The sequence below is a fragment of the Dendropsophus ebraccatus genome, chromosome 5 (genome assembly GCF_027789765.1).
Source record: "Dendropsophus ebraccatus isolate aDenEbr1 chromosome 5, aDenEbr1.pat, whole genome shotgun sequence".
Lineage (NCBI taxonomy): Eukaryota > Metazoa > Chordata > Amphibia > Anura > Hylidae > Dendropsophus > Dendropsophus ebraccatus.
Window position 1 is genome coordinate 30079952 of NC_091458.1, and position 72089 is coordinate 30152040.

Genomic DNA, 72089 nt, shown 5'->3' on the forward strand with positions numbered 1-72089 from the left:
ATCCACCTCTCCCCTCCGCCAAACATAATGCCCAACAAATTCTATTTAAAATGCGTTAATGCTTCACAACCACCCACAACTAGAGATGAGCGTGACTCAAGGACACAAAAGGTGAGTGAGACAGCTGGTCATCTGGGAGCCATTCATGGTGCACTATTGGAAGTAGACAAACAAAACTTGAGGACGCTTGAGTCCACTCACTCTGCTGACAAAGTTGGATGCAGCCTTAGGTAGTCCTGGAAAACATGGATACAGACGTAGGCCATAGCTGTATCAGTGATTTTCAGGACTCTCTAGGGCTGCATCAAACTTTGTCAGCCGACTATTAAAAGACTCAAGTTTTGTTTATGTCTACCTACAGACTATGTTCATACTATGTAAGAGACCGGCCGTCTCAGAAAGGATCATCCCGGCTGGTACTGCAAGTTCTGATGCAAACGCCTCCGTGTGTGCCCGCACTAGCACTTCCCACTATGGAAAGTGCGGATGGAGCCGCTCGCTCCATAGTGTGCACTAACATGGTTTTCTGCGGCCGCTATTCAATGAACAGCAACCGCAGAACACCGACATGTTAGTTTCTCACAGATCCGCTAGGGATCCCAGACGGAGTGTATACACTTCCATAGACTGCAATGTAACGTATATTTTCGTAATAATTACAGCTGTTGTTGCCGATTGTAACAGCGGCTGTAGTTTTACGAAAATATCCGTAGTGTGAACATAGCCACAACCTACAATAACCCTGCTGCCACCCATAGGGCACCATGAGCGGCTCCCAGATGACCAGCTGTCTCACTCACCTATTGTTTCCCAACTGTAGAATGTAAACCCTCGCCAGAAGGGTCCTCTCTCCTGTCATTTACTGTTTTAAATCCATGGCATTTTTGTTTTATGTAAAAAAAAAAAAAATTAACCATAATGGGTACAAATCTTTCCATTATAGTTTATTGTGTGTGTTGGTTTTACTCCTGATTCTGGCTAAATACACTGATGAAAAAAAATGCTTTACAGTCCCCATACAATCTGCTTCTCATCAGGAGACCAAGCAGATCTTTACATTAAAATCACACAAAAAACACTAAAATAGATTGGAAAACATATGAAATTTTATTTTACAGAAATTTTAAATAAGGCTTTGGTCACTTTATACAGATAAAAAGACATATACAGTTTTATGGAATTGGTAAAAATATTTACCCTCTAAGAAAGGGGGGGAGAGGAGAGAAAGCTCTCAGGATTACCCCATATTGTGAGCGTACAATATTCAACTAGGGATTTGGTGAGAACGTATTTCACAGGGCTCATCATTTTGACTACTGATGCAAATGGTAAAAACGCCCTTAATAAATAAGCTTGGCAGGGTAAATGGTGAAGCTTCAGAGGAGGGGTGTCAAACTTGTCCCTCAGGCTTGTTTAAGCCTGATCGTTCCGCATTTGAATACCAGTGGCTGAAGAAAGATGCAACCCTAGGGAGTTCCGGAAAACATGGATAAAGCCATAGGCTGTATCCATGTTTTCCCAGACTCCCTAGGGCTGCATACAACTTTTTCAGCCAATGGTAATCAAATAATGGAATAATCAGACCTAGCACACTCCAGCTGCGCTCATCTCTCTTATGGATTCAACCATCATAAAGTCGAGTTCTTGTTAGCATTGTGCTTGGTTGTTTTGGCACCCTATACCTTGAAACTGGAGCAAGGAGAAGAAACAATATTCTTGTAAATAAAAAAGACTGGTGAACGTCTTTATACTGGTTGTCCAAGGAAACAAAAAATTTGCTCTCTGGCTAGGGTGTTGTAAAAATATTAAACCTGTTATACTCACCCTACCTGCAGTGCCAACATTCCCAGTCCTCCTTTGGTCTCTGCTGTTTTCCAAAGTTGTGTGTCATCCCAACCACATAGGGCCCCGCACACTTACTCAACAGGACTTACCCGCTTGGCTAAGAACGACACAGAACCTGAAGAAGTGGAGACCGGGAGTTTCAGCACGCTAACTGCAAGACTGGAAGAGTATAGGATGCCTATTTTTACACCATCCCCAAACATGATGCAAACTATTCTATTGCTTGGACAAATCTTTTAAAGGGGTAATGCGGTGTAAAATTTGTTTCACTAAATAACACACATTACAAAGTTATACAACATTGTAGTGTGTTATTTAAGTGAATATGCAGTCATCTTGGGACGATCACTTCATCTTCAGGAGGCCGGCCTGACTGCTCCAACCCTCCCTCATGATGCTAGCCCGGCTCCAGCACGTCATCAGCTGCTCAGCCACCATTGGCTGAGCATAACAGAAGACGTCTGGGGCTTCTGTTATGCTCAGCCAAGGGTCGACAGTGATTCTGTGAGTATACTGTATCACACTTCGGGGTCTACGGTCGGGGGGGGAGGGGTGCATTCACTTAAATTACAATGTTGTATAAATTTGTAATGTGTGTTATTTAGTGAATTTTTTTTTACACCACACTACCCCTTTAAGGTCTCGGATGAATTGCACAGCATTAGAAGGCTGGTCAGCACAAGGTTCACTAAAGACTGTTTCGAGTAAATGAAGGGATCACTAATGTATCAATTAGAGATGAGCACAACAGGAGCATGCTTGACTCCGATCATGCGGCATTTGATAACCAGTGGCTGAAGTTGGATGCAGCACTAGGGAGTCCTGGAAAAACATGTACAGTATACAGCCTATGGCCGTATCCATATTTTCCTGGCCTCCTTAGGGCTGCATCCCACTAGATGAGTAACCAGTAATGAAATGCTGCATGATCCCATTGTGCTCATCTCTAGTATCTATAACAAAAAAGCCAAAATAGTTTAATAAACATCTCCTTTAACATGTGCAAACAATTACTGCAGGATCAGACTATACAAGATTTGTTTGTAGTCTGTAACCATGGAAGCACATAGGTCTCAGAAGCTGTATATACAAAACAGGAATATTTTATAAAATTTTTTAGATGAACGGATGTACATACCTACAGTGGAAGTCGTAAAATATAAAAAATAGGTCAGCCATAATTCAGGGTTTTAACTAAAAACACAAAATAGTTAGATTCTAATGACCCCTCTACAAAATACAAAACTAAAGTTATTACAATCATTTTATATTACAATATGGAATTTCTAATAAATACCAATAATTAACTTTTTTTTTTTTACAATTACTTAGTCAAAAAAAATAAAAATAAAAGTGTAGACCATAACCTAACTACAGTACACTGAATATATGCATGAATGCAGTAAAAATTGTCTCAATCTGCTCAGTCGCAATAGTAAGGGTTATGCAGTTATAAAGAGGAAATTCATTTAAATAAAAATATTTTTCATTAACCAAAGCAGATATCTGCATATGGCAATCCCTTATGGACAGAAGAGTGGACCTTAAAATAGGCTAATTGGAGCCATGCTTGGAAATCAGGTGGGGAAAAATGCTCAATTCCCTTGTAGCACCACCACGGGTTAAATGAGGAATTACACTGATCTCACAAAAATCAACATGCTGGGTCCTCCAAATTCATTCTAGCTGCTTTCAGCTCTCATAGATGCAGGCCATAAAAGATGGATCCTTGTTTGTTAAAGGGGTTATTAAGAACAAGGAGAAAAAAAAAAAAAAAATTTAAAAAAAAATACAGTGTCACTGCAGCTCAACTCCATTTCACTGAACGGCACAGAGCTGCACTACCGCGTACAACCTGTGGACAGGTTTTGTGCTTTTTTTTTTTTGGAAGAAAGCAGTTATGTTTTTCTAACCCCGGACAACCCCTTTAATTCACGCTATCTGAAAATAGGTTTCCTAAAATTAGAAAACCCCCTTTACTAAACTGAAAATTCCATTTAAAAAACAGAACACTAACACCTAATGGAAGTAATGGAAGACCAGTGTCCTTACCAGCAGAGCCACACTGGACTAAAGATGTCACAATATGCAATATTAACAATTAGAAAAACTTTTGTATTTATAAAAATACTGTAAAAACTAAAAAATAAAAAAAATAAGTGAATAAATATTAAGTCAATGAAAACTAAAACAGATCTTTGCATGTGCTATATTTAAAGTGTAATCGTATGTACATAGCAGCTCCTTTACAAAAACGAGTCATAAAGCTGACATGCTCGCTCTAAGAACGGAACAGAGTTATATAGAAATATAGCATATAGTGTGTATAAAAAAAAGTGGGTATAAAAATGGATAAAAATGTATTCATTTCTTAGAAAATGGCAAAGGCAATGTGGTGGGGGTTCCATTTAATCCAAGCGCTCTCTGGCGAGCACTTCGGGTATGTACTGCAGAGGTGTGGCGGGCTCCTCCGGAGGAGTCTCTTCGTCTTTCATAGCGTTATTCTCAATCCCTTCACTAGTTGTTGTTGGCGTTGGTTCGGCGTGGTAAGTCGCTGAACTGCAGTACATGATGAATCCCACCATAATAACTATAAACGCCAGGATGTATAGAAGAGAGAACTGCAAGAGACGGAAAAGAAGACAGACACTAAATTTTTTTGACTCCTCTTAACATGTCTTTCTCTGCGGTGGTAGGAAAACAGCTTACTCTGAGGAAATTCAGGATGCATGCTACTCGGCTAAGCTGGGTGTGCATAAGCATGCAGAGGTTGGTAACAACAGCTGTTATGGACACCAGGAAGAGCCGTGCTCCCGGCCGGGGTGGGGGTGGGCTGACGCGGCCGGCATGAGCAGAGAGCGGCGGCCAGGAACGGGGTGGGCGAGCGAGCGGGCGGGTAGTTAGGAGTGGCGCGGGCGGCGGGGAATCAGCGGCGCGATGAATAGCAGCCCCTGTGTGAGCGGCGGCGGCGGCGCGGGCGGTGATAGGGATAGCAAAAGGTACTACTCCCCCATTATCTGTAGATAATGGGGGAGTAGTGCTTTGTATATGTTCCCAGCACCGAGCAAGGGGGGGGGGGAGGTAGATGGCACCTCTCTCCCTCCCTGCTCGGTGCCCTGCAAATGTATTCATTGAATACATTTATGGGATACTTTGGGGAGCAAGGACACTTGCTCCCCAAAGTATTCCATAAATGTATTCATAAAGTCACAACAGTACAGTGCATTACATTACATTACATACACTGTAATTCCTATGGAGTGTCCAGCAGGGGCGCACTATATATAGAAGTCAATGGTACTCATTGACTTCTATATATAGAGCGCCCCCTGCTGGACACTCCATAGGAATTACACCGTTGGTCGTGACGTCACTGCTTCAGAGATAATTCTAACACTTCCTGATACACTAAATTAAGGGAAATAGCAGTATATGAGCATTTCCCATAATTAATGTACATTAGAAAATTGTATAACTTTCCATAAGTAATAACATATAAAAAAATAATTTTCGCCGGACTTCTCCTTTAAATTACAACTTAAAGTGACTCTGTAACCACAATCTGCTACCCCCCCCCCCCAACTGCTTGTAACTTCAGATAGCTGCTTTTAATCCAAGATCTGTCCTGGGGTCCGTTCGGCAGGTGATGCAGTTATTGTCCTAAAAAACAACAACTTTTAAACTTGCAGCCCTGTGTCAAACTGCCATGGCCTAGAGTATCTGTGCCCTAACACCGCCCCTCCGTCCCTCACCATCATTAGGAATGCCACTGGCAGGATTTTTCCTATTCCTCTGCAGTGAACACTGCACAGTTGCCTTAACGATCCCGCCCATGTGCCGTGCTTACACAGGTGAGGAATAGTAGAAAATCTGCCTGGAGCATTCCTAATGATGAAGAGGGTGGGGAGGAGGGACAGAGAGATTGTGCCAGCCTAATGCATATAGTCTAGGCCACACCTGTTTGACACAGGACTGCAAGCTTAAAAGTTTTTAGGACAATAACTGTCCTATCTGAAGGTACAAGTGGTTTGGGGGGAACAGATTGTGGGTACAGAGTCACTTTAAGGGTCTGTTCACACGTACAGACTCGCTGCGTAAAACTTGCACAGAACTCGCATCAGACTCGCACGAAAGTAGTTGCGTTTTTTTGTGGTGTTGAACTTGCCTGTGAAAATCAAAACTCGCATGTAAAAATCGCACCAAATATGCAGCGAGAAAACAAATACATTGACTAGATAGCAATCAGTATTGCTGTGGATATATGTGCGAGAAACTCACAGCGATAGATACGCAGCGAGTCTGTACGTGTTAACAGACCCTAAAGGGGTATTACAATTAAAGTGACTCTGTACCCACAATCTGTACCCCCCAAACCGCTTCTACCTTCAGATAGCTGCTTTTAATCCAAGATCTGTCCTGCGGTCCGTTTGGCAGGTGATGCAGTTATTGTCCTAAAAAATTTATTTTAAAATTGCAGCCCCGTGCCCTATGGGCGTATCTGTGCCCTAACTTTGCACCACCCCTCCGTCCCTCCTCCCCACCCTCTTCATCATTAGGAATGCCACTGGAACATTTACTTCTGTTTGAACATTGCACAGGTCCTTAATGATCCAGCCCATGTGCTGTGGTAACACAGGTGGGGAATAGGAGGCAATCTGCCTGGAGCATTCCTAATGATGATGAGGGACGGAAGGGTGGTGCAAAGTTAGGGCACAGATACGCCTGTAGGGCACGGAGCTGCAATTTTAAAAGTCATTTTTATGACAATAACTGCATCACCTGCCAAACGGACCCCAGGACAGATCTTGGATTAAAAGCAGCTATCCGAAGGTACGAGCGGTTTGGGGGGGGGGGGGGGGGTCAGATTGTGGGTACAGAGTTGCTTTAAATGAGATTACAATTCCCAAATTTAGGCCTGGCTTAGTGAGGGGATGACTCCCTTCATTATGCCAGGCCCCTTGTGTGATGTGTACAAGGAGCGTGCCCTGGTCAGACATTTCCCTGTAGTCTTTGCAGCGTGTGAAGAGGAACAGGTGGTAAGGCCAAAACGGAACTGGAGCAGGGCAAGAAGGATGTGAAGAGGATCAGGGAGGAATGGAGGCAAGCATCTGCCACTTTTAAAACCTACTTTTTGCATGGCTGGCTCTTTATTGTTTTGTACATAACAGCAGCAAGAAATTAAAAAGGTGCCTAACACTAGATAACCCTTTAGATATAAAAAATAAAATACAGTAAAATAAAATGATACTTACATTGTATTGAAATAAAAAGAGACCAAAGAAGAGGCTGTAGAGGTCAGCAGTCAGGATACCCAGGTTAACAGAGGTGGCGCTAGTCACTCTTATCACAAGGGGCATGACACTGTACAGGCCAAACATGCAAAGAGCAAAAACAGCAAAAAGCAGACCTGCAATACAAGTAAACACATACATTTAGGACTACACATGGGGTAGTCATGGAGGGAGAGACCACAATCGGATGACAGATACTTGTCCGAGTTCTGTTCTCAAATGCACTGATACAGCTGAAGTCATAGGTTTACATACACAAAGGTTGGGTCACATGTACTATTTTGTACTCTTAGAAGAGAGAATATAAGCACCCAGACCTCGACAGATCAAAACTTGACGCCTCTTAGTGACATGGCAAAAGGTTCAGGCTGAGCTGTTCTATCTGTGGTGATAAGGAGGCTGCTGCAAAGAGATCATAATAAGAGGGCATTCACATGTTCCATATATACAATGAGGAAGATTTATCAAACATGGTGTAAAGTGAAACTGGCTCAGTTGCCCCTAGCAACCAATCCGATTCCACCTTTCATTCCTCACAGACTCTATGGAAAATGAAAGGTGGAATCTCATTGGTTGCTAGGGGCAACTGAGCCAGTTTCACTTTACACCATGTTTGATAAATCTCCCCCAATAAGCTGCAAAATGGAATGCGGAGCTCCCGGCATCATAATTCAATATGATGCCAGGAGCTCTGAATCAGTTATAACCTCTGTGTGGCTGTGTCAGTACAGTAACGCAAAGATTTAAACCGACCCAGAGCTCCCGGCATCATATTGAACTGTGTCAGGAGTTCCGCAATTCCAGACCATGGCACATCATCCATGAACGGACCGTAATCCTGGAACGAGCAAATGCCCCCCTTACTCTTTTCAGACGCCCCTAATGCTTTGATGTATGGCAGGGTGTACAGCACTTACCTACTCTCCAGTCCCACTTAATGTTCCCAATGGAATGATATTCTACTATCATCCTGTAAGAGATGGAGAAAAGGGACAAATCAGACATCTTACAGGCAGCACAAAATGCACACAAACGGCGGAACGTCCATGAATGTACGAGTCCTTACAGCTGTATACCACTGACAAAAGTACCAAACAGGCCCAGCATCCCCAGGAACTCCTGACGGGTAAGGTTCTTTACTATATATTCTTCAGAAACGTTAGAGACGGCATACAGGCAGGCACCCAGGATTACCAGAGTATCACCGATCAGCATGTCGCTGGCTGGAGAGAGAACGGCACAAAGTCAGGAATATGGCAGCAGCTAATGCAGGATTACTGAATACTTTGTGCATTCAAAAGGGATTTTCCATTTCAGTATTTAAATGGCTACTCCAGGCAAGGGGTATTTTTACTGTATGGCTGGGCAGGGGGTGGCTATAGATGCCACTTACCTCCACTGTACCAGCGCCAGGTCCCGGATTGCACCACCCCATTCTCCCGTATCGCTGCCGCTTCCTGGTCTAAGCTGCAGCTTGAGACATGACGTCTCAAGGCCGCTCAGCCATTCAGCTGTCATAGCGAGGTCCCATCCCGGCCGCTGAATGGCTGAGCGGCCTTGAGACGTCACGCATTTAGCTGCAGCTCAGACCAGGAAGCGGGACGGGAGAACGGGCCGGAGTGATCCAGGACCCGGCGCTGGAATATCCACCCCCTCCCCAGCCATACAGTAAAAATACCCCTAGCCCGGAGTACCACTTTAAAGCTTTATGATTCATCTTTCGCACAATTAAATTAAATGTATTTATAATTGTTCGTATCTAACACTTCCAAATACTACTACTAGGCCTCATACAACCACACCAATCTGTTATAGAGGCAAAAAATATAAAGATATAGGGGGTCATTAAGGAGTACTTGGCTGGAAAAAAAAAAAAAGTTTTTTAAATCAACTGGTGACAGAAAGTTATACAGATTTGTAAATTACTTCTATTAAAGAATCTGAAATATTCCAGTACTTATCAGGTGCTGTATGTCCCGCAGGAAGTGGTGTATTCTCTCCAGACTGACACAGTGCTCTCTGCTGCCACCTCTGTCCATTACAGTAGCAAATCCCCATAGAAAACCTCTTCTGCTCCGGACAGTTCTTGACACGGACAGAGGTGGCAGCAGAGAGCACTGTGTTAGGGCGGGTTCACACTACGGAATTTTCGCGGACAATGTCCGCAGAATTCCGTCAGCTGTCCGCCCGCATGGGCACGCGCTTTTTCGCCGGCTCCATAGACACCATTCTATGGGCCAGCGTATTCCGCGATCCGCTAAAAGAAGTGACATGACACTTCTTTCAGCATATAGCGGAATACGCCGGCCCATAGAATGGTGTCTATGGGGCCGGCGGAAAGGCGCCCAGATGTGCGGGCAGACAGCTGACGGAATTCAGCGGACATTGTCCTCGAGAATTCCGTAGTGTGAACCCGCCCTTAGAGAGGAAAGATAACACATGCGCACTGATACACTGCAACAAACCCTCTGGAATGACTTGAGCTGCTGATGTATTTAGCTTACAGAGCATTGTCTAGGCATGCTGTGACTGCAGTAAAATTTTAGCTATGTAATGTATTAGGTCACAATGGGGTTTTAGCCATGGAATATCCCTAGTCACATTTGTTCATAATATAGTGACTAACCCTATTACCATCCCACTGGACCACTCCTTTAAAGCAGTGCTGTATGCAGTGAGACAGACACCTACATGTATACTGTGCCTCAGTCTATGATACAATTTACTATTGTCACAGGCAGGAAGCTGAGGTGCGTATATCCCAGGAGATGACGGCATCTAGGATGTTGGACAGACATCTTCCCACTTCCATCGGGTCTCCTGCCTCACGCTTTGCTCTGCAGATGGGATAAGTTGACTATTTCCCATGAACCAGTGATCTCTACAGTAGAAATAAGCTGTGCCATACTGTATATGTCCTTTATTCTTGGTCATACTGACTAAGTGCCAAGCTAATATATCTATTTATACCAATTCAGATAGTGGCAGCAAGACAGGCACGGACAGGTTCTTCAGGTCTACATGCCAGCAGTGACAGAAAAGGTTCACACAATCCCAGGTGCAGATTCATTTCTCAAACCAGATAAAGCATAAAGAAATCTAGCCTATTGGACTCTGGATACAGGAAAATGTGAATCTTGTACATCCTTAGAAACCCAAGGGTCCTCTTAGACGGGCCCATGGCAACCCGATCAATAATGTAAATGAGCGCCAATCTGCTAGATCAGTTTACTGAGCCTATTACATGGCTTGATAATCATTTAGTAAGAACTGCACAGACATCATTAGCAATGTCTGTGCAGCCCTTGCCCTAAACTGTTACACATCACCACTCCATGCTCTCGGTCTTTTCCTGCCCTCGGCTTTCACTCTCAGCGCAGTGGCTGTAGCTTCAAAGCGGTCTCTGAGCTGACAGGCCGCTCAGCCAAACACTGGTCGGGATGGAGAGCAGAGGGCAGGAGGCGGCTAGGAGTGTGGGGAGGTAATGTATGGATGTTTATTTAATTAGCCGACGGCCACTCATCCCTCTTACATGTAGCGGTTCACAGTTGGGGGCCGATGATTTTAGGTCCAGACCTAAAGAAACGATAAGCCGATAATCATTGTCATCGGCTGATCGTTGTCTCCATTACATAAAGCGACAATCGGCCGATTATCACTATGGTCAGGAATAGAGCCCTAAGCCTAGCCCACTCATGCAGTATTCACAGCAAATCAACCCTCTCCCTTAGCAGTTACATCAATCTCTTCCTAACTTTCCTATAGTACTCACAGCACCCCACCTTTCCATCAAGCAATCACAGGGTCACCCCTTATCCAGCAGCGGCACCATTCTCTCAGGCTGGGTGTGTGGGTTTGCAGGTCAGTTTAATTATAAGGAATGGAGCAGATGTGTTATTACCACACATAACCTGAGGACAGGTGTGGTGCTGTTTTTTTTTTTTTGGGGGGGGGGAGCAGATGTTTTCTTAACTTTTTTAAACATTTTTTTTTTACCCAATAGCCTACCTGTAAACATGGCAAAATGCATTTCAGACTGTTTATACAATAGGCTACCTGATAACCAATCATATCTCATGAGACCGAGAACAACGATAGGTTTTATTATGCAGCTAACCTTTGCCGCCTTCTCTTCCGGACAGCACGTCTGCCCCAACCATGGTCCCAACACCCAGCAGACACACCACAACTGCAATGTAATGGATCAGTCTGTATCGGGAACGAAGAATAAACCAAGAGAGAAGCATCAGAACAGGGATCCCGACACAGTCCAGAAGCTGAAAGACACATGAGAAAACCCTGTTACACAACAACTGAAAGTTCTAATAAAGAAACTAAAATTTAAGTGAAATAAACTGCACAGTCCGATATACTTGTGACTATTTAATAGATATAAATATCAGGACATACATATTTATTTTTTTATAGGTGTCAGCTTTTATCCAATGGAAAAAAACAAAAACAAAAACAACCCCCCCAACATGGGGCTGTGCAAGTACGGAAGTGATCAGCGATGATCAGCAATGGTTCGCAGTGTCTTCTGAAGGCACGGTTAATCATGCTGAAGGCCCCACGAATAATCACTGTATCGTTTGTGCACCCATTTGCAGGGAATCTGACACTAGGTTTTTGCCACCTTAACCCCTTAACGACATCGGGCGTATATTTACACCCTGATGCCGGTAAGGACGTTCAGAGCGGGGCCGCGCGGCGACCCCGCTCTGAACCGCAGCGGTCCCGGGTGCCGCTTGTAGCCCGGGACCGTAGGTATTAGCGGGCACGGTCCGATCGCCGTGCCCGCTAATACAGTAATCAGATGCAGCTGTCAAACATGACAGCTACATCCGATTACCGGATTCAGCTGTTCCCTGGTGTCTAGTGGCGGAGATCGCTCCCCTGGGATGTTATCCCGGAGGAGCGATCTCCGTTTCTGAAGCCGGCCGGGGACCGCTCCAAGATGGCGCCGTCCCCGGCTCGGCACTCGTTTACTTCCGGCTGCAGCAGCCGGAAGTAAACGGGTGCCTATCTCATGGATCTCTGCAGCGTATCTATGCTGCAGAGATATCTATGAGAGATCAAAGCACTTATTCTAGAAGTCCCCTAGGGGGGGCTTCTAGTATAAGTGTTAAAGTAAAAAAAAAAAGTGTTGTTAATAGTAAAAAGCCCCCTCCCCTAATAAAAGTCTGAATCACCCCCCTTTTCCCAGGTTATAAATAAAAGTAAATAAATAAATAAATAAACATGTTTGCTATCGCCGCGTGCGTAATCGCCCGAACTATTAATTTATCACATTCCTGATCTCGCACGGTAAATGGCGATCAAAAAGTCGTATATGCGCAATCAAGGTACCGATAGAAAGAACACATCATGGCGCAAAAAATGACACCTGACACAGCCCCATAGACTAAAGGATAAAAGCGCTATAAGCCTGGGAATGGAGCGATTTTAAGTGACGTATATTTGTTGACAATGGTTTAAATTTTTTACAGGCCATCAGATACAATATAAGTTATACATGTTACATATCGTTTTTATCGTAACGACTTGAGGAACATGCATAAGAAGTCAGTTTTACCCCAGAGCGAATGGCGTAAAAACACATTTCCCCCAAATAAACAAAATGCTTTTTTTTTTTCAATTTCACCACACTTTGAATTTTTTTCTGGTTTCGCAGTGTACCAAATGCAAAAATTCAGCCTGTCATTGCAAAGTACAATTAGTGATGCAAAAAATAAGGGCTCATGTGGGTTTCTAGGTGGAAAAATGCAAGTGCTATGGCCTTTTAAGCACAAGGAGGAAAAAACTAAAACGCAAAAATCGAAATTGGCTCTGTCCTTAAGGGGTTAAATGAGGGCAGCATAAACTAATGACAGAAACGGTTAACAGATTGGTGTATTACTTACATCATTCTGTGTAGCCATTCTCCTAATATGCTGGAAAATAAGATTTTGCCACACCCCTCCTCCCACTGCTGACTGACAGTTAACTGCCTAAACACAGCATGGATAGATAACTGCCAAACAGCAGATGGTGGGGGGAGTGTTCTGCTTCTCATGAATATCAAGGGCTCCTGGGCTCATGCACATAATGGGCAGGACTACATGTTATTCAGGAGGATATCTCTGGATCAGCTGCACAGATCAAAGTAAGTGATATATCATTCTGTTCAGCTTCTCTGTCACTAGTTTATGCTACTCTTAGATTGTCAGTAGCTTTATGCTGCCCTGAGTCTCTTTAAACATATTGCTATCAGCTGCACATTTCCTGTGCCAACATCGATATATTTTAGCACAGTGCAAAAGATGCGATAAGCCAAGGATCAGCCGTTTTCTAGCTCCTTGGCTGATCGTTGACACTTTTATAAGGGTCGATTATCGGCCAAAGCAGGCCATGTAAAAGGAGCCTAATCTGGATTCATACCCAGGACCCCAGCGTGGCAAATCTGGTTCTAATCACTGAGCCATGTGCCATCCCTTCACAACTAACACCTCCACCCAATTCCACTACTATTATAAATACAGAAGGATCTGACGTGAAGAATAGCAAGTAGACCACATGTTCTTACCTGGACACTAGTGATGGTGGTAAACTGATAGGCTTTCACAATAGAATAGTTTGCTTCAACATCAACGATAGCCAAGAGCAGATACTTCCACCACTTATTCCTCAGAATATGTAACAGCCCGTTCTCTCCTGGAAGAAAGAAGACAATGTTCAGACACTCTGGGGTCTTATCTTTCCACATCGGTCAACTCTGTACATCTGGGTAACTCTTGTTTAGATATACAGGGCCTTGATAGGAGCTAAGTGTTCTCAACATGTCTCCAATACATAGAAAAATAAAAAAAAATAAAAAAAAATATCAAGGCAAAAGTACAGTCAAGGTCCAGACTGGACGTCAGAGTTGCAGCGTTCTTTTTAAGTAAAGAATAGAGTAATGGAGCCTGGGCAAGTGTTCTCCATGGGTGGGTATTATTGTAACTTTCACAAAACCTCACCAAAAGCAGCACCTGCCCATCCATAAATACTTAAAACTATTAAAGATGATGAATATGTAAAAGAGATCACATAAGGACCAGCAAGTACTTTTTTTCATCCTAGTATATTACAGCCACACTTTATACTGGCAGGGTCAGATGAGAGAAGGGTAAAGAGTGTTGAGCTCTCTAGACACTTTTGACAGAGGATAGGGGGCCAGACATGATGGAAAATGTCTGTGCTATTCCTTTGTTCTTAGAGAGAGAAGCTGACACCAGGAGCAGTCTGGCAGTGGCTTACACCTCCCCTAAGAGAACACAGGAATGTTTATGTGTACAGGGGATGAAGGGGAGAGAAAACTGTTAGTTGGCAGGTATAGAAGGTGTATGCCCACATTAAAGAGACTGTCAACAGGTTTAGGCTGTCCTGTCTCAGGGTAGCATAAACTAGTGACAGAGAAGCAGAACAGAATGATGTATCACTTACATTGTTCTGTGCAGCTGGTCCAGAGATATCCCCTGAATAACATGGACAACAAGTAGTCATCTCCATTATGTGCATGAGCTCAGTAGTCCTGGATATTCATGAGTTAGAAAACTCCGCCCACCAGCTGCTGATTGGCAGTTATCTAGCCATCCTGTGTAAAGGCAGTCAACTGTCAATCAGCAGCTGGAGGGCGGGAGGAGGGGTGTGGCAAAAATCCTATTCTCCTGCATATTAGGAGAACGGCTGAACAGAATGATGTAAGTAATACACTGATCTGTTCAGCATTTCAGTCACTAGTTTATGCTGTCCTCATTTAAGGAAGCATACACCTAGTGACAGATTTCCTTTAAGACAAGGTTCTACCTCTTCTGCTCTCTGGCACTCCACTTCCTCCCTCTTACCGTCTCTACTGATACCTACAGCTAATGATCATTGCCCGCAAGATGCTCGCATCCCACTCTCATAAGCACAGATGGTCAGAGGGAAGAAGCGCAGCCCCCCTAGAGCACAACCTATCCCCTAACCACAGGACATGCAATGCTTTAAAGCAGCAGATCCAATAGACGTACCTGATCTGAGCGCCAACCAGACCGTGTAAACCAGGAAAAGGAGGCAGTAATTGATGAAGCTCTGTAGCATGGGAGTGTCCACATGATACTCATCTGCAAGGAACTGACTGGTCACTGCAGTCCCACATATAAACAGAGACAGCATCTGACCCAGGACCACCGTCTTCAAGACATACCTGAGAAGGAGAAGAAACACAGTAAATAAATATGCACCTTTCATCATTCCAACCATGTAGATTTACTATAATTTACACTGGGGGATGGATATTCAGTCTGTATGGAGTACGTAAAAAAAAAAGAATATATACAGTTGCCGTATGGAAGTGTTCAGATACGGCATAGATGTTTCCTTGCGACATACATTTACTAAAACTAATTCTTACACCTTATACACTTTATAGTGACGGCTAGTTGAGGGTATGGCCGGCAAGAGTATAAAGTGTATGGAGGACCTTAAAGGGGGTTCTCAGAGGGGAAACATTTTTCAAAAAAACTGGTGTCAGAAAAAGTATAGAAATTTGTAAATTACTTCTATACAAAAAAAAAAAAAAAAAAAGGTCAATCCTTCCAGTACTTATCAGCTGCTGTATGTCCTGCATGAAGTGGTGTATTCTTTTCAGTCTGACATAGTGCTCTTTGCTGCCACCTTTGTCCATGTCAGGAACTGTCCAGTGCAGGAGAGGTTTTCTATGGGGATTTGCTGCTGCTCTGGACAGTTCCCGACATGGACAGAGGTGGCAGCAGAGAGCACTGTATCAGACTGGAAAGAATACACCACTTCCTGCAGATCATACTGCAAACTATTTGAAGAATTAAGAATTTTTAACAGAAGTAATTAGCAAATTTGTATAACATTCTGACACTAGTTGATCTGAAAACAGATGAAGAATTTTAACCTCATAATAAAATGTGCTGCAGATGTAGCACTGGTTTTTGGTGCATATGCATTCTGGGCCGATGTGTATTTTTCAAATACCAAACATATTGTGTATGATGCCATACAACACCCTCTCTTCATCCATATGGAACAGTTTATTCAGTATATCCAGTTACAGCAGTTATGCCAAACTGATCAGCTGATCAGTGAGGGTAGCTGGTGTAGACACCCCACCTGTATATTTGGTGCAAATTCCACACTGTATTACTCATCAAATGGAATGGCGTTCGGCATCTAAAGCATGGGACTAGGGTTTCTCATAACACATGGGGAAAAGGCCTTGGAAATAAGCGGCAAAAATCACAAGAACGTACCCCAATGAGGTCAGGCATTAAATACACAGAGTAACCAGATTTCTGTTTGCAGCCTGTATCAACTGAAAAAATCCCTGAACTTCACAGGTTAAAGCGACAATTGTCATGCAGGATATACACAATACATCGCAGTGGGACATCGCAGAAAAAGGACATCCTTTGTCATTGCAAACAGGATACAAATCTGTATAGCTCACTATGTTATAGAAGTCTGGGGCTTCAAGGTAAAGTTGGGGACCGGAAAAAGTCGCAAATGAAAATGTTTAAGGGGGGATTATCGGAAGTGATCCCCTTTCTGCAGGTCCAATGGCTGTCTCCTGGATGGAGAGGCAGTGTGCACAAGTGCTAGAGCTCCATTCATTTGCTATGGGCCTTCTGAAGATTGCAAAGCCCAAAAGGAATGAATGGAGTGCAGAGATTGACAGTGTTCGGAAGCCTTATGTGGAATGAATGGAACACTAGCGGCCAGTCATGCTACCACTATTTACTTGGAGAACATTTGACCTTCGTTTTTTTAGCGTACACAAAAACGTGAGCTCATGTACGTTACAAAAAGGATGGGTTTTGATTAGGGATGGTCCGAACAGAGTTCGGTTCAGGTTCGTACGAACCCGAACTCTCGGCAATGATTCCCGCTGTCTGCCCGCTCCGTGGAGAGGGTGGATACAGCGGGAGGACCGCCTGGAAAACTGGGATACAGCCATAGCCATAGGCTGTATCCCAGTTTTCCAGGCGGTTCTCCCGCTGTATCCACCCACTGCACGGAGCGGGCAGACAGCGGGAATCTGATGCAGAGCGTTCGGGTTCAAACGAACCCGAACCTTGGCAGTTTTGGACCATCCCTAGTTTTGATCCATTTTTAAACCTTTTTTGTTATAATTGGACTCAAGCTTGCGCTCATCTGTACTGCTGAACAGGTAAGGCTAGGTTTCAGTTTTGATTTTTTTTTTTTTTTTTTTTTTTTTCCATGTAAGCCAATGGAAAATGGATCAAACCGGATGGCAATACAACAGCATCCATTTTTGCATTCGTTTTTTTTTTTCACAGAACGAATACATTAAACGGATAACAAAATCGTGATGTGAACCTAGCCTAAGTATTAAGGCTACGTTTCCATTGCAATGGTGGTAAAAAAAAAAATTACAAGTTTCAACATATTTTTTTTTTTTATTTTACTTGCAACAATTACAAGGTATTGAAACATTCCATGATCTCAGTCTCCTCATTCATCACATGTAGCCCTCATATTGAGCAGCATGACGGCTGACACTACCCCCATCCACCCTTTGCTCCTAGAGTGCTGATCCCAGGGATTGATGCACTTTATACACCAGACTGATCAAATGACTGGAAGGGTAATGAGCCGGATAAATAACTCTAAAAGCCATATGTAGATAGTAGTAGATGTCAACATAAAATAACACGAGATAGACAATGTCTAACGGCACTGTCAACTGGGATTTCTTATTTGCACAAAAATTTTCATTTTTTTCTTTTTAAAATAATTAAAGGGGTATTCCCATGTCAACTAATATGTCCTGTAAGTTTAACTACATCATGTGAACTATTTCAGCACATACATTTATTTAGCAAATTTGTCTTTTTCTCCTGATATGCTGCTATTGCCCACCCATTATTCACAGCTCTTGGTCTGGGTCACCGACCACCACTCCGCTTTGAAAGCAGTGGTCTGCTTGGTGTATATATATAGCTATAGTATACATTGTAGTGTGTACAGTATATGTGTGTATAGTATATATACTAGATTGACCGCTGCTTTTAGGGCAGAGTGGTGATTGACAACCCAGAAAACGAACAGTCTAAAGGATGAAAAACTTCCATATGAGGACAAGTTTGCTAAATGATTAAAAAAAAAATAAGTTAATTTTATGAGTCCTACAAGTTTTAGAAAGGATGAGTCTTGTCCACCTGGGCCAATTATTTCTCCATGTAAGAGTATGTACACACTATGGAAATGTGTCGTTAAATCCGTTGCGGAATCCGCCACTCGCGTTTATTCTTTGGACGGACGACAGGATCCGCCCGGGCAAAAAAAATGGAGTCTGTGACACGGCCGGAGACGCGAGCGCCCGCCACAGTCCGCGAGCAGCAGATTCCGTGACGGTTTTTATGTTGCATTTTTGTAGTGTGCACATACCCTCAGGGTGAGTTTGTACTGAGAAATAGACAAGGAATTGAAGAGGAGTTTTCTGCTTTATATTTTCTTTGGCGGAATTGGTGCGGAATTCGAGAGGCCATCGGAAATTCAATGCCCCAATGACTTCTATGGGATTTCTCTAGCGGTGAGCGAGGGCCATCACATCTCAGTCAATGATTGGCTGAGTGGGCTGTCACTTCCGAGAAAAGTTCCTCTTGGAAGTGGAGGCTCTGCAGACAGTGGGGGACAACGGGGAGCGCAGAGAGTATTGGATGTTTATTGTTTTATATGTATCAGTATATTAAAAAATAAAATAAAAAATACAGAACACTAGAAAACCTGTGTGTATATATATATATATATATATATATATATATATATAAAATGGAGAACGAACATAGAGCAGACTGTAGAGCTTAGCCTTCTCTACAGACAGTGGTATTGGTTGCATATTGCATAGAGCTGGTATCAGAGATAACTCCAGCTGCAGCCAGTAATTCGACAGTAATGGTGCGTTTACAGATTTATCTGACAGATTTTTGAAGCCATAGCCAGGAACACACTAAAACAGGTCATAAAGGCAAGACTGAGATTTCTCCTCTTTCCAAATCCATTCCTTGCTTTGGCTTCAAAATTCTGTCAGATAAATCTGTCTGTGTAAACGCACCATTAGTGATGGTCAATCCCCAAATATATATAATTTTGTCAGGCATTACAATGATGCGGTAGAATAAAAGGTACTATTAAAAAGTAAAAGTCCCCAAATAGCTTTGTCGATGCAAATATAAAAAGAAGTCGGCTCCTTTATACACAGGTCTGATCAGATATAATCTATATGTAATAGAGTCTATAAAACATGAGGTGGAAACAAGGAAAAGGCAAAGAACAATGAATGAATCAAATAAAATAAAGTGCTGGAGCTCTCCAGTATCTCCTAGGAGTTGCAGCTCTGCTATACTAGCATATGCTGATAGACATGGCAGCATCCTGATAGAAGCTACTCACCAGGTGAAGATCTTCTTACACAGCCGGGACACGCGATCTCCCAGGCCGGAGCTGTGTGCGGCAGGTGGATGGTCCAGTGATGGCTGGCAGGCTTCTCCATCATCATCCATCCTGGGGGGATCATGTAGGTCGTGAGCTCTGCAGACGCCGGAGAAGCTGTGTGGGAGCAGCTCTGCCTGACAATGTGAGTCAGCAGCAGCAGGACAGACAGCCCAGAGCACGCTGCTCACCATGTGGATCAGGTTTCATAGCTCCATCACAAGGGGGAGTGCTGGCCAGACATTAGCTGCCGAGTGCAGATCCCCATTACACCTGACTAGCCGGCTTCAGCTTGGCTCCAACCATAGAGTGAGGGTAGATGCTAGAGTGTATCCTCTCTGAGTGTGATGTCAGCACAGAGGGGCGGGGCTGTGTGCAGCTACAAGCAGGAAACAGTGAGATGCTGCACTACTCACTACAGGAAAGGGAGCTCCAATATCCATAGTAACATGGTAGAGCCTAGAATGTATCCTCTCCTTTGAGTTTCTCACTGTAGGGGATACATTCTAGCATCTTCAGTAGTGAAAATGCTAGAATGTATCCTCTCCTTTGAGTTTCTCACTGTAGAGGATACATTCTAGCATCTTCAGTAGTGAAAATGCTAGAATGTATCCTCTCCTTTGAGGCTCTCACTGTAGGGGATACATTCTAGCATCTTCAGTACTGAAATGGCTAGAATGTATCCTCTCCTCTGAATATATCCTCTCCTTTGAGTTTCTGCAGGGGATACATTCTATCATGTTTAGTATTGAAATGTCTAAAATATATACCCTCTCAGAGGAGAGGATACATTCTAGGCACTATAATGAATCCCCTATAGTGAGACACTCAGAGGAGAGGATACATTCTAGCCATTTTAGTACTGAACATGCTAGAATGTTTCCCCTACAGTGAGAGCCTCAAAGGAGAGGATACATTCTAGCATGTTCAGTAGTGAAAATGCTAGAATGTATCCCCTACAGTGAGAAACTCAGAGGAGAGGATATACTCAGAGAAGAGAATACATTCTAGCCATTTCAGTACTGAAGATGCTAGAATGTATCCCCTACAGTGAGAGCCTCAAAGGAGAGGATATACTCAGAGGAGAGGATACATGCTAGAATGTTTCCCCTACAGTGAGAGCCTCAAAGGAGAGGATACATTCTAGCATGTTCAGTAGTGAAAATGCTAGAATGTATCCCCTACAGTGAGAAACTCAGAGGAGAGGATATACTCAGAGGAGAGGATACATTCTAGCCATTTCAGTACTGAAGATGCTAGAATGTATCCCCTGCAGTGAGAAACTCAAAGGAGAGGATATAGTCAGAGGAGAGGATACATTCTAGGCATTTCAGTACTGAACATGCTAAATGTATCCCCTGCAGTGAGAAACTCAGAAAAGAGGATACACTCAGAGGAGAGGATACATTCTAGCATATTCAGTACTGAAGTGTCTAGAATGTATCCTCTCCTCTGAGTTTCTCACTGCAGGGTATGCATCCTAGCATGTTTAGGGCTATGTTCACACATAGTATTTCGGTCATTCTTTCTTCGACCAAAACCGAGTGCTGTGTTTTATGTGTGAACATAGCCTAGTAATGTAAAGTCCATCGAGTATCCTCTCCTCTGAGAGGGCATACATTCTAGAATGTTTAGTACTGAAATGTCTGGAGTGTATCCTCTCCTCTGAGAGGGCATCTCCACCAGGTGTACCCTCTCCTCTGAGAGGGCATCTCCACTAGGTGTATCCTCTCCTCTGAGAGGGCATACATTCTAGCAAGTGCAGTTTTGAAAGGTCTAGACCACAGGTGTCAGACTTCATCCCTCGGCTGTTACAGACTACATTTCCCATCATGCCTTACTTGTCCAGACATGGTGGGAATTGTAGTTCTGCAACTGCTGGAGGGCCTGAGTTTGACATCTCTGGTCTAGAATGTTCTCTTTTCTAACTGCAGGGTATACAGTCTAGTATGTATCCTCTCCTCTGAGCGTATCCTCTCTTCTGAGCTTCTCCCTGAGCGGGTCATATTACACAGCATGATTAAGAGGTGAAAACGAGCGGCGATGTTTTAGGTCAGTGCTTTCTTCCCCTTTGTTCCCTGCACATTTTCTGTGTTATTACACACACAGACAGTGACTGGGGGAACTGCGGGCAGCTGCGGGAGGGGCAGCCCAAAAAATCCTTAGATTGTTCAAGCTGCCCATTGTAGACAGCAGCACTATCGTGATCTGGCTTACTCGACCAGTTTGAAGACCACAATCAGCTGATAACATGGATTATTACACCAAATGATTATCAGACGTAACGGCCAGGAAACCTTTGGTGTAATACACCATTATCTGTACAAGGAACAGGACTGGTGTGTGGGGTCTGTATACAGGGGAGAGGACTGGTGTGTGGGGTCTGTATACAGGGGGAAAGGACTGGTGTGTGTGGGGTCTGTATACAAGGGGAGAGGACTGGTGTGTGGGGTCTGTATACAGGGGGAGAGGACTGGTGTGTGTGGTCTGTCTACAGGGGGAGAAGACTGGTGTGTGTGGTCTGTATACAGGGGGAGAGGACCGGTGTGTGGGGTCTGTATACAGGACGACAGGACTGGTGTGTGGGGGGGGGGGGCTGTATACAGGGGGAGAGGACTGGTGTGTGTGGTCTGTATACAGGGGGAGAGGACTGGTGTGTGGGGTCTGTATACAGGGGAGAGGACTGGTGTGTGGGGTCTGTATACAGGGGGAGAGGACTGGTGTGTGGGGTCTGTATACAGGGGGAGAGGACTGGTGTGTGAGGTCTGTCTGTATACAGGGGGAGAGGACTGGTGTGTGTGGGGTCTGTATACAGGGGGAGAGGACTGGTGTGTGGGGTCTGTATACAGGGAGGAGAGGACCGGTGTGTGGGGTCTGTATACAGGACTGGTGTGGGGGGGGGGGCTGTATACAGGGGGAGAGGACTGGTGTGTGTGGTCTGTATACAGGGGGAGAGGACTGGTGTGTGGGGTCTGTATACAGGGGGAGAGGACTGGTGTGTGTGTGTTCTGTATACAGGGGGAGAGGACTGGTGTGTGGGGTCTGCATACAGGGGGAGAGGACTGGTGTGTGGGGTCTGCATACAGGGGGAGAGGACTGGTGTGTGGTCTGTATACAGGGGAGAGGACTGGTGTGTGGTGTCTGCATACAGGGGGAGAGTACAGGCGTGTGTGTGGGGTCTGTATACAGGGGGAGAGGACTTGTGTGTGGGGTCTGTATACAGGGGAGAGGACTGGTGTGTGGGGTCTGTATACAGGGGGAGAGGACTGGTGTGTGTGGGGTCTGTATACAGGGGGAGAGGACTGGTGTGTGTGGGGTCTGCATACAGGGGGAGAGGACTGGTGTGTGGTCTGTATACAGGGGAGAGGACTGGTGTGTGGGGTCTGTATACAGGGGAGAGGACTGGTGTGTGGGGTCTGTATACAGGGGAGAGGACTGGTGTGTGGGGTCTGTATACAGGGGAGAGGACTGGTGTGTGGGGTCTGTATACAGGGGAGAAGACTGGCGTGTGTGGGGTCTGTATACAGGGGAGAGGACTGGTGTGTGGGGTCTGTATACAGGGGGAGAGGACTGGTGTGTGGGGGTCTGTATACAGGGGAGAGGACTGGTGTGTGGGGTCTGTATACAGGGGAAAGGACTGGTGTGTGTAGTCTATATACAGGGGGAGAGGACTGGTGTGTGGGGTCTGTATACAAGGGGAGAGGACTGGTGTGTGTGGGGTCTGTATACAGGGGAGAGGACTGGTGTGTGTGGGGTCTGTATACAGGGGAGAGGACTGGTGTGTGTGGGGTCTGTATACAGGGGGAAAGGACTGGTGTGTGGGGTCTGTATACAGGGAGAGGACTGGTGTGTGGGGTCTGTATACAGGGAGAGGACTGGTGTGTGGGGTCTGTATACAGGGGGAGAGGACTGGTGTGTGCGTGGGGTGTATACAGGGGGAGAGGACTGGTGTGTGTGTGGGGTCTGTATACAGGGGGAGAGGACTGGTGTGTGTGGGGTCTTTATAGAGGGGGAGAGGACTGGTGTGTGTGGGGTCTTTATACAGGGAAGAGGACTGGTGTGTGTGGGGTCTGTATACAGGGGAGAGGACTGGTGTGTGTGGGGTCTGTACACAGGGGGAGAGGACTGGTGTGTAGGGTCTGTATACAGGGGGAGAGGACTGGAGTGGGGGGCGGGCTGTATACAGGGAAGAGGACTGGTGTGTAGGGTCTGTATACAGGGGGAGAGGACTGGTGTGTGTGGGGTCTTTATAGAGGGGGAGAGGACTGGTGTGTGTGGGGTCTTTATACAGGGAAGAGGACTGGTGTGTGTGTGGGGGGGTCTGTATACGGGGGAGAGGACTGGTGTGAGTCTGTATACAGGGGGAGAGGACTGGTGTGTGTGTGGGGGGGGTCTGTATACAGGGGGAGAGGACTAGTGTGTGGGGTCTGTATACAGGGGGAGAGGGGACCAGTGTGGGGTGTCTGTGTACAGGGGTTCTCTCCCCCTGTATACAGACCCCACATACCAGTCCTCTCCCCTGTATACAAACCCCACATACCAGTCCTCTCCCCCTGTATACAGACCCCCCCCCCCCCCACACCAGTCCTCTCCCCCTGTATACAGACCCCCCCACACACAAGTCCTCTCCCACTGTATATAGACCCCACACACCTGTCCTCTCCCCCTGTATACAGACCCCACACACCAGTCCTCTCCCCCTGTATACAGACCCCATGTACCAGTCCTCTCCCCTGTATACAGACCCCACACACCAGTCCTCTCCCCCTGTATACAGACTCCACACACCGGTCCTCTCCCCTGTATACAGACTCCACACACTAGTCCTCTCCCCCTGTATACAGACCCCCCCCCCCACACCAGTCCTCTCCCCCTGTATACAGACCCCCCACACCAGTCCTCTCCCCCTATATACAGACCCCCCACACCACTCCTCTCCCCCTGTATACAGACCCCCCACACCAGTCCTCTCCCCCTGTATACAGACCCCCCCCACACCAGTCCTCTCCCCCTGTATACAGACCTCACACACCAGTCCTCTCCCCCTGTATACAGACCCCACACACCAGTCCTCTCCCCCTGTATACAGACCCCACACACCAGTCCTCTCCCCCTGTATACAGACCCCCCACACCAGTCCTCTCCCCCTGTATACAGACCCCCCCACACACACCAGTCCTCTCCCCGTGTATACAGACCCCACACACCAGTCCTCTCCCCTGTATACAGACCACACACACACCAGTCCTCTCCCCCTGTATACAGACCCCACACACTAGTCCTCTCCCCGTGTATACAGACCCCACACACCAGTCCTCTCCCCTGTATACAGACCACACACACACCAGTCCTCTCCCCTGTATACAGACCCCACACACCAGTCCTCTCCCCTGTATACAGACCCCACACACACCAGTCCTCTCCCTGTATACAGACTCCACACACACCAGTCCTCTCCCCCTGTATACAGACCACACACCAGTCCTCTCCCCCTGTATACAGACCACACACACCAGTCCTCTCCCCTATATACAGACTCCACACACACCCGTCCTCTCCCCCTGTATACAGACCCCACACACCAGTCCTCTCCCCCTGTATACAGACCCCACACACCAGTCCTCTCCCCTGTATACAGACCCCACACACCAGTCCTCTCCCACTGTATACAGACCCCACACACCAGTCCTCTCCCCCCTGTATACAGACCCCACACACCAGTCCTCTCCCCTGTATACAGACCCCACACACCAGTCCTCTCCCCTGTATACAGACCCCACACACCAGTCCTCTCCCCCTGTATACAGACCACACACACACCAGTCCTCTCCCTCTGTATACAGACCCCACACACCAGTCCTCTCCCCTGTATACAGACCCCACACACAAGTCCTCTCCCCCTGTATACAGACCCCACACACACGCCTGTACTCTCCCCCTGTATGCAGACCCCACACACCAGTCCTCTCCCCTGTATACAGACCCCACACACAAGTCCTCTCCCCCTGTATACAGATCCCACACACACGCCTGTACTCTCCCCCTGTATACAGACCCCACACACCAGTCCTCTCCCCCCTGTATACAGACCACCCCACACACCAGTCCTCTCCCCTGTATACAGACCCCACACACCAGTCCTCTCCCCTGTATACAGACCCCACACACCAGTCCTCTCCCCCTGTATACAGACCACACACACACCAGTCCTCTCCCCCTGTATACAGACCCCACACACCAGTCCTCTCCCCCTGTATACAGACCCCACACACCAGTCCTCTCCCCTGTATACAGACCCCACACACCAGTCCTCTCCCCCTGTATACAGACCACACACACACCAGTCCTCTCCCCCTGTATACAGACCCCACACACCAGTCCTCTCCCCCTGTATACAGACCACACACACACCAGTCCTCTCCCTCTGTATACAGACCCCACACACCAGTCCTCTCCCCTGTATACAGACCCCACACACACGCCTGTACTCTCCCCCTGTATGCAGACACCACACACCAGTCCTCTCCCCCTGTATACAGACCACACACACCAGTCCTCTCCCCCTGTATACCCCTCCATGCTACTGTGGATATTGCAGCTTCCTTCACTCTGTTTCTGCACAGTGAATGGTGCAGCAGCTCACTACTTCCTACTTCCGGTCGAGGCCCCGCCCCTCCTGGTGACATCACACCTCAAAGGAGAGGATACACTCTAGCATCTACCATAGTAACATGGGGGGATACAGGGGAGAGGACTGGTGTGTGGGGTCTGTATACAGGGAGAGGACTGGTGTGTGGGGTCTGTATACAGGGGAGAGGACTGGTGTGTGGGGTCTGTATACAGGGAGAGGACTGGTGTGTGGGGTCTGTATACAGGGGGAGAGGACTAGTGTGTGGGGTCTGTATACAGGGGAGAGGACTGGTGTGTGGGGTCTGTATACAGGGAGAGGACTGGTGTGTGGGGTCTGTATACAGGGAGAGGACTGGTGTGTGTGGGGTCTGTATACAGAGGAGAGGACTGGTGTGGGGGGTCTGTACACAGGGGGAGAGGACTGGTGTGTGTGGTCTGTATACAGGGGAGAGGACTGGTGTGTGGGGTCTGTATACAGGGGAGAGGACTGGTGTGTGGGGTCTGTATACAGGGGAGAGGACTGGTGTGTGTAGTCTGTATACAGGGGGAGAGGACTGGTGTGTGGGGGTCTGTATACAGGGGGAGAGGACTGGTGTGTGTGGGGTCTGTATACAGGGAGAGGACTGGTGTGTGGGGTCTGTATACAGGGGAGAGGACTGGTGTGTGGGGTCTGTATACAGGGGAGAGGACTGGTGTGTGTGGTCTGTATACAGGGGAGAGGACTGGTGTGTGTGTGTGGTCTGTATACAGGGGGAGAGGACTGGTGTGTGTGGGGTCTGTATACAGGGAGAGGACTGGTGTGGGGTCTGTATACAGGGGAGAGGACTGGTGTGTAGGGTCTGTATACAGGGGAGAGGACTGGTGTGTGTGGTCTGTATACAGGGGGAGAGGACTGGTGTGTGTGGGGTCTGTATACAGGGGGAGAGGACTGGTGTGTGGGGTCTGTATACAGGGGAGAGGACTGGTGTGTAGGGTCTGTATACAGGGGAGAGGACTGGTGTGTGTGGTCTGTATACAGGGGGAGAGGACTGGTGTGTGTGGGGTCTGTATACAGGGGGAGAGGACTGGTGTGAGGGGTCTGTATACAGGGGGAGAGGACTGGTGTGAGGGGTCTGTATACAGGGGGAGAGGACTGGTGTGTGGGGGGGTCTGTATACAGGGGGAGAGGACTGGTGTGTGTGGTCCATATACAGGGGGAGAGGACTGGTGTGTGTGTGTGGTCCATATACAGGGGGAGAGGACTGGTGTGTGTGTGTGGTCCATATACAGGGGGAGAGGACTGGTGTGTGTGGTCTGTATACAGGGGGAGAGGACTCGTGTGTGGGGGGGTCTGTATACAGGGGGAGAGGACTGGTGTGTGTGGTCCATATACAGGGGGAGAGGACTGGTGTGTGTGGTCCGTATACAGGGGGAGAGGACTGGTGTGTGTGGTCCGTATACAGGGTGAGAGGACTGGTGTGTGTGGTCTGTATACAGGGAGAGGACTTGTGTGTGTGGTCTGTATACAGGGGGAGAGGACTGGTGTGTGTGGTCTGTATACAGGGGGAGAGGACTGGTGTGTGTGGTCTGTATACAGGGGGAGAGGACTGGTGTGTGTGGTCTGTATACAGGGGAGAGGACTGGTGTGTGGGGTCTGTATACAGGGGAGAGGACTGGTGTGTGGGGTCTGTATACAGGGGAGAGGACTGGTGTGTGGGGTCTGTATACAGGGGAGAGGACTGGTGTGTGTGGTCTGTATACAGGGGAGAGGACTGGTGTGTGTGTGGTCTGTATACAGGGGGAGAGGACTGGTGTGTGTGGGGTCTGTATACAGGGAGAGGACTGGTGTGGGGTCTGTATACAGGGGAGAGGACTGGTGTGTAGGGTCTGTATACAGGGGAGAGGACTGGTGTGTGTGGTCTGTATACAGGGGGAGAGGACTGGTGTGTGTGGGGTCTGTATACAGGGGGAGAGGACTGGTGTGTGGGGTCTGTATACAGGGGAGAGGACTGGTGTGTGGGGGATCTATATACAGGGGGAGAGGACTGGTGTGTGGGGTCTGTATACAGGGGGAGAGGACTGGTGTGTGGGGTCTGCATACAGGGGGAGAGTACAGGCGTGTGTGTGGTCTGTATACAGGGGAGAGGACTGGTGTGTGGGGTCTGTATACAGAGGAGAGGACTGGTGTGTGGGGTCTGTATACAGGGGGAGAGGACTGGTGTGTGTGGTCTGTATACAGGGGAGAGGACTGGTGTGTGTGTGGTCTGTATACAGGGGGAGAGGACTGGTGTGTGTGGGGTCTGTATACAGGGAGAGGACTGGTGTGGGGTCTGTATACAGGGGAGAGGACTGGTGTGTAGGGTCTGTATACAGGGGAGAGGACTGGTGTGTGTGGTCTGTATACAGGGGGAGAGGACTGGTGTGTGTGGGGTCTGTATACAGGGGGAGAGGACTGGTGTGTGGGGTCTGTATACAGGGGAGAGGACTGGTGTGTGGGGGATCTATATACAGGGGGAGAGGACTGGTGTGTGGGGTCTGTATACAGGGGGAGAGGACTGGTGTGTGGGGTCTGCATACAGGGGGAGAGTACAGGCGTGTGTGTGGTCTGTATACAGGGGAGAGGACTGGTGTGTGGGGTCTGTATACAGAGGAGAGGACTGGTGTGTGGGGTCTGTATACAGAGGAGAGGACTGGTGTGTGGGGTCTGTATACAGGGGGAGAGGACTGGTGTGTGGGGTCTGTATACAGGGGAGAGGACTGGTGTGTGGGGTCTGTATACAGGGGGAGAGGACTGGTGTGTGGGGTCTGTATACAGGGGGAGAGGACTGGTGTGTAGGGTCTGTATACAGGGGAGAGGACTGGTGTGTGTGGTCTGTATACAGGGGGAGAGGACTGGTGTGTGTGGGGTCTGTATACAGGGGGAGAGGACTGGTGTGAGGGGTCTGTATACAGGGGGAGAGGACTGGTGTGAGGGGTCTGTATACAGGGGAGAGGACTGGTGTGTGGGGTCTGTATACAGGGGAGAGGACTGGTGTGTGGGGTCTGTATACAGGGGAGAGGACTGGTGTGTGGGGTCTGTATACAGGGGAGAGGACTGGTGTGTGGGGTCTGTATACAGGGGAGAGGACTGGTGTGTGGGGTCTGTATACAGGGGAGAGGACTGGTGTGTGGGGTCTGTATACAGGGGAGAGGACTGGTGTGTGGGGTCTGTATACAGGGGAGAGGACTGGTGTGTGGGGTCTGTATACAGGGGAGAGGACTGGTGTGTGGGGTCTGTATACAGGGGAGAGGACTGGTGTGTGGGGTCTGTATACAGGGGAGAGGACTGGTGTGTGGGGTCTGTATACAGGGGGAGAGGACTGGTGTGGGGGGTGGTCTGTATACAGTGGGAGAGGACTGGTGTGTGTGGGGTCTGTATACAGGGGAGAGGACTGGTGTGTGGGGTCCGTATACAGTGGGAGAGGACTGGTGTATGGGGTCTGTATAAAGGGGGAGAGGACTGGTGTGTGGGGTCTGTATACAGTGGGAGAGGACGGTGTGTGGGGTCTGTATACAGGGGGAGAGGACTGGTGCATGGGGTCTGTATACAGGGGGGAGGACTGGTGTGTGTGTGTGGGGTCTGTTTACAGGGGGGAGGACTGGTGTGTGTGGGGTCTGTATACAGGGGGGAGGACTGTTTTGTCTGTGTATACAGGGGGGAGAGGACTGGTGTGTGGGGTCTCTATACAGGGGAGAGGACTGGTGTGTGGGGTCTATACAGGAGAAGAGGACTAGTGTGTGGGGTCTGTATACAGGGGAGAGGACTAGTGTGTGGGTCCATATACAGTGGGAGAGGACTGGTGTATGGGGTCTGTATACAGGGGGAGAGGACTGGTGTGTGGGGTCTGTATAAAGGGAAAGAGGATGGGTGTGTCTGTGTGTGGCGGGGGGGGGGGGGGTCTGTATGCAAGGGAAGAGGACTGGGGTCTGTATGCAAGGGAAGAGGACTGGTGTGTGTGTGGGGTCTGTATACAGGGGGAGAGGACTGGTGTGTGTGGTGTCTGTATACAGGGGGAGAGGACTGGTGTGTGTGGGGGGGTCTGTATACAGGGGGAGAGGACTGGTGTGTGGGGTCTGTATACAGGGAGAGGACTGGTGTGTGTGGGGTCTGTATACAGGGAGAGGACTGGTGTGTGTGGGGTCTGTATACAGGGGGAGAGGACTGGTGTGTGTGGGGTCTGTATACAGGGGGAGTGGACTTGTGTGTGGTCTGTATACAGGGGGAGAGGACTGGTGTGTGTGGTCTGTATACAGGGGGAGAGGACTGGTGTGTGTGGTCTGTATACAGGGGGAGAGGACTGGTGTGTGTGGTCTGTATACAGGGGGAGAGGACTGGTGTGTGGGGTCTATATACAGGGGGAGAGGACTGGTGTTTGTGGGGTCTATATACAGGGGGAGAGGACTGGTGTTTGTGGGGTCTATATACAGGGGGAGAGGACTGGTGTTTGTGGGGTCTATATACAGGGGGAGAGGACTGGTGTTTGTGGGGTCTGTATACATGGGGGAGGACTGATGTGTGTGGGGTCTGTATACAGGGGGAGAGGACTGGTGTGTGGGGTGCCGTCAGTACTTCTGGGAGAGAGCAATGCAGATGCGATTCTGTGAGCGCAGCCGACATGCGGCACTAAGCTACCGGGGCCACTCTCCAGGAGACAAGAAGTATGCCACTGAAGCCTGGATAAGTAATATAGTTGGTAAGGCCGAATAAAGACATGCAGAGATATTTGTAGTGGAAGTTCACTGTGTTTGCAGAACCTCCCTCAATAATAGGGTTACCGTCCAGTGCAGCTTATGCAACTCCTGGTATCAACCAAACTGTATACCTTTCCCCAGCATTGCATTGGACATCACAACAGAAAAGTGGAATGGTCAAAAATGCCAAAGTTAGTAGATTGTGACTAGAAGAGCTTGCAAATTACTCAACTGTAAGGTTTTTGATTTTTTTTTTTCTTTTAATAAATAAATACAGTTTTGGTAAAGACAATGTCCTAAAGTATGTTTATTTGGGTACATTTGAAGATTATTATGGCTATGGTTAAGCAACTCATGGTGAGACAGTTTCTTCCATACTTGTTATTAACCACTTTGTCTCCTTCCCCCAGTTCTGAGCTCCTGCATTTGTACTCTGGTTACCTGACTTCTGCTATTGACCCTTTTACTACGATTTTGTACTTCGCTGCTTAGTTGGTTTATGACTCGGAGTTCTGACCCCCCTTCATTGTGTTGTGTTTCACTTTAGTGAGATCAGAGACTGCTGTCCAGTTGTCCGTTGCTATTTAGAGCTTCTAAGGCAAGTAGGTAAGGACAGTGGGGCGGGTGCCACCTTCAGAGCTCAAGTGTCCTTGTGTTTCCCAGTCCCTATCCTAACAGGATCACTGCCAAAGTGAAGGTATCCAAGTAAAGAGTAGGTAAAAAAGCAAAAATTACTTTCTATTGTATTTGCCTGTGGAATACTGTTTTTCTCTTATCGCCCTATGACTGCACCCCTGGAGAGGACCACCTCCTACTACCATTGGACAGGAAACTGGACCTTAAAAGAATCGCCTCCTCTCACCAGCACCAGTCCTGCGGGAGCAGGACGTGGAGGAGTCTCTCCCCCAGGACGGACCTTCACAGGGCTGGGGATCACCGGTGCAGGTGGGGACTCACCAACTCCCAGGCAACTTTTCTGCCCAAGACTGGCTCCAGCTCCTCCAGAGGAACGGGTCACCGCGCGTCCTCTTGACCCCCCCTGCATAGGTGCCGCCTGCTGGGCGCGCACGCTGGCGGGTGGTACGTATGACGCGGCGTGCGTGCGTTGCCGCAAGTGGTGCGCGCTGATGCCATGGGGGGTTCCGGCCAGAAGGGGGAGGTCTTGTGGGCCTTGATTGACAGCCTCCGGGCCTGGAGGCCTGTCAGGAGTCTGACTGCGGGAGAGTGTGCCGCATCAGGGGCGGAGCAAGTCAGTCCTGAGGTGTGTTTCTGGCGCCAAATTTAAACCAGCAGCAATAGAGACTCAGAGTGCCTTGCACTTCTGTGACAGTCTCTGGTTGCTGCTTTTCTGCTGCCATTCTGTTACTGTGATTACTGGCGGTGGGACCATACTACCTACTATCCTGGGTCAGATGGAGTCTCAAGGCGCTGATGCTACCCAAGCCTCTTCTGCAGATAATCCAGCGGTATGGTGGGGTAAGAGGGGATCTCCCCATATACATACTTTAATCACATTTGCTCTTTTTAATTCATTATTTGTTTTAAGGAGGAATCCACTAGGAAGGAACGTTCTAAAATTAAGGAATGTCCTATCTGCAAAAAGAGACTTAGCAGCTCCTATAATAAAGTTCTTTCTGGGGGCTGCATGAACCGTGTTTTGGAAGACCAGGGACCCTCTTTTATGAGGAATATGAGGAAAATGGTTAGGCATGAAATTAGGGTATGTATTGTTCTATCCCCCCCCTCTCCCTCTCCTTTACCTCTAGCTCTGTCCTAGTGGGGTGGTTGTTGTTTTTTCTACAGGCCTCCCTTCCTTTCCGCCCACCTCCTTCTGATACGACGGCTACTGCTGAGGTCTCCCCAGCACCCCTTGCTGACACCCAACCTTTGGAAGTCGCAGGGCCTAGCCAGTCTGTTGCTCTTCCTCCTCCAATTGAGGAGGATCAGGAACTTATGTCTTTGGAAGACCAAAGTGAACTAACTTATGAGGCTTTTGAGGAAGATTCCCCTACTCCCCCCTTTGCAGCGGAGTACATAGACTCCTTAATAAAAGCAGTCCGCTTAACTATGGAGATAGATGATACTCCTCAACCGAAAACCAGACAGGATATGATGTTTGAAGAATTGGCACCTAAGAAACGGTTGGAGTTTCCAGTTCACCAAAACATAGAAGCCCTGATCAGCCGTGAATGGTTGAATCCAGATAGGAAATTTTTCATTCCTCAGGCTGTAAGTGGGTGATAGATTACTACCTGTCTGGTCATATTACTAATATATGCTTCTAGTATAAAAGGAAATACCCCTTCAGTCAAGAAGACTGTGAGACATGGCAGGGTGCACCTAAGATTGACCCACCCGTGGCCACAATAACCAAAAGGAATGCACTTTCATTTGAAGATTCAGCTGTTATAAAAGATCTGCTGGATAAGAGGGCAGAGGTGTACCTAAGGAAGAATTGGGAAGCTACATCTGCTTTCAAACCCCTAATTGCTACAAATTCTGTTGCCAGGTCCTTAACCTCTTAAGGACCCATGACGTACCGGCACGTCATGGATCACTGTCACTTAAGGACCCATGACGTGCCGGTACGTCATCCCTTTAAACGGGCGCCGCGGCCGGCCGGGTCCCGATCGGGGGAGATAGCCTGCTATAATACATAGCAGGCCATCTCTCCCTGTCGGCATGGAGGGTTGTTAACCCCCCCCATGCCGACGATCGCCGCTATTGGCTGATAAGCCCATAGCGGCGATCGGAACCTTTCCGGGCCATCGGTGGCCCGATGACCCGGAAAAAAATGGCGGTCGGTGCTGTCCGAGGACGGCACCGACCGCCATTACTGTAAAAAGTAATGGTGGTCACGGTACCACCGTCCCGATCGCCGTGAACGGCCGGCCAGCCGGCCGGCCGTTCACGGCGATCAAAGTCCCCACAAGTAATAAATACCTGCTCCGGACCCCTCAGCTAGGTAGCTGAGGGGTCCGGAGCAGGTATTTGTACATTACTCACCTGTCCCGGGGTCCTGATCGGCGTCTTCCGGGTTCCCGGCGTCCACTTCCTCTTGTCGGGACTTCGGCTTCTTCCGTGAGTCCCGATCGGCTGTTTCCGGCTCCAGCGTCGTCTATTTTCGTATTTTTCCGGCTCCAGCGTCGTCTATTTTCGGATCTTGCGCTCTGCTGCCCCCTAGCGGCTGATAAGTGTAATACACGTATCAGCCACTACAGGGATGTTCAGAATGTAGTAAAAAAAAAAAATTTTTTCCCAATTTTTTTTTTTCTATTTTCCGCACCCTATCGCCGCTGAGTGTTGATCAGCATCGCACGAAAGTGCGCTGCTAATCAGCAACTCCTCCTTTTTGGCGTAGGGTGTTTTTTTTTTATATCCTACTGCCACGGTCTGCTTATAAGTGCCGAACATAAGTGCGGCATTCATCAGCAACACCATTTTTGGCGTAGGTTTTTTTTGTATACTTACTGTAAAAAACACGTAAAAAAACACTACATTACACCACACTACATTGAATAAAGTTTTACACTACACCACTACATACCCCATATACCAATCCCCATATAAAGATGGCCCCCAGGGTGTTTTCGGTGTCGGACGCATACATTATTATTGCCTCCGACACCGAAACAGCCAGTGAGGATGAATTGGGGGGATCCTTCTTTCCTCCATTCATCCTCATCCTCCTCATCATCCAGTGACGTGTCTGGGAGTAGCGTAGCGTACGCTGCCCCCCAGACACGTCTTTTCCGCCAGTACCGTCCCAATAAGAGATGACGGTATGGCGTGAAATTCTACAAACTCTGTGAGAGTACCTCAGGGTACACTTACAGATTTAGGGTACGTGCACACTGCGGAATGGCGAAGGATAACCCTTCGTGCATTCCGCAGCTGGCACCCGCCGGCGGACTGATGCAGGGGCGCGTCTCCGCCTGTGTCATAGACTCTATCCTATGCATGGGCGGATTCCATTATCCGTCATTCCATCAACACGTTGGACGCAGAGCGGAATCCGCCCGTGCATAGAATGGAGTCTACGACACGGACGGAGACGTGCGCCTGCATCAGTCCGCCGGCGGGTGCCAACTGCGGAATGCACAAAGGGTTATCCTTCGCGATTCCGCAGTGTGCACGTACCCTTAGAGTGTATGAAGGAAGGGACACCCGAATCCAGCCGCCAGATGCCCCCCCCCCCATCCTCGGAGTTAGTGGGGAGATCGTCCGGGAACTGATCTTCCCACTGCTGGATAAAGGTCACCACCACCCGTACGGGGATAACTTTTATACCAGCACCCCCTCTTCTGGTCCCTCGCTGCCTGAGCTACTGTAGCTTGCGGCACGATCCGAACATATCAGAAATAGTAATAGCGCCCTAATATTTAGCAGCCATGGAGCGGACCCAGCGCTTCTGGATATGAAGGACCCCGTATCGCACCAGGACAACATTTTCCAGGTGACGTCCCCCACACTGGAGAACAGGAGACCCCAGAAGAAGTGCAGAGTGTGGGGTAACAGGGGGATCAGGAAGGACACCATTTACCAGTGTGACACCTGTCCTGATCCCCCCGGCCTCTGCATACTGGATCGCTCCAAGGCGCACTACACGTCATTGGGGTTCTACATTATCTAAATTCTGTCCCTTATTCCTATTTCAGGGGTCACGTTGATCCAGGGATTATTCTGATCGCCATTATGGAGTCGGGAAGGAATTTTTCCCCTGTGATGAGGCTACTGTCGTCTGCCTCACGAGGGGTTTTTGCCTTCCTCTGGATCAACACAGGTTGAATTTGATGGACACCTGTCATTTCCAACCTTATAAACTAATAATTGGCCTAATACCCCCAAATAAATTAGAATTGTCCCTTTTCCCCAGCTAAGTAGGTATGGCTGCCATTCCCATTAGAGGAGGCCATGATGCAATTACAAAGCCTCTGTGCGGCCAGGACAGTAGAAACCCCCCACAAGTGACCCCATTCTGGAAACTACACCCCATAAGGAATCTAACAAGTGGGGCAGCGGGTATATGGCCCCCTGGTGACGGCCACATTTGGGACGTGAAAATGAAAAAAATGGTATTTTTTATTTTCACGGCACATGTCCTACACATGTGCCCATCACTAGTGGGGTCCATATGCTCACTGCACCCCTTGTTAGATTCCTTATGGGGTGTAGTTTCCAGAATGGGGTCACTTGTCGGGGGTTTCTACTGTTCTGGCAGCACAGGAGCTTTGTAATTGCGACATGGCCTCCATCCCCCATTCCAGCCTCTAAATGGCGCTCTGTCCTTTTGGTGACTTGCCCTGTGCCCATATGGCAAATTATGTCCACATGTGGGGTATTTTCGTACTCAGGGGAAACTACCCTACACGTTTTGTGTTCATTTTCTTTTTAACCCCTTGTGGAAATGGAAAAAAATCAAGGCTAGACCAACATTTAGTGTAATTTTTTTAAAATTTTTACTCTAAATCATTGATCTTGTCTTGATTTTTTCATTTTCACAAGGGGTTAAAAGATAAAAAAAAACACAATGTGTAGAGCAATTTCCCCTGAGTACGGAAATACCCCACATGTGGACATAAAGCGCCATGCGGGTGCAGGGTAAGCCTCCAAAGGGAAGGTGCGCCATTTGGTTTTTGAAGGCTGGATTTGGATGGAATGGATTTCGAGGGGCCATGTTGCATTCAAAAGGCCCCTGTGTTGCCAAGACAGTTAAACCCCCCACAAGTGACCCTATTATGGAAACTACACCCCTCAAGGAATGTAACAAGGGGTGTAGTCAGCATATGGACCCCACTGGTGACGGGCACAAATGTGGAACAATGTGGCGTGAAAATGAAATATTAAATTTTTTACACTATAATGTTGGTCTAGCCTTGAATTTATCATTTTCACAAGGGGTTAAAAGAGAAAAAAAAAACACACAAAATGTGTAGAGCAATTTCCCCCGAGTCCGTAAATACCCCACGTGTGGACATAAAGCGCCATGTGGGCGCAGGGCAAGCCTCCGAAGGGAAGGAGCGCCATTTGGATTTTAGAGGTTGGATTTGGCTAGAATGGATGATGAACGCCATGTCGCATTTACAGAGCCCTTGTGCTGCCAAAACACTGTAAACCCCCCACAAGTGACCCCATTCTGGAAACTACACCCCTCAAGGAATCTAACAAGGGGTGCAGTGAGGATATGGACCCCTGGATGACGGGCACATTTGTGCCATGAAAGTGAAAAAATGAAAATTTTCACTTTCACGTCACATTTTTCCACATTTGTGCCCATCACCAGTGGGGTCCATATGCTCACTGCACCCCTTGTTAGATTCCTTGAGGGGTGTAGTTTCCAGAATGGGGTCACTTGTGGGGGGTTTCCAGTGTCTTGGCAGCACGAGGGCTCTGTAAATGCGACATGGCCCTTGAAATCCATTCCAGTGAAATCCAGCTTCCAAAAGCCAATTGGCGCTCCTTCCCTTTGGAGGCTCGTCCTGCGCCCGCTTGGCACTTTATGTCCACATGTGGGGTATTTCCGTACTCGGGAGAAACTGTGCTACATGTTTTGTGTTTTTTTTTTCCTTTTATCCCTTTGTGAAAATGAAAAATTGAAGGCTAGAACAACATTTTAGTGTAAAAAATACTTTAGTCTTTTTTCAAGCCATATTGTTTGGAAAATCTGTGAAGCACCTGTGGGGTCCAGATGCTCACCGCACCCCTTGTTACATTCCTTGAGGGGTGTAGTTTTCTAAATGGTGTCCCTTTAGGGGTGTTTTTTAGGTTTTGGCACCCCAGAGCCTCTGCCAACCTGAAGTGGTACAGTCAAAAATGACCAAAAATAACGGAGCCATTGAAATTCACTAGGCGCTCCCTTATATCTGAGGCTTGTGGTTGCGTCAAATAGCGCAATAGGGCCACATATGGGGTATTTCTATAAACTGCAGAAATGGGGCAATCAATATTGGGGTGCATTTCTCTGGTAATAGGTTTATAATTATGAAAAATATTGGATTACAATAAAATCTCTGCACAGAAAATTAAAATTTTCAAATTTCTTACACACTTAGCTTTTATTTCTGTGACTCCCCTAAAGGGTTAAAAAACTTTCTGGATGTGCTTTTGCAGAGTTTAGGGGGTGCAGTTTCTGAAATGGGGTGCTTCGTGAGGCTTTCTAACACACAGTCCCCTCAAATACACTTTAAACCTGAACAGTTCCCTAAAAATATCTGATTTTGAAATTTTACTGAAAATTTGGAAATTTGCTGCTAATGTTTTAAGCTTCCTATTGTCTAAAAAAAATGAAATATAGTTTAATAAATGCCGCCAACATAAAGTAGACATGTTGCTAATGCTATTTAATATATAATTTATGTGGTATAACCATTTTCTGTATAAGCAGAAAAGTTTTAAAGTTGGAAAAATGCATTTTTTCACAATTTTTCACGCTATTTTGGGTTTTTTCATAAAGATTCGTTATAAGTATCGACTCCAATTTACAAGAAATGTGAAGTACAATATGTCACGAGAAAACAATCTCAGAATCAGCCGGATAGGTAAAAGCATCCCGAAGTTATTAATGAATAAAGTGACACTGGTCAAATTCATAAAATTTGCTCCGGTCCTTAAGGCCATTTCAGGCCCGGTCCTTAAGGGGTTAAAGGTGTGGATGACGGAATTAAAGGACAAGGTCAGAGAAATTAACCCTAGTCAGGATTTCACCCAAGCCTTCTCCACAATGGATAATGCCATCTCTTTTATGGCTGAGGCATCTGCGGATGCATTAAAACTAACTGCCCGCGCAGCCGCCCTTTCCAACTCCGCTAGACGTACTTTGTGGATGAAGGACTGGAAGGGGATACAACTTCTAAAGCTAAGTTATGTGGCATCCCCTGCGAGGGGAAGTTTCTCTTTGGATCCGCACTTGACAACGTGCTTGAGAAAGCTTCCGACAGGAAGAAAGGGTTTCCCATCATCCCTCAGCGATCCAGTAGGCCTGCCAGGGGAAGAGGTAGGAAGCCCAGGGGTGGGGGTTCTTCCACTAGGAAAGATTGGAGGCCAGCCAAGAAAAGTAAAGGATTTCCTTTTCCCCTCTTCTGATAGCAAGAAACCAGCGCAATGACATGAGGTCCCTGTGGGAGGGCGGTTGTCTTATTATGTTTCACAATGGTGTACCATCTCTGCCAGGACATAGAAATTTTTAGGTCAAATTTTATTTTCTCGTCCTCCCCAGGGGAAAGGTTCGTGTGTACCAATTTATCCTCAGACCAACACAAACATTCTGCTCTTGTAGCGGAAGTGTATTCCTTATTGCAGAAGAGAGTTCTTATCCCAGTACCAGAAACTCAAAAGAAGGTGGGATTCTACTCCACTTTATTTCTGGTTCAGAAACCCAATTGATCATACAGAACCATTATTAACCTCAAACCTCTGAACAGGGCCCTCACCTATGAGAAGTTCAGAATGGAATCCATCTCCTCTGCTATTCTGAACCTCTCAGAATTTTGTTTCATGGCCACTATTGATCTTAGAGATGCATACTATCACATCCCGATGCATCCGGATCATCAGAGATTTTTGAGAGTCGCGGTTAACATGGGTGAGGAGATTAAACATTTTCAGTTTACGGCTATGCCCTTTGAAATCTCCCAGGCCCCGAGAGTATTCACCAAAGTAATGGCAGAGGTTATGGCCCATGTTAGGGACATCATAATCATTCCTTATTTAGATGATTTTCTGATAGTTAATAACTCTCAGTCTGCATTACTATCAGATATTGATTTTGTTCAGTCAGTTTTCTCCTCACTAGGCTGGGAAGTTAATGAGGATAAATCAAATAAGATTCCAACTCAATGTTGTAAATTCCTAAAGATCTGTTTAAACTCTTGTTTACAAAAATCCTTCCTACCAGATAAAAAGGTTTCATTAGTACAGACTGAGGTCAGAGAAATCGGGTCCCATCCCCTAACATCTTACAGATCAGCCATGTCTCTGTTGGGGTTATTAACATCCTGCATTCCAGCGGTCCCCTGGGAACAATATCATACTAGAGTGCTTCAATCACAGATTTTAGCTGAATGGGATGGATTGCCTGATTCCCTAGATTCCCCTTTCATTATATCTCCACAGACTGTAAGATCCCTGTTCTGGTGGGAACAGCAAGAAAATCTTTGCAGAGGGCTCCCCTGGAACATCCAGGAAGTGGTAACGATCACAACAGACGCCAGCGCATCAGGGTGGGGGGGCTCATTAGGAGTCCCTACTCCTACAGGGAAGATGGAGTGCAGAAGAGGCAAGACAGTCCCAAAACGTAAGAGAACTGAAAGGCGTTTTTCTTATTCAACGGTTTTTATTTAGAAAAAGAAGTGCACACATATGGAAATCCAAACATAGGACATAATGCACGTGACACGCAGGTAAGTACAAACAAGACCAAAGCGCAATGTACAGCGGGTGGGGCCAACTATCCGTAATCTAGACAGTAATCAAAGTGCTAGGGTAATAGAGGCTAACAGTAGAGACCAAGAAGAGGTCGAGCGAACAAGAGCCGCCATACAAAACCTGCTAGGTGTTATATTATCGCATCAGTGCGGACCTGAGAAACAGGAAGAACCGGAGGAAAAGCTTGCAAACAGCAAGAGGAGAAGAACAGAGAAACAGAGAGAAGAAAGAAAGAGGGAGATTGCCAGTGTGGTCCGTCCAAGCCCCATATCGAACCCAAAGTTCCCAAGAAACTCAAATTACGGACGAGAGGGACCCCCGTATCTACAGTACTCGGGAGATTCAACAAAGGTCGCCCAAGGCATCCACAAAACTGTGGTATTCCGCGAACTGGTAAGCAGCTCCGCTCTCAGATCCTCCATCCGATGGATCATCATCACCTCCTTCAACCATTCCAGCACCGTAGGCACTGTAGTGTCCCTCCAGTGTCTGGGTATAACCGCGTGCGCCGCTGTCAGAAGAAACCTGATCAGCGATTTCTTTTGGGCCTTCAGGGTCCCAGGTAGCCTTAATAGCAGCAGAACCAAGGGATCGGGAGGCAACTGGGCAGAGGTGATCACCTTAATCAGGTCGATGACCTGTGACCAGAATGGCTGGAGCCTAGCGCACTCCCACCAGATATGAAGCATAGATCCCTGTGCCGATTCACATCTCCAACAGCTATCAGGAACCGTAGGGTATAATGCGTGCAGGAACGTCGGCACTCTATACCACCTGGATAATATCTTATAGTTAGTTTCCTGATATCTGACGGAGATCGATGACTTATGGCAAAAGTGGTAAATTTTCCCCCAATCAGCTGGGCTAATCACACATGCAAGTTCCCGCTCCCAACCCCCCTGAAAAGCCGGGGGCGACGAGCTCGAGGAGGAGAGTAAGAGAGCGTATATCAGCGATACTGCATGTCCAGGGAAGGCACCCGCCACACATAGATCCTCAAAGGGAGACAGGGGCCTGTGGAACTTCAAGAGGGTCTTATTTGCGGCATAATAATGCGACAGTTGGTTATACTGTAACAACATTGCATTAGATCTATCACCCTCCGGGACTATATCTACATAACTCTTTAGAGTCGATGCCGTCAAGAAGTGACGGATATGGAGGGTTTCCACAGACCCGGAGCCCAAGAAGGTAGCGGAGGCCTCTCCAGGCAGGAAGTCCGGATTATGTGTGAGTGGGGTTAACGGCCCACCAGCCACAAATAATGGGACCTTTCGGAACTGTGTGTGGAATGCAGAGATCGTGGTGGAGGAAACAAAGGGCAGCGAAGCCACTCGCGAACGCGGCCATCTGGACTGGTACATCCACAAGATGGATGAAAGTGGCGTGTCCGCCACCTCCGACTCTACTGCCACCCACAGCTTCGCTGCGCCATTATGAAACCAATCCAAGACTCTAGTTGACACCGCAGCCAGGTAATATAAAAAAGGGTCTGGGAGAGCCAGCCCACCGGCAGCCTTGGGCCTGATCAGAGTGGATCTAGCGATCCGGGGTCGAGCGCGCTTGAAAGGCGTTTTTCTATCTTTGACGCAGGCCCTTCCAGAACTAAAAGGAAAAAATGTAAGAGTTCTGTCCGACAATGCAGCAGTCGTGGCCTACATCAACCATCAAGGAGGAACAAGATCTCCAGACCTGATGAGAATAACTCACTACATCTTCAGGTTAGCAGAACCCCACTTTCTCTCCTTGACAGCCTTACATCTGAGAGGAGTAGACAACACGACAGCAGATTATCTCAATCAGGGTAAATGGGAATTGTCCCAGGAGGTGTTCGAGCAAATTTGCAAACTCTGGGGAACCCCGAAGATGGACTTATTCGCTACACGGGCCAACAGGAAAGTTCAGAAATTCTACTCCCTCCGCCCGAAAGACAGACCTGTAGCTGTGGACCCCCCTGGCACAGTATTGGGGGGAGAGCCTGTTATATCTCTTTCCTCCGATCAGACTTCTTCCCAGAGTCATTCGCAAGATCAGACAAGACAGGGCAGATACCATTCTAATTGCACCCTTTTGGCCCAGAAGGGTGTGGTTCAGTTGGTTAAGGAAAATGTCGATAGCCGACCCATGGGTATTACCGGAGAGACGGGATCTCCTGTGCCAGGGCCCAGTTTACCATCCTACAGTACAGAATCTACATCTGACAGCCTGGCGTGTGAGAGGCAGCTCTTGACTGATAGAGGTCTCTCCCCCCAGGGGATATCTACATTGCTGGCAAGCCGTAAGAGAGTAAAATCTATGATTTACCTCAGAACCTGTAAATCCTTTTGTGCATTTGTGAACCATCCATTTAATGTACTGGCCCCTACTGATATTCCACTGACTCTGGACTACTTACAGGAGGGCCTAAAGAAGACATTGAGACCTAGTACCATTAAAGTCCAAGTGTCAGCACTTAGCACTCTATTTAATTACAGACTGGCGGAGCATCCTTGGATTAAGAGGTTCACAAAAGCTGTAGTTAGACTTAACCCTACCTCTAAGTCTAAACTACCACCATGGGATCTGAACATTGTTCTTTCAGCATTAACACTTGCCCCATGTCTGATTTACCAATTAAATTACTATCTTGGAAACTAGCTTTTCTATTAGCCATCACATCGGCTAGAAGAGTTAGCGAAATTAGAGCCTTTTCCATTGTCTCAGAGATGACAGAATTATTCTGTCACCCGATCCTGCTTTTCTCCCTAAGGTTGTTTCCAATTTTCATAGAACCCAAGAGGTAGTTCTTCTCTCCTTTTGTAACAATCCCACTAACGAGAGAGAATCAGCCTTCCACACTCTAGATGTGAGACGTATCATTTTACACTACCTTGATGTTACTAGAGATTGGAGACATAGCAACAATCTCCTCATTTCCTTTCAGGGAAAAAATAGGGGAAAGGCAGCTACATCACAGACTATTTCTAGATGGGTCAGACAGGCTATTAGAGAATGCTATAAGTCTAGTGGGAAGGATGTTCTAGTGGGCTTTGGGGCACAACTAGGGCAGTGGCCACTTCATGGGCAGAGAGGGCTTCTGTCCCCTTAGAACAGATTTGCAGAACAGCTACATGGAGCACCCCACACACTTTCTTCAAACACTACAGACTACAGCTGTCCTCTACAGAAGATCTTACAGTTGGACGTAGGGTTCTTCAGGCAGTAGTCCCCCCCCCCCCCCAGGCGGGGAAAAAGATTCCTAGTCTACTCTCCAGGGGTGCAGTCATAGGGCGATAAGAGAAAACATAAATTACTAACTGGGTAATTTCTTTTCTTTGAGCCCATGACGACACCCGCCTAATACCCACCCTGTTAAGATACCATATATTTTCTAAAAAATAAAAAAAAAGACTTATATATACACATACACACACACACACACACACACAGTATTGTTCTATGTTGTGTTTATTAACCTTCGCTCCTAGGAACCTTGCTGAGAAACTGGTGAGAGGAGGCAGTGGTCCTGTTTCCTGTCCAATGGGAGTAGGAGGTGGTCCTCTCCAGGGGTGCAGTCATGGGCTCAAAGAAAAGAAATTACCCGGTTAGTAATTTATTTATTTTTACCCCTATGTGTAAGCTCTTCTGAGTCTCCCTCTCCTCCCCCCTATCGGATTATGTAAACAAGTCCTTTTCTAATGCCGGAAGGATTAATCACAGTGAATTCATCAGTACCTTGACCTCAGATTATCCCTCCCAGCATTACAAAGAACCTACAAGGTTGCAGATACAGCCTGCCAGGGACTTGTTTACATCAGCCGACTCAGAAGGGAGGGGACGACTGAGAGAAAAGCTCACACACAGTTTCTTGTGTCTTCAGCAGCATCTCAGAACTGGGGAAGGAAAACTAATAACTGGGGAAGGAAACCGAATAGATAACAATAATGGAATGAATTGTTATGGTGCGTTTACACAGGCAGATTTATCTGACAGATTTTGGAAGCCAAAAACAGTAATGGATTTGAAAAGAGGAGAAATCTCAGTCTTTCCTTTATAACCTGTTCCCTGTTTATGGTCTGTGCCTGGCTTTGGCTTAAAAAATCTGTCAGATAAATCTGCCTGTGTAAACGCACCATTAGTGTTATGGCCCAGAACGGTATTTATTGTCAGGCGTCTGGAAATGTATTGTTGCTATTGGCAACCTTAGACAGTCTGTATTAGGGCCCATGTTTTTGCTGCCCTTCCTTAGCTCTCTTGTAGTGGTATTGTTTTCTGCTATGTATTTCTTCAATATGTTATGTATTAATTGCTAATAATACAAGTGTTGAGCTTGATCAGTGCTCCTCCCCTGCAACCTCACACTCTAGTGATTGGCCAGGGGAAAGCTAGCTCCGCCCACCTTGTTCAGTTGTCAGTTGGTAGTCTGGCATTGCCAGAGTCACATCTAACCTTCCTACGTCACCTCAGTAATCCTGTTAGACCCTATCTTCAACCCCCTAACCTGTTTCCAGTCAGCCATAAGGACTAATACGTGTCTTCAAAGTCTCAGCAGGACATCCTCTGTATTTATTAGTGCCTGCTGTCAGATTGGTGAAGTGATAGAGGGTCTCCACATCCTCCTGGCTTTCAAGTCAGTGTGTCCATGCGTCTTCCTCCTACATGATAGTGAGTGTCGACAGCATCAAGTCTCTTCAGTACCTATTCACACGTACCTTATAAATGCGGAAAGCTATAAATCTCTGGAACAGGTCTGTCTCTTTGAAATCCTATTTATCCACCAAGTCTAAGCAATAGTAACCAAGGTAACCCTCCCCTGAAGCAAAGGACTCTGATCAACCCAACAGTTTGCCATCATTAGATGCCCCTGTATTGGATTGTATATAGTTATCCTTCAAGTAAAGTCTTGATTTACTTTCACCGCTATTATGTGAAGACTTTTATTAAAAATTATATGTCCCTGCGTGTATGCTGAAGACAAGGGTCCCAGCGTGACAGTGGGGTTTCAGAAGGTGAGCCCTAAGGTTGCACTACACCACCTAGCGACACAATACCCTCAGCATATTACAATAATACCACCAAAGGGACATTATAATTTTTTCTTGGCGTCACGAATAGAAACATGATATTAGTCTCTCCATGAGCAGCAGCATATGAAAGGTTATGTTTGAGCGGAATACCCCTTTTATGAGCTGACTGTTTACTTACTGCCTAATATTTTTCACTACTTAACAGGGTAATGGATGTTTCCTAATGGATTTTAGGGAAGGTCCAGTCATTGATAACTTCCACTATAGATTTAGTTGTGAAGGCACAGCATTAGTGATTAAATCTGAAGCCTGCTTATATCCTGTCAAAGGAAAGAGTTAAAACTTGCAGCATGACAGTCAAGAATAATAAAAAAAGATCAAGGCCTTAGTGCACATAGATTTCAAAAGAGATGGGTAAATCTTATGACTTTGAATCTGCCGACATTAATCTTCCAGATCACTGGCCAGAAAATTTTAAAGTATTCAAGCTTTAATCTGTTCTCTTTTTCTCACATATTCCCAATATCTCCTCCCCTAATTATCAGTGTGAAGCTATACTCATTTGGCTTTTTAGTGAACCATTGAGGAACCAGATAGTGGTAGAATATATATTCACACAGTTAAAAAAATTTTTTTTTTTTTTAAGTTTCTACATGTTTGTTTTCAGGTATTTATTTTTCATGCTCCCATTGATTTTAATGCAAACTTTCAAGCAGAACCTAAAAGTAACATGTCACTTTTTTTCCGTTGCTTTCTTAAACATCCCCCATTGAGGTCTAAAGGAGAAGGAAAACGTTGCTTTTGAGGTGTATGGGTGTTTTTTGTTTTTTTTTGTCTGTGTGAAGCTACAACAATGGGGCACCCATTAGGAGCACTGCCCCGCTCTGACCAGGCCCCAGCTGGCCCACTTCATTAATTATAATTAGAAAGGGACTGTCTGGCCTGGGGCCGATCAATGCTATGGAGGCTGGCAGTGCTCTTAACACTATAATTCAAAATGCCAGTGAGGTTCTTGGCAGCTACAGAAACCAGATGTAAAATAAACTGCCAAAAAGCAGCACTACCAGCAGGTTCTGCCCAATGAACCTGCTGATATGCCCCAGAAGCTCTTTACCTTCTAACTGCATGGTGGTTAAAGGGGTTATCCAGCGCTACGAAAAAAAAATGGCCACTTTTCCCCTTACTGTTGTCTCCAGTTCAGGTGCAGTTTGCAATTAAGCTCCATTTACTTCAATGGAACTGAGTTTCAAAACCCCACCCAAACTGGAGACAACAGTAGGGGGAAAGTGGCCATGGTTTTGTAGCGCTGGATAACCCCTTTAATGATTCTTCACTTCTCCGCATTCTGTATATACTTGCTAATTGCCCCTATGCTAATCAGGGGCTTAGGAGCATTACGGGGTGTCGCCTGATAGCTCGGAGCACTAGCTTGGCCAGCACAGGAGTGGGCGGAGCTGGTGCCCCGGGCTGTTGGGCGACGCCTTAAGTACTCATAAGCCCCTGATTACCATAGGGGCAATTAGTGAATATATACAGAATGCGAAGGAGAAGAGAGGAATCATTAATCGCCATGCAGTTAGAAGGTAAAGAGCTTCTGGGGCATATCAGCAGAATAGTGCGGCTTTAAAATAATAACCAAAGGTAAGTGCAATAGTGATGAGCTACAGCATGTTTTTAAAAGAAAGACTATAGGATCCAGGAAAGAGATTTAGAATTGAAGCTTTTCATGCCACATTACACACTGCTCAGTTATTAAGGGGATTTAATAGTATGAAGTATGAACTTTGTAGTTTAAAGCTTTAAGATGATTCAGGCATGCATGCTAACTATGGAATCAGGTGATTACTTATTTCAAGCTGCAAAGTGATTTTAGGCTATGTTCACATTATGTAAAGACAACAGCCATTGCAATGAAATACGGACATGACCGGGTATCGTAGAGTCTGGTCAAAAAAGGTGTGATACCCTTACCCCATTACTTCTAACTTCTTGAATTAACCACACCTTCCTCCCCGCTCCCATTCCCGAAATAACAGACTGCGTCACCTGTTGGCCACAGCAGCCGTTTATTACAAACATACAAAAACACATGCAATTGTAATATATATTATTTCAACATCCACATATATATATTAATTTTAACTGGTACATAAACATGTGTATATATATATATATATATATATATATATATATATATATATAAAAGGAGGTCCTTGGAGCTTCAAAATCAGGTGCACAAGTTATTAAAATAATGACTTCTTACCCCCAGACAAAATCACAGACTCTGGAGCACCAAAACCACAGTAGTGGCAAAATTCACCAACTGACTCCCCAAGAGAGACCACCCCTCTTGGAGAGCCCAAAAATGCAACAGACATCACCAAATACACCATAATTTATGGCTGAGAGGACTGCATCACACACCATATCCCCCCCCCCCCTTGACTCCTCAAGCCTGAGAGTTCCTCCACAACTGCAAGACCCTTTTTATCCCGTCCTGTATCGCCAAGCCCATAAGCCTTAAGGTGGACTCCATCGGCCAGCCACAAGTCCTCTTGGCCCGACTCAAGATCAAAGTGTCTGACTCTACCATTCCTCGTTACAAAGCTAGAGATGGCTCTGTTAACCTTTATTCTGGCCTTATTCACATGATCTGCTGAGTGCACAGCCCTCCAACACTTCCTAGGAACAATTTTAGACCAAATAATCAGCATGTACGGAAACTGAGACTGCAAGCGCAACATGGCTATCTTGACATCTGTTATCAATTCTCTCATCGTTCTAACCCCCAAGTTATTCCCCCCACATGCAGCACGGCTATATTAGGCGCTGAATCTAACCTGGCAAACTGAGGGCCATCACCCCTCCCCCTCAAAGCCCAAAACTCTGCCAAAATAACCACCAGACACACCATCTTGGACCGCCGTATCATGAATTCTATGCTATCCTCCCCAAACAACACATCTTGAGACAATATACCCCCTGGCTCAACTGATGTAGGAGACACTAGCTCACTTATCCGGAGAGAGCCAAAGAAAGCTAGGGAGAAGGCAAGCCAGAACAGGGACGTCTCATAAGGAGAATTACACAAGTCCCCTAGTTCCCCACCCATCCTTTCCAATAAGAGAAAGGAAACCACCCATCTAGCATCCCTCACCATTCTCCGCTTCCTAAACCCTCTCAGCACCAACCCAACTAAGAAATCTTTGTTCAAATCCCTTACGCCCCGATACAACCAAAACTTAAAGAGGACCTGTCACCCCGGTGTCGGGGTGACAGGCTCCCGACCCCCTGCTAGAGCACCTTATACGTACCTAATCGCGCCGTGACCCGCTTCTTGAGATGGCCGGGTGATGGAGATTTCAGCGCCCGAAGCCCGGCGCGCGCGCTCCTGAGTCCAACTCTCATAGAGAATGACGGAGCGTCGGACTCATCTCAGGAGCGCGCACCCCGGGCTTCGGGCGCTGAAATCTCTGTCACCCAACCTTCTCAAGAAGCGGGATCAGGTACGTATAAGGTGCTCTAGCGGGGGGGTCAGGTGACAGGTTCCCTTTAAGGCAACCATGGGGTGATTCACCTTAGCAACTGACCTACCCGACACCGAACCAAAGCTCAAACAACCTAACAAAGCCCCTACCCTATCATCCTCTGTCACTATTCCGTCAAAACCCTTACACCACTGCACCCACTGACTCCAGCCTCATAAGCCTTCCAGGTGCCCTCTACCAATGCCCCCCAAATTAACTCACCCGCTGCCTGAACCCCAGCTCCTATAATTCCTGCGGACACTCCAGCCCTTTCTTCTCTGCCGTCAACAATCGAAGCCTCTCGAGCTGCAAACGAGAAAGAGCATCTGCCAGTGAGTTATCAACCCCAGGAACATGCACTGCCACAAACCAAATGTTCAGTCTCAAACATCGTAACACAAAATGACGCATCAGAGAAACTATAGGAAGTGAGGAAGCTGTCAACTGTTCATAACCTGGACCACAAGCAAATTGTCACTGTGAAACCTGACCTTTTTATCCCTATAACTCTCCCCCATAATGACAATGCCCCTAGTATCAGGAAAAATTCCAGGAACATAAGGTTAGTAGTAAGGCCACAATTGTGCACACCACTGCCCTTTGTAATAAGCCCCAAAACCAGTAACCTCTGCTGCATCCGTATAAAGCTCACAATCCACCTTAACAATATGCTCCTCAATGAGCAGCGACCTTCGTTGTAACGATCAAGAAAACCATTCCAGACCTACAAATCCTCCCTATGCTCGCTGGATATTCAAATAAAATGATGAGGTTCCTTATCCCCAGCAGTGGCAGCCACCGATCTGTGGTCAAAGACCCTCCTTATCGGGATGATTCTACAGGCAAAATTGAGCTTTCCCAATAATGACAGTAGCTCCTTCAATGTGATCTTTTTGATGTGGAAAGCCCTCCTCACCCCTTGCCCCAAGGACAACTTGTCCTCCAGCAGCCTGCATTTCATGCGCTCAGAATCAATTGTGATTCCTAGGAAATGTATTACTGTACTGGGGTGTACTGTTTTTTCAGTTGCTAAGGGGACCCCAAAACACTTCGCCACCCACTCTAAACAACTTAACAGCTGCTGACAATTGGATGAATCCGTGAGACCAACACACAAAAAAATCATCCAGGTAATGGATAATGGACGGGATGCCTGACACGTCCCGCACTACCCATTCCAAGAATGAAAAACGCCTCAAAATAGGCACACAAAATCGTGCAGCCCATAAGGAGGTAACGATTGACATAATACACCCCATTCCAATAACAACCCAACAGTCGAAGACTCTCAGGATGTACTGGAAGGAGACAAAAGGCCGACTCCACATCAGTTTTTGCCAGAAGGGCACCTTACCATACGCTTTAACCTATGACATAGCCGCATCGACTAATGTATAAACCACGGAGCAGAGCTCCGGGTCAATTCTCATTCACAGAACGCCTTTTCGGATAGGACAAGTGATGAATTAAACAAAATTTAAGGCGCCCTTTTTTCAGAACCACACCCAGCGGGGAGATAACTTTTCGCCCACAACACTTGCTAAGATCGTGAATGCCTGTAACCAATTCTGAAAGGTCTGGGGGATAAGACGCCATCTTATTTCTCTTTCTCCTCTTTCTTACTGTGATCTTTCCTCCCCTTATCCATGTTAAACTTTTCAAGGCGAAGGAGTGAAGATCGCCATGTACTCATCCCTCCAGATCTTCACTTTAATCTTGTTCGTTCTCGCACCAAGGAGACCCTCAAAACAAACGTAAACTTCCCCTTTTTCTCTGTCATCCAAGCAAATTTGATTGCCATCGGCCTCCTTCTCCATCTAGACTAACACCGCCACCCCAACGCTCCTAACCTCTGACTCTGTTGAACCCCCAATGCCCACAGAAATTCCAGACCGAGCCGGCTGTTAAACCTAAGCTGACGCTAGGGATCCCCCACTAGCGCCGTGTTCACATCTTGCCTATAGATCCCTAACGCTACCCAATAGATACCTAACACACTCACTGTCCCCCGACCCTGACAAAGGGACATACTCACTGGGCCTCGCAGGAGCTGTGATCCCGCCGGCTGCAGGTCCTGCATCCATCCGCTGCACTGAGTCCGGAGCAGATACGTCCGCAAACTGAGCAGCAGGATGAACCGGCAGTAAGAGCCCCAGCAGTAGCTTCAGTGGTATAGGCTACATGCTGGCTGCCATCTTTCACCACTAGGGGGAGCGCCAGCCCTGACATCAGGGGGAACCCATCCCCGCTGCGCATGATAACTTCAGGGGGAGGGGATCCTCTGGGCAGACTGCAGGTCACAGGAGCTTGAAGGGGGGATGTCTTATAGCCTGCAGCAGAGGAAGGAAGGAGTAGGAGCAGTGGAGGCGGAATCAGGCCTGGACCGGACCCCACTGCGCAGAGGGGCTCCCTCGATAACGCGGGGGGATTGGACGGGCCAGGCTCTTCAGGGAGGTCGGGCCTTCACTTGTTCAGCAGGCAGTGCTTGGGGGTCATGCGTCTAACTGCATTGGGGCGAAATTGGCTCTAACGCTAGAGCCTCAGGGGAGGGAAAAAATACTGCCAGCAAAGTAGTGGAAAGAAGTGCCCATTCCAGGGGGAGCCACCGGACTTCTGATTCCCGCAGCCACTCTTCTCCGTAGACGCTGGCGGCACCCCGAAGCTGTTCCAGGATCTCCTCCACCGATGCCATCACTGACCAGAAGCAGGATGACTAGGCAGCAGCAGTCTGACTATGATGGGTCTGGCAGCGTGTGGGTAAGTGACAACTTCGGCTATCCCATGCAGACTGACTACTTTCCCGCACTTACACCTCCCTTTGTTACCCCTCCCCTGAATACGTCAGGATAGGAGGTACCGCCTACATCCCCTGTCATGCGAGCCTACTCCTAAGCCCCTAGCCCCGGCCCTCCTTTGTTTTTGCATAGTGTGAACCTAGCCTTAGGCACTACATTAGATCAGTACATCACAGGTATTCAATGGCAAGTCCAGGTGCAACCTGGAATTGTTGGTGAACAGCAAGAGCTAGCAGCCATGGTTGGTGTTAGCTATTCACTGATAAGCAGAGTTGCATTTGGACTTGCCAATTGCCAGTGGTAGACATTAGCGTGGGGTGTAAAAGGGCCCTTTGCATCACGTAACCCCCACCCCAGAAAAACATCAAGTGTGAATCCAACTTCAGATGAAGAAGTGTATAGTTGAATTCACACTATATTTTAGGCTTTGCTTTGGTAAATAGTGTCACCAAAACCAGGAGTGGAGGCAACACAGATAAAAAGTAATGGAAAGATTTGCCCGTTCCTGGTTTTAGTAAAGTTACTAAATAAAATGTCTTTCCTTTATATTTCTCACTCCATCTGAATCAGGGGCTGGCTGGCAAATTTTAGCCCGGGGGGCAAGCACACAGCACTGGCCCATAAGTAGCAGGCTGGCGGACCATCCTTTAAGGACCACTCTGGCCCTTACCTATAACATCTTCGTCATTTGTGACCAAATATCCTACTGTGCCCTGTGAAGGGATCAGAAGTCACTTTCCTGTATAAGTCTATGGGGCGGCTCAGCGATGACACGGAACGTACCCATAGACAGATGCAAGGAATGATGGGTGACCTCTATCGTACTGAGTATATGATGCTGGAAAGCTGGTTGACCTTCATCAAACTGAGTATAAGATGCTGATAAAGCTGGGTGATCTCCATCATACTGAGTATAAGATGCTGGAAAGCTGGGTGACCTCCATCATACTGAGTATAGGATGGTGAGAAAGCTGGGTGACCTCCATCCTACTGACTATAAGATGCTGGGAAAGCTGGGTGACCTCCATCATACGCAGTATAAGATGGTGGAAAAGCTGGGTGATCTCCATCATACTGAGTATAAGATGGTGAGAAAGCTGGGTGACCTCCATCCTACTGACTATAAGATGCTGGGAAAGCTGGGTGACCTCCATCATACTGAGTATAAGATGGTGGAAAAGCTGGGTGACCTCCATTATACTGACTACAAATACAAGATGCTGGGAAAGCTGGGGTTTCTGTATTTTTTTTTACTGCTGTGGTCCTGTGGGTATAGGCATTCCTCTTTTTAGAACACCCCCCTCGTGTGTGCACCCCCCATTAGTAAAAATAATAATAAACAAAACAACAAACACACATACTTATATGTATCCTCTATGTACTCCTGTATATATGTATCCTCTATGTACTCCTGTATATGTCTCCTCCTGTATATATGTCCCCTCTATGTACTGCTGTGTATGTCTACTCCTGTATATATGTATCCTCTATGTACTGCTGTATATATGTATCCTCTATGTACTGCTGTGTAGGTCTCCTCCTGTGTGTGCGTATATATTCACGATGGAATATGCAATGCATATATACAGCAGTACAGAGGAGACATATATACAGCAGTACATAGAGGATGCATATATACAGGAGTACATAGAGGATATATGATGTATCCTCTATGTACTCCTGTATATATGTATCATCTATATACTTCTGTATATATGTCTTCTCTATGTACTCCTGTATATATGCATACCCCCCAACTTTTGCTGGGGGGAAAGAGGGACATAGCCACGCCCATAACTGTGCTCTATGACCCCATAGCCACATCATCTATTACCATTATATAAGTAACAAATATTATCACCACTCCTTCACCACATAGTTACTTATACCACCATACCACTGGTGCCTCCACCTAGGTAGGGTGTAGTAGTGGAGGTATAGTGAATAAGGGGTGTAGTAGTACAGGTAAAGATGAGGGGTGAGGTAGTACAGGTATAAATGAGGGGTGTATTAGTAGTACAGATGAGGGGGATTAGTAGTACAGGTACAGATGTGGGCTGTAGTAGTACAGGTAAAGATGAGGGGTGTAGTAGTAATACGGGTATAGCTGAGGGGTCACTGGGGGAAACTGGGGCAGCTGGGGGTGACTGGGAGAGCTGGGGGTGTACGGGGCAAACTGGGGCAGCTGGGGGTGACTGGGAGAGCTGGGGGTGTACGGGGCAAACTGGGGGAGCTGGGGGTGACTGGGAGAGCTGGGGGTGTACGGGGCAAACTGGGGGAGCTGGGGGTGACTGGGAGAGCTGGGGGTGTACGGGGCAAACTGGGGGAGCTGGGGGTGACTGGGGGTGTATGGGGCAAACTGGGGGAGCTGGGGGTGGCTGGGGGTGTACGGGGCAAACTGGGGGAGCTGAGGGTGACTGGGAGAGCTGGGGGTGTATGGGGCAAACTGGGGTTGACTGAAGAGGGACTGGGGACAGTTGGAGTTGACTGAAGGGGGACTGGGGCAGACTGGGGATGACGGAGGGGAAATGGGAAAGACTGGGGGTGACTGAGGGGCACTGATGCAGACTGGGGGTGACTCTAGGGGGACTGGGGCAGACTGGGTGTGATTGAGGGGCACTGAGGCAGACTGGGGGTGACTCTAGGGGGACTGGGGCAGCTGGGGGTGATTGGGGCAGGAGTGCACATAGCCCTCCTCCTCTTCCTCTCACCCTGGCACACAAGTTCCCCTCCCGGCCACACGTGCAGGTCCCCAGTCTTTGAAGGAGGCCGCAGGGACTGTAGTGGTGATATCACCTGCTCCAGAGACCGGGGACCTGCACGTGTGGCCGGGAGGGGAGCAGGACGTGATATTTATAGCTCAGGCAGGTCAGTCGCAGCTCTGTTAGGCGGACTGCCCGACCGCCCTGCACCTCACCTCCGGCCCGACACTCCACGCACCGCCATAAGCCCGCCATGCACCTCACCTCCGCGCCGCACGCTTGACCTGCACCTCTTGCCCGGCCGCCAACCCGACAATCCATGCTGCTCCGCCTGCAATGATTTTTTGTGAAAATTTAATTTAAGATTTTTACAAAAATCTAATCGATTCTAACCTTCTGGGCGAATTAATTTGTTTACTCACCCAGCCCTAATTCCTCTGTATGTCTCCTCCTGTATATATGTATCCTCCATGTACCCCTGTATATATGTATCCTCTATATACTCCTCTGTATGTATCCTCCTGTATACTCCTCTGTATGTCTCCTCCTGTATATATGTATCCTCTATATACTCCTCTGTATGTCTCCTCCTGTATATATGTATCCTCCTGTGTAGGTCTCCTGTATATATGTATCCTCCTGTGTAGGTCTCCTGTATATATGTATCCTCTATGTCAGGGATAGGGAACCTTGGCTCTTCAGCTGTTGCAAAACTACAACTCCCATCATGCATGGACAGCCTATGGCTGCCCAGGTATGATGGGAGTTGTAGTTGTGCAACAGCTGGAGAGCCTTGGTCCCCTCCCCCTGCCCTATGGCCTGCTGTGTAGGTACCTGGCTTCCTGCAGACACCATCTTCTCTGTCTTCAGGCTCTTCTAGCCCAGACACAGGAGAACCAGCTGGGAGGAGAGAGCGGCCTCTGGTGGCCGGAGGAAGATACTGCGTACAGCAGTTTGCTTTTTACCATAAGCCTCATAGGCTTATAGGAAAGCATAATGGCCATACAGGGGGCGGGGCTTACCGGCATGGGGGCGGGGCTTCAGCGGCCGCATCCATCACAGTCCGGATCCACAGCACAGCCACAGGTAAATATGACTGAAGAGGGCGGGGCTGTAAGCAGGGGAGGCGGGGCACTGAGGACTCCAGCCAGCTGTCAGCAGCCATGCGGCCCTGACAGCTGGGGGAAGACCGGCCCGGGGGGCATGTGCCCCCCTGCCCCCCGGCCCAGCCCGCCCCTGATCTGAATCCACTTCTGGCTTAAAAACACACACACACAGGGAGATTTATCAAACTAGTGTAAAGTAGAAATGGCTCAGTTTCCCCTAACGTTCTACTTTACACCAGTTTGATAAATCTCCCCCACAATGTTTGGAGCCAGGGGTCTTGGCTTATAGGAAAATGGTTAAGCGAAAGGAGGTGTGGCTTAAAGTGACTGTACCACTGGAGGCGGGCCGACCCACCCTTAGTGGGAGGAAACACTAGCCCCTCTATGATAGGGTTCCATTAATTCTAATGGACTCACGTCATGGAGGGGCTGGGGTTTCTTCCCACTGGGGGTGGGTCGGCCCGTCTCCAGTGCTTCAGCCTGGGCCTGGTGGTACAGTCACTTTAAATATGACAGCGTGCCTAGCCACATTGATAAATCTGGCATATTTTCAGACTGTAAGCTCAAAGTTTACATAATGTTATGTTTGTGTGTAAAACTCTGAAAAAGATTTGTTGACTAATTGTTTGGACGCTATATGCAAAAAAAAAAAAAATATTGTTAATTATTGCTATTGTAAGAAAAATAAACCTTAAGGCAACAACATTTCTCTTTAAGAGCAGCTCATGCGATTGCCAAGGTTAATATATAAACTTGTCACTTTTTAAAGCAAATAATTAAGAAAAGAAATCCAATAGTATTCACCAAGAAATACAAACAACCAAACCATAGGGCCCTATTACATCAACAGATTATCTGACAGATTTTACAGCCAAAGCCAGGAATGGATTTGAAAAGAGGAGAGATCTCAGTCTTTCATTTATGACCTGTTCTCTGTTTATAGTCCATTGCTAGCTTTGGCTGCAAAAATCTGTCAAATATCTGTTGGTGTAATAGGGTCGTTACTAGAAGATTTGAGCAAACTTACAGAGCCTTCCCGGTGGCTGGAGAATGACTATGGCTTATGGCTGTATCCATGTTTTCCTGGCAGCTCTAGGCCGGCATCCAATTTCTCTAGCCACCAGGAGTCAAATGCCGAGTGGTCGGGTTCAGTAACGGAGGGCCTCAGCTGTGCATTATGATGTAGGGAATCCCATAAGAGTTAAAGAGTTCAGTCTGTGATATAGAGCTACAGAAACCAGATGTAAAATACACTGCCAACAAAGCGGCACTACCAGCAGGTTCTGCCCAATGAATAATAAGCCCCAGAAGCTCTTTACCTTCTAACTGCATGGTGGTTAAAGGGGTTATCCAGCGCTACAAAAACATGGCCACTTTCCCCCTACTGTTGTCTCCAGTTTGGGTGGGGTTTTGAAACTTAGTTCCATTGAAGTAAATGGAGCTTAATTGTAAACCACACCTGAACTGGAGACAACAGTAGGGGGAAAAGTGGCCATGTTTTTGTAGCGCTGGATAACCCCTTTAAAGACTGTATATCAGGGATGCATGAATGTGGCCTAATAGTGGGATTCCCGTCTATCAGACATTTGTGGCATATCTTCCCCCAGATAACTCTCTGGATGCACTTATCTCACATACTAGAGTATGTGCAGAATTCCTTAAGTACTGAATGATTAACAGCACAGCATGGTGATAACACTGTCAAAGTCTGGACAAGTCCTCACTTTATGGCACACTGCTTGAAGAATTTGCTTCATAACGGGATATTCGCACGATGACAAATATTTTCCTTTGCAATAATTTTGAGAATTTTGGTTGCATTGTCATTGATTGGAGTAAACCTCAATGGTGAGCAAAATCAGCGAAGAATAAGTGATATATTTTCTGCATGTGAATGTGGTTGCATAAAATCAATTCAATTGGAACTACATCAGATTTGCTAGATTAAATTAACATAGTCTTATAGTATATTACCAAAACGACAAAAAGACCAACTTCTCCTTGTTGCCTTTTGGGCAAGCAGCTCCTAGTCTTTCACAACATCAGGGTTCAGCTTTTTCCTATATATATATATATATATATATATATATATATATATATATATGCGTTAGTAAGCATTTCTGCCTCTTTCCCCTCAACCCACAACTCTGGCTTTCCATATAATATTCTTCTCTTTGGTGTATTAAATATCATATATAAGTAAAATAGGTCACATACCAGTTGAAGATTCTCTCTCTTAGTTTCAGAATAGCATTGGAGAAACGGCTTCTCTGAGGCTCGTTCTGTATAGAACTCTCGTGAGTGTTTATCGGGTCCATATTGGTGTCAGATCTTCTTTGCAGGTTGCATCAGAAGAGACTGAAGTGCACTGTAAGAAGTGTCAAAGGCTAAAGGCGCTGAGAAATAGTACTTATACTTTAAAGTGAGCTGCTGAATCATTAACTTCTGTAACTAGTCTAAGATATGGAGATGGGATTAAGTACCTGCAGAGAAAGGATTATTTTAATTAGCATATAATGTGACGTAATTATCTGAGGAAGAAATTATTCACACTTGTAGCACAATAGATTCACATGAGGACAGGACGTTTCCTGAATGCGAATAAAATAAAATGTACTTAATCAATTAAACCTCTGTATTAAAATATATTCCCTTTTCAGCTGTAGACAGGCTCCTATCTTATAGGTCAACGTTTTAGTATTTGCAGAAATGTACAGTAATTCTACTTTTTTGTTGTTGTAATACATTGCTTTAATGAAGTTATTTTACTTTGTAATAGACCGATTAAAATAAAGAATAGGCTGTCTAAGCCCTGCAGTTCCCAATCCCGTTGCTCCCGTATACTGTATATTCTTATATACAGTACCTGGGGAAAGTTTGCCCGTGTCTGGCAGCCTCGGCACAGTGAGTGGTGTTTGCAGTGAGTTCTGTATTGCGATCGGCTGCACATCTCTCTGTGTAAACAGGGGATGTGTGGCCAATAGCAATATATATAAGTGGCTGCACAAACAGTACAGCGGTCGTTTGTGTGACCCGGCTGCGTGATTGCATACAAGAGCCGGTCTTGCTGATCAGCGCTCGCTTGCATCCTTGCTCGGCCCTATATTGGGCTGTGTAAATGGACCCTTAGTCGCTTGTGTTGTCTGGATAGAGATAAATCTACTACTTCCATCATTCATAAGTATGCTGCCCTTAAGTGAATTTGAGCAGGCAATTAGACATATGCCAGATGTCTACTTTCAGAAAACGTGTATGTGAATCATAAACTTTTATGTAATTGTTCAGGTTTTTTTATCTTTTTAATTTGCCAAGATGTCCAGAAACCCCTGCCAGCAAAATAGTTTATCATTCTATAGTGATGGCTTTTAATGCTATGTTGAATCGTCAGCCGCTAGCTGTGCATCGCTGTTACACGTAGCGATTTGCGGCCGGCGTGCAATGATTTTTGGTCTGGGCCTAAAGAAACGATCAGCTGATCGTTTCATCTGCTGATTAATGAGGCCAATTGGCTGATTATCACTCTGTGTAATAGGGCCCTGAAGCAGTTGGCTGTTACCTGTGTAGTAGTGTCACTCCAGCTCCTATTGACTTCAATAGGCCATCCACAACCTGTCCCCTCTTTATATCTCTGACCTGATATCCCGCTACTGTCCCTCAAGCAACCTCCGATCCTTCAATAACCTTCTTTTGTCCTCCACACTTGATTGTACCTCACACATCCGCCTCCAAGACTTTGCCCGAGCTTTCTCCATACTCTGGAACTCACTACCCCGACACATCTGGCTCTCACCCACCATCAAGACCTTCACAAGCAACATGAAAACACATCTCTTTAAAAAAGAATGTTTAATCAGAAAATGACTTATTATTTAATAATTTCTTTTATGTTAAAAAAAATTTTTAAAGAATTTTTAGTGCCATTTTTTTTTTAAAATCTATATTATAAAATAATCCTGAAATCTTGCAGCTTTCATTCTCACCACTGGGGCTAAAACTAAGCTGAGACTTCCTGTTGTGTCTGAGGTGATAAGAGGAGGCTGCTGTAAAGTAATCTGTACAACATTGCACCAGGAAATAGATAGCAACAGTATAAGACAAAAGCTGCTCCCTGTGGAATGGCCTTTTTAAAGGTCACAGAGCGCGCTCAATAATATTTCACATTCATCTCAAGGGTACAGAGTCTGTCTATTGTTGTCTATGGCAATGAGTCTTGCTGTAAAGCATGTCACTAAATGCTGTTAAAAACAGCTCAGACAAGATGGCAGCCCCTATAGTGGTGTACAAAATAAAAAAAAAGTCAGAAAATAGAAACATTAGAATAAAATGAGTTGTTGTTGTTGTTTTTTTTCTTCTTTGTAGCTGAACCCCCCCCCCAGTAAATTAATGGTTGTGAAGGCATGTATAGACTTTAATATGCTATAAGAATATACTGTTTGTGAATACTAAAAGCACTGTATATTGCAAATAAAATCTGTCTATAGCTAGCCTGAAGTCAAGTTACAATGCAATATGTTTTTTGCATGTAATTTATAAGGTGGTTCTTTTTTTATACTTTGGTGTGTCATGTAATTCCTGTATGATCTTATATCTGTTTTGGTAATGTTTGATTTTAAATAAGAAAGACTACACATATTCATCTAGTAGTTATTTTCTATGTTAGTACGGCTCTCTGTAAATATATCTAGCCATTTTTAGAACCAAAATTATGCACTGGGCTGTTAAATAATGTCTTACAGGTCTGTGGAACGTTGGAAGATTACTAAACACAACCACAAATATTTAGCAGAACTGTAAGTAACATCCAAAATAGATATACCTCACCCTGGACCTGTGTGAAAAGTACCATTGATTTCATTTCTAATATTTTAACTTGCTGTATGAAAATGTAACTATCTGTTCATAGGGTCTGTTTATATGGCCACAGAGAGCAGCAGTCTTTTGCTGGGGGAGAATATAGAAGAGAAGTCCCATGTATATAGAAAAAAGAAAGGCTGGCATTTATCACATCAGAAGTACTTTGTAGTTTAATTAAAAATTCAAACACTGAACATAGGTCGCTGATGCCTTCCTCAACAGACTAGGATCAGGAAAAAAAAAAAATCTGTGTTTCTGGTGTCACAGCACCCTTACTCATGAATGCATGCGGATGTTGTGACACCAGAAACGTCTCAGGTCCACTCAGCCAGTCAGTGACGGAGGCGGGATGCGATGCGGGGCCCACCGCTGGAATCAGGGAGGTGAGTGGACGTCCTTTCCCTCAGCCACCTCCTCCCCGGTGCCAGGAAAAAAAAACTTTAATCATAAATTGGGCACACAGAGTACCCCGCACTCGACATCTAGCTCCAGATGTTGCAAGAGACACTCTTGCCAGAATCCATTTTTTCCACATAACGGAGGCGTTCCTGGTAGCATCCACAAAAAGGGAGGAAACCCTAAAAAATAAATCGCTTACAACACATCAAAGATGCCTCATTGTTGAAAAAGATCAGGGATAAAATAATCATAAATATAATAAAATGTGTTAATAGTTATAAAATCAATCCTATAATATTGCATATTCCAATTTATAAGTCCTATTCGGAATATACTTAAAGTGGGACTAGTATTGATTCAATGGTACATCATGGATAGGGTAGTAATAAATAATAATAGTAGTCGCCCAGTTTTAATTACAAGAATTAAGTTGGGGCTTTGCACTTCTCAACATATGCCGTTCACACCATCTGTGTCATCATCCTGTACTAGTTGCAATGTTGCTACCAATTGCTGGACTCGGCAACACTAACAGAATATGCATTTAGAGCGGCAGGTTGACTCATGGCTTGTGATGAGCATCTCCTTTGGCTCATAGTCTTGCGCTGATAGAGTTTCAGTACCGCAAATTGTGGTGCACTGTCTTCTCGCGATCTTGGGCTGATTGAGTTTTGGTGCTGATCACACTCTGGATCACCACACTGGATGTGGCGGAACATGCAGATAAGGCAGCATAGATAGCATTAATAGCCAGTGTTGTAGACAGTTGGTTGTCCGTTGAAGCGCCTGGGTGCGTGAAACAGTCTGTAACCATCCCTGGCGTCTGTTCACTTAGTCCACACTGTTCATGTGTGTTTTTTCATGAAGTAAGCAATAAAGAATTGTATGAAGACTACAGAGGTGAGTGCTACTCTTTTTTTATTTTATTACATCAAGTTAGTTTCAGGGCACCATTCCCCCAACACTACACAGCCAACTTCCTCACTAGGGGTATCATCCCCAAGGGTTTAAGAATACAAAAAACCCCAGCAGGTGACCCATGTAATTACAAATTCATTACAAAGTGGGACACATAATTAAGAGAACAACTGTTTGCAATGATGAGATTGATTATAGAGCACAAAAAAACTTCATTTCTGATTTGGAGACTAAGATTAAAGACATAAAATTGAAACTAGATACTTTCAACAAAAGTGATGATTGTCATAATACAGAAAAAGTCCAAGAAACTTAGGTGGCAGGGTCACACTCAGATATATAGGGTCACTACAAAGTACATTGAACTCTGTGTCCCAGTATAATATTCCTGTACAAAATAAACAGGCCCCTTACCTTCACAAGGGGTCTGCATGGGACTTTTTTTTAGGCCGATGCATGCCACCACTAAATTAATTCATACAAACCCCCTCATTCACATTACCCCACTCCTTATCAGAAATTACAGCCCACATCAACAATAATACACACAACAGTAAAGAAAGAAATCAGAACCCTTAGACAACTACAACCAACTACTTCTGCCAACACCCATTACCAGCAAAACAGCTAATTTTGTAGGAGAACCTTATGTTGCATCCAAGGTGATTAAAGGACATTTTAACTTTGAGTGCTGTCTCCAACTCCATGCAACAAAATGCAAACATCACAATCCACTCTACAAACAAGGGAGGGGCTATTTGGATACCACCAAATATTGTCAACAGTAAAATAAAGAGCTTGAAGATACAAACACCTACCAACAACTTCCCACCAATCCTACCACCCAGTTTAGTGAGGAACTACATAAAGGAATGTTAAATACCAAAAAATATAAATTTATCACTGGCACCTAGTAAAGACTTTCAATCTTTTACTGTTTGCCGAAGATCCACAAAGACAGTGTGAACCCTTCAGGACATCCAATTATTTATGGGATAACTTCAAATTTGTCAAAATACATTGATAACTTTCTGCTATACCGCTAGTCATGCTACCCCTGGCCATTGCTGATAAAAGTGTGACAAAGACATTGGATTTGGACACTCTGTGAACTTACAACATATTTTGTCCTATAATGACTACACAAACCTCTATAGACAATGAGGAACGCCGCCAGAAAGTAGCATCTGTGTTTGCAAACCCAAATGAAAGTGAATCTACAGGTGACATGCGGAAAACCATATGGAATTACGAAAAACTTAAAACAAAACAACTAAAATTATGGTGGCATGTCATCACCCTCAAAGAGTATGTAGAACGCAAAATGATCCCGAGAGCATTACGTGTCAGAAAACCACCAAATCCAGCAGAGGATGATGACTATAAAACGGACTGGAATAATGCACTGACTACGTGCTCGTTCACACTGATGAATGTCATCATCTCCAAAGGAGAAAAAAAACTAGAGGTGATTGATAAAGAACTAACTGAGATGGACACATTATTGCAACAATTCCATCAGTTACCTGAATTTGCACAAACTATGGAAACTACAAATAAAATCTTGCAAGACACAGAAAACAGTATCATCGAAGGTAAAAAAAAAACTAAGTTTGCAAGAGACATGAAGGATTATTCCTCAGACATGGTGTACACCTGGTGGGAATATCGGCGTAAACAACAACAAGGCGCACCGATCCTAAAAAATCCCAACCATGTCCCAACACAGCATAAATCTGTTTCCTTCGATACAACGGATATAGACACCTCAGATACCCAAACGGACTTCTCCGAGCAGGAGGACTATCAGACAACTGCTAATGCCCGTGATAATATCCCCCCTAAGAAAACTCATCATAGAAATAAAAACAGAAATTTCTATCAGGAGCCCCCCAATACCCGCTCCAGAGCTGCAGGTGGTAACACTCAGCCAAAAAACGACCAAAGCGGGCAGGGAGGAAGCATAGATCGGGGAAGACAAGGGAGGGGAGGGTCTCGGAGGAGATATTAAACTCTTCCACTCTGGATGTAATTAACCTGTCTGCATGCTATCTGTCACAAGATCAGTTATATTTATTATCATTGGGTCTGTCATTTGTGCCTAGTAAAACATTTAACTTGTATAACACTATTCAGGATGTGAATACGTTTGTACGGTCGATTACTGTAAAGAGACATTTTTTTGTAGAACAATCTAACATCAATAACAGAGAATTGGAATCTGATACACAGCTACCAAAAGATCAGAGACCTGATCTCAATGCTGCAGGTTTAGGTGTCACCCCTTTGCACCTGACATTTGCGGAGCAATCGGGTGTACAGACCCTACTAGACCTGCAGTCCACTTCAGTGAATGCAGAAAATCCGGTCATTCAAACTGGAGAACGATTCACTATTCCCAATCCGACCTATTACCCAACTCAGTCCAGAACAGCAGGTATGGATATCTTCCAACACAAGGTGGAGGAAGCCCTAACTGAGCTGAGTAACAGGTCAGAGACAGCATATAAGAGGGATAACCTGACAAGATCAGAAAGATTAGCTCTAAAAGAACTGACTAACAATTCTCAGCTAGTTGTCCGTCGCTCAGACAAAGGCGGTTCTGTCGTTGTACTGGATAAAGCATTGTACACTAGAGAAGTTTTTAAAATCTTGGATGACACTACGACATATAAACGCCTTCTGTCTGATCCGATGGACATGGTGCGGTTTAAACTGACTGACATTTTGGATACTGGAGTAGAGCTGGGGGTAATAAATGAAAAACAAAAAATATTTTCTGCCCCCCCACCCAATAATCCCTATTTTTCATGCTTTTCCCAAAACACACAAAAACCAGTTTCCCCCACCCTTACGCCCCATAGTTTCTGGTATAGGCTCTCTTTTGGAGAGGCTTTGCGTATGGCTGGATGATTTGCTCCAGCCATTGGCCACCAGAACTATGGGATACAAAAGGGACAGCAAGAGTTTGCTAGCCAGCATAGAAAAATTACCACCTATGAAAAATGTGTCCTGGTTGTCATGCGACGTTGTCGCATTTTATTCTAACATACCCCACGACATGGCAATAAATGCTTTAGCCTATCATTTAGGTAAATACAGCAACTATAGTAAAAATTTATCAGACTACATTCTATTAGTTACACGTTTTTTGCTGACTAACAATTTTTTTCAGTTTTCCGGTATTTTCTATCTCCAGATCTTAGGCTGCCCTATGGGCGCTAGCTTTTCGCCATCTTTAGCTAATATTTACATGGCCTATTGGGAGGAGGTCATTCTGTATAGCGCTCATAACCCCTACTTAGGTTTTATTTTTTGGTATGGGCGTTATATAGATGACCTCCTCCTAATATGGCAGGGGTCACAGGAGGAAGCACAGAATTTTGTACAGTACCTTAATGGCAACACCATGAATCTCCGCTTTACATCAGAATTTAACCCCAACTCTATAGCCTTCCTGGATGTTTCTTTACAGTTTAAGGATGGTAAAATCAGCACTAGCCTATACCGTAAACCTACGGCGGGCAACGGCGTCTTGCACACCAAAAGTAGCCATCCCCCTCATACAACGAGGAACCTTCCCATTGGGGAATATATTTGTTTAATTCGGAATTGTTCTGATAACGAGACTTATCTACGGGAAGCCAAGAGTCTACAGGATAGACTTTTGGCGAGGGGCTATAAACTACATGTATGAGCTAGAAATATAGCCGAACAAAAAAACAGATCTCATCACCTACAAAATAGGGCACTAGACAGACCCCCCAATATGTAATCCACCTCTAAATCTATAACCTTTTCTACCAACTACAGCCCACAGTTCAAAGAAATACGCAGCATTATAAATACATTCCACTGTTATTTGCTGATTCTAAGTGTGAACAGGTCCTTAGCAATGGCATTAGATATGTAGCACGCAGAGGATGTACTTTAGGCAATCTCTTGTCACATTGCTGCAAAGGATACCAATGTCCAGAACTGGCTGAATATAAAAGGTTTTTTCCGCTGTGTGGTGCCACGTTGCAGCGCATGTGTGTACACTGCCAAACAAACTTCTGTTGTGTTATGTGCCACAGGCCGCAGCTTTGGGATTCGATCCTTCATAAATTGCAACTCTACACACACAGTGTATGTTGCTGACTGCACTGTGTGTAATTTGCAATATGTGGGATCGAGCATAAGAAAACTGAAAGTACGCATTGGCGAACATCTTACAGACATACGCACAGCAATAACCTCCAACAACTATCACTCACTTTCAGGTTTTTCGAAACACTATGTAGAAAGCCATGGGGGAGATTTAAAAGGCCTGCAGATCTCAGCCATAGAAAGAGTTAACAAACCTAGGCGGGGGGGGGGGGCGATTGGACTCATTTGCTACGAAAAAAGGAGGCTCTGTGGATTTTGAACCTGAGTACAAGATATCCGAAAGGATTAAATTACAAATCAGATCTATATTATATTTATTGAAACTAATTTTTGTTATTCATGTGATGTTTATCATTAGAAGCAATTAAGTTTTGTTTTTTTATTGTGATACTATGTTTGCAACAAACTTATTTGTGAGTAGTCATGTGACCTCCTCTCAGGTGAGGTGTTCCCCACCCTCCAAGGGGCGTGCACTGTCTAGAGCAGGACATCACATCCTACAGGTATATAAGCATGTAAACTACTGTGATACACTAGCCATGATTAAGGGGTTTTGACCCAGCAACGCGTCGGCGTGTTTTTTATTTGTTTTGTTTTTTGTGATGTTCAAATAAATTTTCTACGTTTTAACCAAGCCGTGGATGGAACCTATTCATGTGATTGGAATCTTCAGGTTGCGGCCAGCAATACTGCCATCACGAGCTTCACACTAAAGAGGTCCACACACACCTGCAATTATTACGGCCAAGGAAGGGTGAGCTGACATTTTTATTCCTATTGCTTTAACTTTCTGCGGCCCTATGTGAAAAACAGTAGGTACTAAAACATACTACACAAGTCATCATGGAAAATGTAACCTGGGAATCAAGACTTTGTTCTTGCCATGCTAGACGTAAGTTCACTATATACCATCATCTAACATGAACAAGGCATTGCAATATTTTTTAAGAAAATATAATAAAGAACCTGATTAACTTGATTTTATTTTACAAGTCATTAAATACTTTGAAGGCAACTATAATTCACAGGCCACCGATACCACCATGAGCACCAGGTTTGTGCCCAGCTATGCCAACCTCTTCATGGCCATGGGAGAAACAATACATCATCCCCGAGCTGGGCTTGAACCTGGTTCTCTGTGACAGGTATATAGACAACATTATTCTGATCTGGCGTGGGACTGTAGTTGACCTAAAATGATTTAACAACTAAACATATATATATATTTGATATCCTGTTCAACCCCTCACATTAGGACTAACCAAGTAGAATTTTTAGACCTCCTTGTCACAGTGGTTGCTCCTAATCTTATTTGCAGAACATATTCTAAACCTACAGCAAAGAATAATTTTATCCTATTCGTTAGTTGTCATTTGCCTAGGTAATTGTTGAATATACCCACTAGCTAATACCCAAAGAACAATTCAACAAAGAAGTACTTACAACTACATTTCTTGGGGAAAAAAAGGTATCCAGAACCATTACTAATGGATTCCTTTACTAAAGTTAGACAGCTAAACAGGGAAAATTTCTTTTTTTCCCACAAGTAGACGAACTTCAGAAAAGAACCACTCGTAGGCAGCCCTGGGGACCTCTAAAAAATCCTAATGACTGCCTGTTCATTGAGTCTGCATTTTGTTGATAAATATTGTTACCAGACTGATAACATTATTAATAATACAGATGTAATTACCAAAGGATATCATTCAAATGGGATAGATCTGTGTACTGGTATGTGTAACTAAAGTGTAGTGAAACCTCAGACCAATCCATGGTCTGCTCACTTGTGGTATCTTACTTTTGTCTTAATGCATCTCTTGTAGATATACTATAGCTGGCAAGTATGTGTAAATTAAATCAAATGCAGAGTTCCCCTTAATGATAAGTGTTTTTAACCGACGTCTCAGTGGCTTTCCCCGACACACCAGTAGATGGCAGCAGAACACCATATGACCAGCAATGGTCATCCTGGAAGCAATTATTGTAATATGAGAAACCACTGTACAGAGATTAGGCAAGGACTGAGTAACACCAATGTGGAAATATGTTGGCATAATATATATATATATATATATATATATATATATATAAAGACTCGAGCTTCTCCTTTGTGTCGCTGTCATCATAGAAAACTTTTGACATGTCAAATGTTTTGAGCAGTCTACGTCTGCTCAGACCCATACCGATCGGGAGAACAATCCGTAAGAAGATCACGCTAAGTGCGGTCCTCGCCTGGCTCTGTGTCATGTGATCAGCCGGGCTCATAATGTAAGTCTATGGAGCCCAACTGATTATGCTGACACAAAGCATAGAGTGGACCACGCGGCAGTGTGCTCCTCTCCTTACTTGTTCTGATGATCGATACGGGTCTGAGTGTTCAAAAGTTTTCTATAGTGAACAAAAAGAAAAAGGAATGTAGGGAACCACAGTGCACACGGATATGAATTAAAATAGCTTTATTGACCTGGTTAAAGAATAAAAACAATTGAAAATGTACACACTGCATAAGCCTCCTATACAGGCTGTGCTACACTGCTACTCAGGAGACTCCTGACGAAGCCACAACGCAGTGGCGATACGCGTGCAGTTCTCACTTCACTGCTACATGGGGACCTGGTTTGGCAGGTGGTATTTTGCCCTTGGTACATATCTTACTTGTTTATGACCAAAATGTGTATAGTAACATCTGGTATATACATTTTTTGACTGTCTGCCCTGTAGTCCCTTTTTCTATGTCTTGCATGTAGCATAACTAGTAACTAGCAGTGTAGCACAGCCTGTATAGAAGGCTGATGCCGTCTGTCCATTTTTGCTTGTTTTTATTCTTTAGCCGAGTCAACAAAGCTATTTTAATTCATATCGGTGTGCGCTGTGGTTGATATACCCTATACTCCTTTATCTCTTTGTTTTTGTACATTTATGTGATATTATAGAGTTCACAGTAGCACCCATAATTATGATTATTGGGATTTGCGTCGCCCGCCCTGCCTTTCATTTATTCATCAAGTTTTCTATGATGACGGTGACACTTTAAAATAAGCAGCACTAGAAGTTAGGTATAGCAGGATGATTAAAATGAAAATAATGTTTGTCGATTGCAATATTGGAGTTGTGAAGGAACATTACTTGTGCCTGTCATTGGGGGACACAGCACTAGTGGGTATAGGCTTCTGCCACTAGGAGGCGACACTAGACAGAAGTGACTCCGCCTGGCAGGTGTAGGCAACCAGCAGGAAAAATAGTGGAAGGTAGATATATGCCAAGCAGGTAATTGTGCTCTGTGTGGAAGTTCCAGGGAGTTCAGGGTTGCCAGTCCGCTAGTACATCCCAAACCTTCCACATACCTGAATTGCAGCAGGAGAACTACAATGTATGTGTCACAGAAGTCCTGGGACTCTGTGGGGGAAAGACAGCAGTTTGTGGTCAATAACTATAGGTTACTGACATTTTCTATTTAGTATAGCTGCTGTGCGGCTAAAATGGGCTGTCTTTCTTGGAACGGCTATAGCGTGGGTGGGAGGCCGTTCCCACGGTCCGGTCCAGGCTTTACTGGGATTTTTAAAAGCCTCTGACTTGGTACCTCAGGTGTAGATAGACAGCCTGCTGAGAGTGTTTGGGAGTCGGTTGATCCACAGTGAATCTGGCAGACAGGAGCTGCTACAGACTTGCTGACCTGAATGAGGACATAACTACATGGTGGTGTGTATATGCTTTCTGTTTTTGTTCCTGAAAGGCAATCGCTTTGTGTTTGAAGCTTGAGCGGCTGCTGTAAAAGCCTCATGCTGGACTATTTTTTTCTGGTTTGTTACCAATAAACATTTTTTTTTGCATCCAAAGCCTGCTTGTGCCTATCACTTGTAATGCTAATTCCCACACAGGCTATACCCCTCCTACAGACACCAGGCTAACTCAGTTTTAGTCTAGTCTCCGTAGGAGGTAGACACAGGTGCCATGCACCTCTTTATTATTTTAGTTTTATTTCTTTTCTTTTAGGTTATCAGGGGGACCGTCGGTGTGGGCTGCCACATCAGACACAGTTTCCCCCTGAGGGTGCATAGAAAGTTTTTTTTCCCTGTGCCGGTCACCCATCCCCCAATGCCCGTTCCCTGCGGAAGGATGCCAGTACCCCACCCAGGTGCGAGGTGACCATGCGTGCACCTGAAAACGCCGGACAGGTGAGTATCTCCCCCGTCCATTCCCCTCACCCTGTTCGGGTCTCTCCCTGGGGGGTCATCCTGCTCAGTATCCCTTAGGGACATTGCAGTAAGCAGTAAACTCCAGGGCCTGGTAAGCTCACCCAGTGGGTGATATCCCGCTCCTCCTCTCCCGAGCTATAGTTACCATGTCTGGTCCCCGGAACGACCCCCCTTGGCAGCTTGCTCCCACGGCTGTGGCGACACACTTTGCGTATGCTCGTTGTAATAAGAAGTTCCCCTGCAGTTAGCCTGGTTTCCTCTGGCTGCTGTACCTTAACCCTGGTGCCAACTCCCAGGAGGTCCCCCTCCAGGTTCAGATGTAGCCTCTCCTGACTGGGCTAGGTCCCTGTCCCAGGGAACCCTCTGACTCTACCTCAGAGTCTGACAGGGAGGATAAGCTGGACTCTGCAGTGCAAGCCTTGATCCATGCAGTGCAGGACACCTTGCATATTGAGGACGAGTCCCCTTCTACATCCAAGAGTCAAGTCTCCTTCAGTTGCCATAAGCGACAGCCCCTGGTTCCCAGTCATAGGGACTTTGAGGATCTCCTAGACAAGAAGAGGAAACACCCCGACCGATGGATTCCATCCTCTAAGCGGGCTGAGGCTTTGTTTCCCTTCTCTCCTGACTTGATCTCTACATGGACGGTACCCCGTCTGTGGACCCTTCTGTCCTCATTTTATTGTTCTGTGTACATGGCATTGTACCATGTTATCATACTTACCCTTATCCTCTCATGTTCACAGACTGCTAGATAAAGGTGTCACCACTGAAACGTCGGATACTCTGTCTGTGATTACCCCTGTTCCTAATAAATTATGCACAAGAGCACTTACTAGATCATCTTATCTTTACTCTCTAAATTATCCAGTGAATCACTGTTACTACCCTTAACAATTTTTCCACTTGGACTATAACCACTGAGTGAAACTCCTCTTTCCGATACTATACGATTATTTTAAAGCCACACCAGTTATACACAACCATGGCCTTCCACACAACTTCCTTCAATAGCGATGAGGCACTAGAGGTCATGGCACGCATAACCAGCTCAAGCCAATTCTTGCAAATTCCATTCAGCGAGCTGCGAGGTCGCACCTATGAGAAAGAATCCAAGCGAATAACACCATTGGAACTCCATAATGCTACTGTAGTGGAGTACCATCGAGTTCAAAGAATACCAAGAGGCCTTAGGGTCAACCTCAGGCCAACATTATTTAGCCATAATCAGGAATACTGTACTAAGTTTGACATCATCCTCCTATCATTACAATTCCTAGATCGGCTATCCAGGACTCTAATGAAAGAATCAGAACCATGAAGAATCAACTCCACAATAGCCTAACAGCTGGAGAATGGTCAACCCTCAAGCTTAATACTAAAAAGACCATCACCGATTTCAAAATGAAACTAGAAGAAAAAAAGCGCAACAACTTTTTCAGAGCAGGTCTACAAATGGCAGGAGCAACTTCCACCACGCCAACACTCACACAGACCTCCACAATACTCCCCTAAAGACCAAGCATCAAGCTCCGGCAGTGACCTAGGATCCTACCAAGGCATATCATTCCAGGGCCCACAGAACCGAAACCGCCGAGGCAACAGGACCAACCCCGCAACCTCCTCAAGGGGAAACCAACCAAGGATGCAGACACGTTCCCAGGTAGGAACCGAACCTATTATATATAATGTCTTCTCTAAGACTATCACCATCAGAGATTTCCCTTTAACAGAACGGACTCTCGTTTTGTCCAACACCACAGTTCGACTCTTTTAAGCTCGATCAAGAACTTTTCCGTTTTTACCGGACACTGCGCTTGAGGGCTCATTTCCACAAACTGACCACAGATATCAAAAGAGCAACACCAACAGGGATGTTCACCCTGAAAGGTGTCGGCCTTCGCAACCCCAGCTCCTACAATCCCCTGAGGAACCACCACCCCATTGAAACATACATTTCCCTTGTACAAAGAGAGATAGACAAAACCATAAACAAAATACAAAAAGGTAGCACAGATCCACGACAAAAATGCCCGGTTCTTTAGAACATGG

General features: G+C 46.0%; 1 protein-coding gene across 2 annotated transcripts; it reads right to left on the reverse strand.

Annotated features, from left to right (window-relative positions):
• Nucleotides 1–4040: 4040 nt before the first annotated feature.
• On the reverse strand, nt 4041–57889 carry SLC35F2 (solute carrier family 35 member F2). 2 transcript variants are annotated; one of them, XM_069969759.1, is made up of 8 exons: nt 57739–57889; nt 15170–15345; nt 13702–13829; nt 11254–11413; nt 8203–8359; nt 8054–8106; nt 7098–7252; nt 4041–4466 (listed from the first exon to the last, which is right to left on the reverse strand). In XM_069969759.1, the coding sequence occupies exons 1-8, from the start codon at nt 57837–57839 to the stop codon at nt 4254–4256; spliced, it is 1143 nt and encodes a 380-aa protein (XP_069825860.1). In that variant the 5' UTR covers nt 57840–57889; the 3' UTR covers nt 4041–4253. The 2 variants fall into 2 exon arrangements, with proteins under 2 accessions (XP_069825860.1, XP_069825859.1); XM_069969758.1 differs by lacking the exon at nt 57739–57889 and adding an exon at nt 19584–19902.
• Between the last annotated feature and the right edge of the window lie 14200 nt (nt 57890–72089).

Coding starts and splice junctions, on each gene's coding strand:
- SLC35F2 (XM_069969758.1), bottom strand. CDS start 19,816: ATGGTGAGCAGCGTGCTCTGGGCTGTCTGTCCTGCTGCTGCTGACTCA. Junction 8,107..8,202: donor TTTGTCAGTGGTATACAGCT/GTAAGGACTCGT, acceptor CATCTCTTACAG/GATGATAGTAGAATATCATT. Junction 7,253..8,053: donor TAAGTGGGACTGGAGAGTAG/GTAAGTGCTGTA, acceptor CTTGTATTGCAG/GTCTGCTTTTTGCTGTTTTT.